We start from the raw sequence: 72089 nt of genomic DNA, 5'->3' as shown, positions 1-72089 counted from the left end.
TGATTGACCTCTTCCTGCCCTGACCCTGAGACTGCCTGCCGCTCTGGACTTTTGCACCCTCTCTGGATAACTGACCTCTGCCTGCCTTTGACCTGTCGTTTGCCTGCCCCTGTACTAGAAATAAACTTTTGTTTCTTCGACACATCTGGGTCATACCTGAAACCTGATAGAAACTAAACTGAATTTCAAAGAAAAAGAAAGAAACAAAATAGTAGAAAGAAAACATACGCCTCCCGAGTGGTGCAGCGGTCTAAGGCAATTCATCGCAGCATCACTACAGCCTGGGGTTTGATCCCAGCCGTGACCGAGAATCCCATAGGGCGGCGCACAATTGGCCCAGTGTCGTCCAGGTTAGGGGAGGGTTTGGCCGGTGGGGATTTACTTGGCTTTACACGCTCTAGCGACTCCTAGTGGCCGGGCGTGCCTGCAGGCTGACCACGGTCATCAGTCGAACAGTGTTTACTCCAACACATTGGTGTAGCTGGCTTCCGGGTTAAGCGGGCGGGTGTTAAGACGCACCGCATTGCAGGTCATGTTTCGGAGGACGCATGACTTGCCCTTCACCTCTCCCGAACCCGTTGGGGAGTTGTAGCGATGAGACAAGATCGCGATTGGAGAGAAAAAGGGGGTAAAAAAATAGATATGCATTCTAATAATTAATATAAAACCCCCAAACTATAAAAACCTTGGCGTATGCGCTTGCCTGCGCGTGTTTGTTGGCACACTTACTCAAGGGAGGATTAGATGTGACATTTCAAAAGATGCAGACTGACTTCAAGGAGCTTTGAGTGAAATTGAGCCTAGGCCCATAGTTAAGGTCGGCTGGGAAAGTCACTTCATCTCATCTGTAAGATCTAAACATTGTCCTCTGACAGTTCATCTGACAATCTGCCTGCAGACTTCTGTGCAGTAAGACTCTCTCTCCAAGTGTCTCGTTGTGTCCCAAATAGCACCCTATTCCAAAGTAGTGCACTATGCAGGGAATAGGATGCCATTTGGGACACAACCCTTATTGTCTGTATTAGTGATAACATGACACCAAAAACTGATTAAAATCATAACTGATTATTTTCTCTTTCATGAGATACAGATAGTTGTTTGCATAATTTCTTGTTTTATAGCATATTTTTATAGCTTATTTTATTTATTATTATTATTTTCTAGCATTATGGCCCAGGCCAAAGCACTATAAGATTTGTTACAACTTATCACCAGACTTTTGCTGTTGTCCATTATGAGGCCCAGCAGCCTGCTCTGTCTGCTCCATGGATTTGTTGTGCTGCAGGTAATTCAAATTGACTTACATTTTTGACTGGATTCAGATCTGTTCGTTTATTTACCTGAGGCTTAAATAAGCAGGATACACAGTTCAATGATGGGATGTTTTTTAAACCTGAGGCTTAAATAAGCAGGATACACAGTTCAATGATGGGATGTTTTTTAAACCTGAGGCTTAAATAAGCAGGATACACAGTTCAATGATGGGATGTTTTTGTGTGTGTGTGTGTGTGTGTGTGTGTGTGTGTGGCGTCTGTGTGCGTGTGCTATGTGTATGTGGGCATATGTAGTATATGTGTGTTGGGATGTCACTGTAAGTACAGTATGTGTGAGTGTGTGGGTGGAGTCCCGTGTGTGTGTGCAAAGAGTGAGTGCAAGAGAGTTAGTTTAAAAAAGGGTCAATGTGCATAGTCCCAACAAGCTCTTACAATCTCAAGTCAGAATTAGATGTTTCTCAAATGTCAAATTCCAAAGTGTTTAATGTTAAGTTTAGGCATTAAGTCCGCATTTTTAAGGTTAGGGTTAAGTTTAGGCATTAACGCCAAAATCTTAAAGGAAAAATTCACCCAAAACCACTCATTCCTTTAATTTGCAGTCTTAAATAACACTATGTGATAACAATATTTTTTGTGAACGAATGTTTCATAAGGTTAGTAGCAACATGGAAAATCCTTGTGGAAATACTTATGGAAATCTGTTGCAACTCAAGTCGACTACAAAATCCACAATGCAATGCTCTCTCTATCGGCTGGCTGGCGAGCTAGAGAGAGCATTGCATTGTTCGTACACAGATTAATCAACCCCAGAGCAAACCTGCCTCAGTCTGAGCTCAGAGGTGTGATTAGGTCATTACTGGACCAGTCATTAAAACATTAAGAACACCTGCTCTTTCCATAACATAGACTGACCAGGTGAATCCAGGTGAAAGCTATAATCCGTTATTGATGTCACTTGTTAAATCCACTTCAATCAGTGTAGATGAAGAGGAGGACACAGGTTAAAGAAGGATTTTTAAGCCTTGATACAATTGAGACCCGGATTTTGTATGTGTGCCATTCAGAGGGTGAATGGGTAAGACAACAGATTTAAGTGCCTTTGCATGGGGTATGGTAGTAGCTCCCAGGCACACTGGTTTGTGTCAAGAACTGCAACGCTGCTGGGGTTTTCAGGCTCAGCAGCTTCCCGTGTATATCAAGAATGGTCCACCACCCAAAGGACATCCAGCAAACTTGACACAACAAGCATTGCAGTCAACATGGGCCAGCATCTCTGCGGAATGCTTTCGAGACCTTGTAGAGTCCATGCTCCGACGAATTGTGTGTTCAATATTAGGAAGGAGTTCCTAATGTTTGGTATACTCTGGGTATATCCCTCCTCTTTCTAGATGATGTGACAGGGCACTGAGTCATCATCATAAAGTAGACCCAGAGATTCTACAGTTTGACCCTGACCTGAAGCAACTGTGCAGTAAAGCAGCCAGTGTCAGGAACCTTGACTCCCAGGTCAAGCAATCATTTCACCCTCATAAACAGCCTGTCTTATTCAACTTCTGTGTTTTATGTCTGTCTGTACGTCAAATCCAAGTAGTAATGGTATTGCTATTGATTTATTGATCACCCATTGATGAATTGTAAAATATTTTGCAGGTCAAAGTAATATACAACGGATGACAGGTCAGTTAAGAAACTGTTTCTCTACACGGTCTGTATTTATATATTGTTTTTGCTTGAAAGGAATTCTTTCAGTAGGTTGTATACGGCCAGATGAGTGGTGAAACTATGTATTCTCGCATTTCATTTCCTCTTTATTCAGTCATCTGATTTCACCCTAGGCAATGACCAACAGTATTCAGAGAGCTAATGATGCAATGCTCTCCCTTATGGGAGTAGATTAGAAGTAAACATTTCAAAAGCAATTCTCGTTGAGTAGAGAGCGAGAAAGATAGAGGGAGAGGGGAGAGTTAGAGGGGAGAAGGAGGGAGACAGATTTAGAGCCATGGAGAGTAGAGAATGACAGAGTTGACCTCACAAAAACAGTGACTCAGCATTGAGCTCGAAATGGCTGCCTTGATCGCATCCAGTTTGTTGTTTATGTCCATGCAGACACAATTTATAGAGGGTTATGCTGTAGTTTTTGAAACAGTACTACTCTCTATCTTCTCCTTCATGTAGTATCCCACATTATGGTTTATATAATACCACTGCATCCCCTCATGTTAGTGTTCAGTATTTTCTTTGTTAGATATGGACGACAAGTATTTCAACTGACATATCTTGAGCAAATTTTTCCGTTAACAGTGTAAACTTGATGACACTGGGATTTATTTCATGGGTCTTTGAAGGTTTCAGTACCATTTTAACCCCATCTCTGTGTGACCTCTAGTGACACTTTGATAGGTTAAATAATTTTGTACAGTTGGCTATGGCTGGTTGTATACACAGCACAGCAGTAAGCCTTATCAAACAAGTATTTTCTAAGAGAGACCTATTTCTTTTGGCATCCTTTCCAAAGTGGTTTCTTCAAATCAATGTTGCAATGAGTAATGCCTGGTCCCCTGTGGAGATGTGATGAAGAAAAGTTGTCTGATGTCTCCATAGAGACCAGTAGAACACTTTGCACAGAGGTTCTGCTAACACCCATGGAGCAGTTCTGACTCCACAGAGAGTCTATAAACTTTTGGTCTGGTCGAATAACTTTCATCACCCATTTAATAGTGATGAAAGTGAAGGTGATAGGAAGGAGGAGGGAGGAAGGGAGAGAAAGAGAGTGTGAGTGTGGAAAATTAAAGCTAGATGAGATGAGAGTCAGAGTTACTGATTGATCCGGAATTAGAGCTGGTGGAAGAGTGTGTGGTGCTGGGAGGCTAAACTAAGCTCCTGGTTGGTTATTTATACCCACTGGTGTTGCTGAGGTGGGTGGGAGCTCGTTCTTGTCGAAGTGCGTCACTGGGATTCAGGAGCTTCTAAATACGGAATCTCTTTCTATTACACAAAAGGCACCTTATTCCCTATATAGTGCATTACTTTTGACCAGAGCCATATGGTAAATAGAGTGCCATGTAGGACGTACTCACTGATATACACAAGCACAGACAAACATAGCATTGAACTCTGTCAGGAACACAGCATAGGCCCAGACACACACACACTGAGCCATGTGCATTAAGGCCTACACTCATCGTTTTTACTTTCTTATTTGACTTTTGCTTGCGCAGCTCATGGAGTTTATTGTAAATAGCTAAAGCACTTTTCCCAGAACAATATTAAAAGGTTGATATGATTGAAGAATGAGTTCGATGTATTAATATGCATGTCTATGACATGTCATGGCCTGTATAATGCAAATAAACTACACTAATGAATATGCCAAGTATGTAGTTCGACATGCCAGGTCAATATGATAACCTTTATACAGCAGACCTGGATTCAAATACTATTTTAAATAATTTTAAATACTTTATCTGTGCTTGATTAGGCTTGCCTGGATAATGTATCAATAGAATAGTGCCAAAACCAGCAAACCCTGCCCATTTGGCTCTCCAGGCATGCTAGAGCAAACCCTGCCCATTTGGCTCTCCAGGCATGCTAGAGCAAACCCTGCCCATTTGGCTCTCCAGGCATGCTAGAGCAAACCCTGCCCATTTGGCTCTCCAGGCATGCTAGAGCAAACCCTGCCCATTTGGCTCTCCAGGCATGCTAGAGCAAACCCTATTAGTATTTGAACCCAGTTCTGTTGTACAGTATGTGTCACTGTCAGACATGGCTTCCTGTAGGGAGTTGTCTCTCTCTATGCCTGTAGACAGGTACTGTATACTGTATGTCTGTGTCCCAATTGTCACCCATATTCCTATTCCCTTTGGGCCCTGGTCTAAAGCAGTGCACTATATAGGTAATAGGGTACCATCTGTGTGCAGCCAGGCCAAGCCTCAGGGTCTATGGGACCGGACAACCAGTCACCCCCAGTATCTCCCATATCTCATGCCCCTGACAGCCCAACGACCACTCATTAATCTATCTCTCTCGCTCTCTCTCTCTCTTTCATCCCTCATTTAATATGCTTCTCCATTCATCTCCACTCTGGATGGCCTGTCACCAGCCATCCCATTCCCTCCATTATTCATTTCTCTATGCTGTATATCCCGCTCTTCAGCTGACTGGACCATGTCCCTCTTTCTTTCTTACGCTTTACTTTCTCTCCTTCTCCTCTCTCTCCCACTCTACCTCTCCCATTCTACCTCTCCCTCGTGCCACTCTTTCTGTCTGCTGCTAGCTTAGAACCCATTTGAATCACAAGGGAAGAGGGAGAGAGAGACATTCGGTCAGAGGGAGTCAATGTACAGAGCGAGACACTGTAGACAGAACTGGCCTTTACCGGTGAGCGGAGCGTTGAGGCCAGGTTTAATCGGATCACCGTGCCCTTTGTCATTTCCCTGTCCTTCTTGTCCGCCCCTCTGCCTGGAGAACATATCTGGGTCAGCACAGACATGACTTCCTTTGTGCTCCTTTGGTTCTGGATCTGTCTCATAGTATGCTCCCAACAACATTATCCCCAAAAGAACATGCTGTTCTTTACATTTACATTTACATTTAAGTCATTTAGCAGACGCTCTTATCCAGAGCGACTTACAAATTGGTGCATTCACCTTATGATATCCAGTGGAACAGCCACTTTACAATAGTGCATCTAAATCTTTTAAGGGGGGGGGGAGGGGGGTTAGAAGGATTACTTTATCCTATCCTAGGTATTCCTTAAAGAGGTGGGGTTTCAGGTGTCTCCGGAAGGTGGTGATTGACTCCGCTGACCTGGCGTTGTGAGGGAGTTTGTTCCACCATTGGGGTGCCAGAGCAGCGAACAGTTTTGACTGGGCTGAGCGGGAACTGTACTTCCTCAGAGGTAGGGAGGCGAGCAGGCCAGAGGTGGATGAACGCAGTGCCCTTGTTTGGGTGTAGGGCCTGATCAGAGCCTGAAGGTATGGAGGTGCCGTTCCCCTCACAGCTCCGTAGGCAAGCACCATGGTCTTGTAGCGGATGCGAGCTTCAACTGGAAGCCAGTGGAGAGAGCGGAGGAGCGGGGTGACGTGAGAGAACTTGGGAAGGTTGAACACCAGACGGGCTGCGGCGTTCTGGATGAGTTGTAGGGGTTTAATGGCACAGGCAGGGAGCCCAGCCAACAGCGAGTTGCAGTAATCCAGACGGGAGATGACAAGTGCCTGGATTAGGACCTGCGCCGCTTCCTGTGTGAGGCAGGGTCGTACTCTGCGAATGTTGTAGAGCATGAACCTACAGGAACGGGCCACCGCCTTGATGTTAGTTGAGAACGACAGGGTGTTGTCCAGGATCACGCCAAGGTTCTTAGCGCTCTGGGAGGAGGACACAATGGAGTTGTCAACCGTGATGGCGAGATCATGGAACGGGCAGTCCTTCCCCGGGAGGAAGAGCAGCTCCGTCTTGCCGAGGTTCAGCTTGAGGTGGTGATCCGTCATCCACACTGATATGTCTGCCAGACATGCAGAGATGCGATTCGCCACCTGGTTATCAGAAGGGGGAAAGGAGAAGATTAATTGTGTGTCGTCTGCATAGCAATGATAGGAGAGACCATGTGAGGTTATGACAGAGCCAAGTGACTTGGTGTATAGCGAGAATAGGAGAGGGCCTAGAACAGAGCCCTGGGGGACACCAGTGGTGAGAGCACGTGGTGAGGAGACAGATTCTCGCCACGCCACCTGGTAGGAGCGACCTGTCAGGTAGGACGCAATCCAAGCGTGGGCCGCGCCGGAGATGCCCAACTCGGAGAGGGTGGAGAGGAGGATCTGATGGTTCACAGTATCAAAGGCAGCCGATAGGTCTAGAAGGATGAGAGCAGAGGAGAGAGAGTTAGCTTTAGCAGTGCGGAGCGCCTCCGTGACACAGAGAAGAGCAGTCTCAGTTGAATGACTAGTCTTGAAACCTGACTGATTTGGATCAGGAAGGTCATTCTGAGAGAGATAGCAGGAGAGCTGGCCAAGGACGGCACGTTCAAGAGTTTTGGAGAGAAAAGAAAGAAGGGATACTGGTCTGTAGTTGTTGACATCGGAGGGATCGAGTGTAGGTTTTTTCAGAAGGGGTGCAACTCTCGCTCTCTTGAAGACGGAAGGGACGTAGCCAGCGGTCAAGGATGAGTTGATGAGCGAGGTGAGGTAAGGGAGAAGGTCTCCGGAAATGGTCTGGAGAAGAGAGGAGGGGATAGGGTCAAGCGGGCAGGTTGTTGGGCGGCCGGCCGTCACAAGACGCGAGATTTCATCTGGGGAGAGAGGGGAGAAAGAGGTCAAAGCACAGGGTAGGGCAGTGTGAGCAGAACCAGCGGTGTCGTTTGACTTAGCAAACGAGGATCGGATGTCGTCAACCTTCTTTTCAAAATTGTTGACGAAGTCATCCGCAGAGAGGGGGGAGGGGGAGGAGGATTCAGGAGGGAGGAGAAGGTGGCAAAGAGCTTCCTAGGGTTAGAGGCAGATGCTTGGAATTTAGAGTGGTAGAAAGTGGCTTTAGCAGCAGAGACAGAAGAGGAAAATGTAGAGAGGAGGGAGTGAAAGGATGCCAGGTCTGCAGGGAGGCGAGTTCTCCTCCATTTCCGCTCGGCTGCCCGGAGCCCTGTTCTGTGAGCTCGCAATGAGTCGTCGAGCCACGGAGCAGGAGGGGAGGACCGAGCCGGCCTGGAGGATAGGGGACATAGAGAGTCAAAGGATGCAGAAAGGGAGGAGAGGAGGGTTGAGGAGGCAGAATCAGGAGATAGGTTGGAGAAGGTTTGAGCAGAGGGAAGAGATGATAGGATGGAAGAGGAGAGAGTAGCGGGGGAGAGAGAGCGAAGGTTGGGACGGCGCGATACCATCCGAGTAGGGGCAGAGTGGGAAGTGTTGGATGAGAGCGAGAGGGAAAAGGATACAAGGTAGTGGTCGGAGACTTGGAGGGGAGTTGCAATGAGATTAGTGGAAGAACAGCATCTAGTAAAGATGAGGTCAAGCGTATTGCCTGCCTTGTGAGTAGGGGGGGAAGGTGAGAGGGTGAGGTCAAAAGAGGAGAGGAGTGGAAAGAGGGAGGCAGAGAGGAATGAGTCAAAGGTAGACGTGGGGAGGTTAAAGTCACCCAGAACTGTGAGAGGTGAGCCATCCTCAGGGAAGGACTTATCAAGGCGTCAAGCTCATTGATGAACTCTCCAAGGGAACCTGGAGGGCGATAAATGATAAGGATGTTAAGCTTGAAAGGGCTGGTAACTGTGACAGCATGGAATTCAAAGGAGGCAATAGACAGATGGGTCAGGGGAGAAAGAGAGAATGTCCACTTGGGAGAGATGAGGATCCCAGTGCCACCACCCCGCTGACCAGAAGCTCTCGGGGTGTGCGAGAACACGTGGGCAGACGAGGAGAGAGCTTTATGGACCCTGTACTGAGTCCCCAGTTCTATGTGCCCAGGGCAAAAAGTGTGCGTGTGTGTGTGTGTGTCTCAACACATGGAAAATCTGAGTTTTTCAGAGTCAATGGGTAGCCGATATCTGATGATGTCATCAAGCTCCATTTCAGCCTTAGCTGCCAGCTACTCACACACAAGGAAATGTGTTTACTTCTGTTCCAGTCAGAGTGCATGTTTGTCTGGGTAAACAGAGACAAACAGACCATAATAAATCTGTCAACATGGAAGGACAGCCAGCCAGCCACAGTCACACAGCCCCAGCAAGACTCTACACTGTGGCAGGGCCCATTCACACTGGGCAGGACCATCCAATAGCAAACTAATCACTGTCGTCCTTTACCAATTAACAGACAGGACACAGCACTGGCAGTGAAGATGCTTAGAGAGGGTTTGTCCTTATTAAGGAGAGAAAGACTGGAACTAGAGAAATTATCGTTCACCTAATCTTTACCCAAACTGTTCATAGACAGCTAAATTCACTTATCACCATCACCATCATCATCTACCCCTCCTCTCTATCTCTTTACTATGCCTCTCCATCCACAGTCCTCTCTCTCCTTCCCTCCCCTGACTGTTCCTTTTCCCTCTGGTTCACCTCTTGGAGAATCAGGCCATTTCTTCCCAGCCAACCGGTGAGCAGTAGAATCTAATAAGAGAGGGAGCGGGAATCCTCACTGGAGAGCCAATGTTGGGAGAGATTTAGTGGGAATTGGGGGAGGAGGAAGGAAGGAAGGGCGCTGCAGTGGCAAGGTGAGACAAGGTGGGGATAGGCATGGACGTCACGTATTGTGAAGGCCTCCCTCTCACACACACGCTGAACCTAAATCCTCGGCGGGAATATCATTAATCCCAAGTGATGGCAGTAATGAGATTGGTGGACTGCCTTAGAGTTATGCTGCTAACAATGCTGTAAATGTAGCTTATTCAGATCAGGATGTTTTTATCTATGTTCACAGACCTTATAACTTATTCTACATCACAGAATATAGTGACTGAGGGCCATAAAGGAAATGCATGCATTAGAGCCATACGAATATTTTTGGTGTACTTAACTCATACGGGAAAAAATTACATTTAAAATATATTTTAGGATACATTTTTTGGGGAAATACATGAAATATTAGAAATTGGCCAAATAATGTATTTTTTATTCATTTCAAAATGTATTTAAATACATGTGAAAATATACTCTAAAATAAACAAAATTATGTATTTCAGAATGTATTTTTAAAAACATTTTCCACTGCATTTAACATATATTGTGATATACATTTTACATACATTTATATAGTATATATACATGTTAAATACATTGCATAATATATGTTCGAATGTATTTATAAACTTATGTAAAACATTTTTTTTTTCAGTATTACTTTAGTGCCTTGTTGCAAACAGGATGCATGTTTTGAAATATTTGTATTCTGCGGAGGCTTCCTTTTTTTCACTCTGTCAATTTGGTTAGTCACAAAATGTAGAATAAGTCAAGGGGTGTGAATATTTTCTGCATTTAAATGTATTTGTAAGAAATATTTTTTTTAAATTAAAATGTATGGCAAATATAAATATTGGCCAAATCATATTGTAAAGAAATGGTGAATGTCTTAACAATTACACTTTAGTAGGCTCTTTGGTATCACATGCTCTTATGTCAGTCTCATTAAGACTGCAGAACACGTTAACCTTTAATCACAGAACACAACATAACACATTAACTGGTGTCACAATCAAGCCAAAAAGTAAGACAAAGCCACGCCCCCCAACAAGATACGCCTCCAAGTCTTCTAATGGGCTGCCGTGGCTACAATATATTTTGTCTAAATGCATTTTTATTGTGTTTGACACATACCAAAAGCACTAACATGCATTTAAATTACTACAAAAATGACTGCAAACATGATACATTATTGGTCATGTACAGTAGGGACTTGTGATATGGCACTCACAAACAAACTTGACAAGAGCATTGCAACCAACATCCAACGCGCAGAACCTAACAGGCTGACCACACCTCTCACGTCGCGTGTGCGAGCGTTGCAAAATATATTTAGAAATCTATGTTATGAAATTATTGCACCCACACTGCTCGCGTGCGCCAACGAGCGTGGGCTAAAGTAGAAATCAGTTCTATTTCTGACGCAGATCGCGCTGCAAGTCCTGCCTCTCCCGTCTCCTCATTGGTTTATAGAAGCAGGTACCCACGTGCCATCTTCTCATTGGTTATACCCACGTGGGTGACTGAAAGACGAACGAGGTCAGGGGCAGTAATGCACCTAATTTTTGAAAGTTGCCAATCGCAATATAAAGACAAGAGAACAAAAAGCTTGGAAGGAAGAGAGATGACTCGAAACGATTCGGTTGACCGTTTTATGTGTGGATTAATTGGCGGAGTAGAGGACCTTGTGTATTTCAGGTAAAATAACAACTCGATGTTTATATCCCAGGACAAATTAGCTAGCAACAGCAAGCTAGCTACATAGGACAAATTAGCTAGCAAGTGCAAGCTAACTAGCTAAATTGCCATAAATGCTTTATGCTTTTTGACCTGTCCCCAAATTAATATAAATGGTTCAGAGTTTGTTTTGATATTTTAACCTGCGTGTCGTGATCGCGTTTGGTGTGGGGGGACAAAATAAATTTATGCACGATGGCGCACGATGGCCCACGATGGCCCACGCACGCGGCCAGTTTGGGTTCCGTGTAATGTGTACTGGGTCGTTCCACGTAATGAGTGTATTTTGTGTCCCTTTGATATACTAAGTAGAAAAGCCTGCTATATGATATGAAGTGCACTTTAATATAGACCACATGAAGAATTTAATCAATCTAATTTTCAATATGAATAAAAACTTGCTAAAGTGCCAAAATTCATCATTTTGACATGCACCCTCTGTGACTTCTAGGAATATTTTAACTCACTAAACTCACTATTTAAGGTCAACACTGTTACATGAATTTAACTCTTGTTTTAATATGGTGAAACTATTCCTTTTAACATATTTCTTTCAAAATAAACATGAGTCTAATAGTCAAATCATAGTGTAAAAGCAGGGAGTCTGGTTCTACTCTTTTGGTATTTTTCTGGTGTTTTGTGGTGGAAAACTGAGCGGGTCGAGCATAACACGTCAACCCTGTTACCCATAGATAGACAGGCTAGAAATGTTTTAACAATTCAACAATTTTTGTGAATCTTGCATTCAATTGCGCATCCCCACTGCACACAACAAGCTTCCATTCCCCCTGTCTCAAGGGATCATGGATGATTTAACTAGTAATTACCAGTTGGAGTGCCATTCAAGTGGATTTTTCCCAGATGTGGTCAATTCTCACTTCCCACTTAGTTACGAACGCACCATAATACGGCTAACTATCCACTGTAGCCATATAATACCACTCATAGATTTTTTCATTATTTAATTAGGCTGAAGAGAAAAATAGTTTTTTATGAAGTTGAACATGTGCTCTTTATCTCAATGTTAAAATTAGGTGAAATCAAAGTTGTTGTTTTTTACTCACCATCACAATTTAAAATCACTGCCAAAGTTTTGGTTTTGTGGCCCAAAAAAGTATCTCCATTGACCAATATGTAAATAATAATTTAAGTAGCTGAATTCGGAACCACTTTGGCCACCCTGTAGACTAAATTTCATAGCCATGCATTTCTGGAATATTGTCAGGCATTACATGCAATTTTAGTAAAGATGCAAATGTATTTACATGTATCTGAAATACATTTTACATGACATTAAATATATTTAAATGTATAATTTTTTTCGTATGGAAAGGGTGAGTTAAAACTTTTGCTATGTAGACAGGTGTGTATGTCTTGGTGATGTGAACCAAAGTTCCTCTATACAAGTTTTGTGTTAATGATGTCACCTCTATTCTCATGTATGCTCATGTATGCACAGTGTCATAATTGTCTAGAAAACACATACACACAGACATAAACACAGTTTTAGAACGCTATCTGTTCTGTTGAGAGATCGTATTTGATATGAGACAGAATCTAATTGTGTGTGTGTGTGATGTTATAGACAGTAGATGGGAGAAAGGCTTATTTGGTACAATGTGTGTCAATGGGAGGTGGTCATGAGTAACTATGGTAGCTAAAGATTCAATCAGCCCCTCTACCTGGCCTAGCCATACATCCAGTGTACGTCCCAAATGGCAACCTATTACCTATATAATGCTCTGCTTTTGACCAGGGCCCTATAGTCTTTGACATACCCTCAAAACATAAGGAATAGGGTGCCATTTGGAACGTAGCCCCAGTGAGTAACAGCTGATATTGTCCTGCAGGGCCTCTCCATTACTGGACCTGACACATCCACGCAATTGAACCCCTCCAAGCCCAGCCACTAATCCACACACACACACACACACACACACACACACACACACACACACACACACACACACACACACACACACACACACACACACACACACACACACACACACACACACACACACACACACAAAATGGCACCCTATTGTACCCTATTGTACCCTACTTCTGACCAGAGCCCTATGGGCTGTGCTCAAAAGTAGGCCATTATATAGGGATACAGACAAAGAGAGAGTTCCAGCTCGCGTGGTAAGTTGAATTCAGGTTCAGGAGGGGAATCCTGGGCTTTGTCAGTGCTCAGCAGGGCTGTGGGCTCTGTCAGTGCTCAGAGGGGCTGTGGGCTTTGTCAGTGCTCAGCGGGGCTGTGGGCTTTGTCAGTGCTCAGCGGAGCTGTGGGCTTTGCTCTCTCATCATGAGAAGCAATTTAGACCTTTAACCACCCTCATCATCTCCAGGACCTCCAGCCCATCCACCACTGTCACACTGGAGAATATCACAGGGAGGCGGAAGGACAGGGGTTGTCATGACTGTCCAAGAGAATCCAAATGGGTCAGATCAGGTTTGCAATGAATAACTTCAATCAGATCCCCTCTCACCCTAGAGAGGGAAGTAATCAACAAATCCCACCCTGTTGTAAATCAAGGGAGAAGATTCAAGTGTGCGCTCTCATGATTCACCAAAGGAATGTGCTTGTTTCAACAGACTTTTTCCTGCTGAAACTCTAACATGTTACTGCGAATACTGGAACAATACTTCTAACATAGAACTTGGGGAATGGTCAGATGCAATCTATAGAGCACTAATGTCATTTTGTTTGTTATTTTGTGATGACGTTAAAAATGTTATAAAGGAAATACTGTAACTTGGAACATATACCCACTACATGTATGAAGTTTACATACTCTGTGTTGTGCATATAAAATGAAAAATTATGAAAGGGTTTTTGTTAAGAGAGGGATGTGATTTGAGAAGCTATAAGAGATAATTGTGTTACCTAACTTTGCACAGTGAGTAGTTACCGCCTGGAGTGAGGTCAGGGAGGGTGTCAGCCTGCCGGAACCGCCCCTTTTGAGCAAAATGTATAAATGATGGGTTAAGAAAAAATCACATCAGACCAGAAAGACGTGAAGCTGCAGCTGCAGGTTTACAGTGGTTTGAACTTTTAACTTTTAATCTCAACACGAGGTGGAGACGATAAACTCATCTCCAGGACGATCACTGGTATGGCTGATTAGCTGTCCTAAGTAAAGTATCTTCTAAAGTGAATTTAAGTAGCACTATCCTGTTACTCTGCTCAAACTATCGATACGGCTGGCTAGCCTATCTTCAAAGAAGAGTGAATGGAAGGAAAGTCAACTCTGTAGTTCTGTTCAGGACTACACATCAAGTCACCGGATACCGGACAACCACAAAGAAGGACAACAGTAGAAGACTTGTTGGAACCATTTCGGACAATCAGAGCCTTACAAGCGTACCGCGAAACGGCCCAACCCCCTTTCCAAGGCTGCCCTGTTCACCGAGAGATCCCCAGCAAACCCAGGCATTTCACGTAAATACATTCATGATTTCTTACTCAAAGCAGGCGGCGGTTCGTGTGCAAAGTATATGGTTACTGTAGGTGAGAGTAGTTTCTGAATGTACCAATGCTAAGTGTCTCTGTCCCTCTCTTTCTCCCTCTCCATCTCTTTTGTAATAAGCAGCCATGTTGTTGTCATTCTGCTAGGGACCTGTTTTCAGCGTATTAAGTCTACAGTCAATAACTGGTGCAAAGTGTGTATGTTTATCCTGTGTTCCCATTTAATTAGCTAGTAAATAAATAATTAAACCAATTTGTGTAGTACTTGATCATAAGTAAGGCTGATGCAAGGAAGTTACGACTGTTCAGAATTATGATATGATACGAGGTTATGATTAATATATTGACTGTTTATAGATGTGATAAGTAAAGACCTTTCTGAGTGTAATTCGGGAGATGGTAACTCTTTAAAGAACCGCTCTTGTGGTGCCCCAGATCCTAATGAGTTAATTGTTAGATGATTAATTTAATCGGGTAACAATTAAACATAGTTAGTTAATTAGATAAATAACAGTCTTCAGATGAATGTTAAAGTCAAGTCACGACAGGGGCGAGAGGGGGATTCCTGTTAACCCACCCAGATTTACAATTATCTGCCCACCACCGTGGCATTCTGCGTAAGAGCATGAGGGATTAAAGGAGAGGGGGAGAGGATTGCTGGGTGGAGGGTGTAGAGGGGGCGTAGGGAGATGACTCACCCAGAAGAAGGACATGGGGCTGGTGTAGGATTGGCCTGGTCAGTGTCAGTGCTTAGCCTTCTAATGAGGTGGCTGTCCATGAGTCATAAATAAATTTACCTGTCTGTCCCAATGTGGGAATCACATTCTGGCACCACATCACGACACGGCTGAATGGGGCATGTGAACAGCGGGCACACCACACACTCCTTTATCTATAAAATACCTTTCACCCCTTTAAGCATTTCTCTATTCCCTATCTTTCTTTCTACCTGTTCATCTCTCCCTCTTTCTCCACCTGTCTCGATTTCAGTCGGTCCCATAGAGATAGTTAGAGGTTGGCAATTTACTACCACCTGCAGTTATAGAATGTTTGCTCACAAGTATAATTCATAGGCTGATCCCTCCTGATAACCTGGATGGAATTAAGCCATAGGAAGTCCCACCCAATTGACTACTTCAAAATAGTTACAGTCCTAAATGGCACTGCCCATGCTAAACGGGCTTTTGGGCAGTAGAGTCTTCTATCTATCTCCATGATTGGTCACTCTCTCTCTCCCTCTTTCACTTCCAGTTATCCTCTCTTTTGATCTCTTTCTTTTATTCTGTTATTTTTCCATGTCTTGGGTTCAACTATCTTGTCCTAATTGTGGCTCAGTAGTCCAGCAGGATTGTACTCTGCTAACCTCTCTAAGAGTCAAAGCCTGATCCGCAGTTCCACATGGTCAGGTCAGCTGAGGCTATGGCAGGCCTATCTATCGTTGATGAGTAGGTCACCCCAGCATTAGTATTCATCATAAAAAAACATCACAGTTAAATGATTTCCACCTGAGAGAAGGCATCTCCATCCCAATCCAAATCCAATGACAAAATCGAAATAAACTACTGACTGACACATTCAATTAAATCAAAAGCTTGTTTCGATGACATTAACATAATTGCCAATTATTTGCTTATGCAAATCAAACGGTTCATTGGGGTTATTGGCAGCTTGTCTGACTCAGTTGGTAGCGTAAATATCAGAAGGTTGACATCTGGTCCAGCCCAGAGAAAGACAGAGCACTGAGAGACATTGTGATACTGGCAGATTATGCTGCATAAAACCACATCAGCGCTTCTGGATGTGCTCATAGCAGTTGATTATCTACACTATGCCTGGGCACTGTAATTACATTCACAGCAGCCTTATTACAGTGAGATTGATGCCATGGCTAGGCCATGCTATCAGGGGAAGTGGATGAAAGGCTATTGGCTGACCTGGTTTAGCTGTTTGTTTTCTCTAGCAGCTTTGGCACGATGGAGAGGAGAGCAGGCATAGCCAGGGAGATGAGACCAGCCAACCAGCCCTGTCTCCTCTACATTCACCAATGCCTTCTCATATTACAGAATACAGATGGAAAGTGTGTGTGTGTGCACGTGCGTGCTTCCGTGTGTGTTTCTGCATGTCATTCCCTTGTACTTTTGACTGTTGATTGAGGAAGTAGAGCAAACATACTTGAACAGATGACAGGCCAACTGGAAGCATAGAATTATGGCTCCATACACACACACACACACATACAGTGCATTCGGAAAGTATTCAGACCCCTTCTATTTTTCTACATTTTGTTACGTTACAGCCTTATTCTAAAATTGATTAAATAAAAAAAAGCCACATCAATCTACACACAATACCCCATAATGACAAAACGAAAACAGGTTTTTAGACATTTTTGCAAATTTGTGAAAAATAAAATACAGAAATACCTTATTTACATAAGTATTCAGACCCTTTCTATGAGACTCGAAATGAAGCTCAGGTGCATCCTGTTTCCATTGATCATCCTTGAGATGTTTCTATAACTTCATTGCAGTCCACGTGTTAAATTCAATTGATTGGACATGATTTGGAAAGGCACCCACCTGTCTATATAAGGTCCCACAGTTGACAGTGCATATCAGAACAAAAACCAAGCCATGAGGTCCAAAATAATTGTCCGTAGAGTTCAGAGAGGATTGTGTCAAGGCACAGATCTGGGGAAGGGTACCAAAACATTTCTGCAGAATTGAAAGTCCCCAAGAACACAGTGGCCTCCATCATTCTAAAATGGAAGAAGTTTGGAACCTTCAAGACTCTTCCTAGAGCTGGCCGCCCAGCCAAACTGAGCAATTGGGGAAGAAAGGCCTTGGTCAGGGAGGTGACCAATAACCCGATGGTCACTCTGACAGAGCTCCAGAGTTCCTCTGTGGAGATGGGAGAACCTTCCAGAAGGACAGCCATCTCTGCAGCACTCCATCAATCAGGCCTTTATGGTAGAGTGGCCAGATGGACGCCACTCCTCAGTAAAAGGCACATGACAGCCCACTTGGAGTTTGTCAAAAGGCACATAAAGGACAATCAGACCATGAGAAACAAGATTCTCTGGTCTGATGAAACCAAGATTGAACTCTTTGGCCTGAATACCAAGTGTCACGTCTGGAGGAAACCTGGCACCATCACTACGGTGAAGCATGGTGGTGGCAGCATCATGCTGTGGGGATGTTTTTCAGCGGCAGGGACTGGGAGACTAGTCTGGATAGTCAGAGATCCTTTATGAAAACCTGCTCTAGATTACTCAGGACCTCACACTGAGGCAAAGGTTCAACTTCCAACAGGACAATGACCCTAAGCACACAGCCAAGACAACCCAGGAGTGGCTTCGGTACAAGTCTCTGTCCTTGAGTGGCTCAGTCAGAGCCCGGACTTGAACCCGATCGAACATCTCTGGAGAGACCTTAAAATAGCTGTGCAGCAACGCTCCCCATCCAACCTGACAGAGCGTGAGAGGATCTGCAGAGAATAATGGGAGAAACTCCCCAAATACAGGTGTGCCAAGCTTGTAGCATCATACCCAAGAAGACTCGAGGCTGTAATCACTGTCAAAGGTGCTTCAAAGTACTGAGTAAAGGGTCTGAATACTTATGTAAATGTGATATTTGTGTTGTGTATTTGTTTTACATTTGCAAAAATGTGTATGTTTTTTTTTTTGCTTTGTCATTATGGGGTATTGTGTGTAAATTGATGAAGTAAAAAACTATTTAATCAATTTCAGAATAAGGCTGCAACGTAACAAAATGTGGAAAAAGTCCAGGGGTCTGAATACTTTCCGAATGCACTGTGTACACACGCACAAAATCACTTTCTCACTCCCTGCCCGCCAATTGCACTATCCATCATGTCTGAGAAAATCTTCCCTCCTTGGGCACACTTCGTTTTTATCTCATCCCTCCTTTTCTGTAATTTTACCTGCTGCCATCTATCTCCTCTGGCCATCCCCTCTCTCTTTCCACTGTCAGGTGATCTCTGCCCTCTGAGAGAAATACATCCATAGTTCTCTTTTATCTTGCTGAAGAACCATTTAACTACATTCTACCTCATTTATGATGATGTAGATTTCTTCATTTGCATCCTTTATTTCTTTCTTTGTGATATTTCTTATAAGAAGAAATAGCAGAACAGAGGAATTGAACAATAAACAAAACCAGACAAGCCATCAACAAGGTAGACATATATCCTGTTTCTCTCCAACACTCCCACAGGACCTCAGAGATTTGAACTCTAACTTATGCTGGTAAGCATGTCAGTTTATAATTAATGTCACACTCTCTGGCACATGCTTCTTTACGCCACAGTCTGTCTTTTGAGTCTTTTTCTCAGTCTTTTCTAATTCCATACACCTCTTTATTACCTTCATTTAAAAAATACCCTCTTTTACAACTTCTGCTGATACTGTCCTAATATGAGCACATACTCTTCAGAGACTGTCCTAATATGTAAACCATACTCTTCAGAGACTGTCCTAATATGTAAACCATACTCTTCAGAGACTGTCCTAATATGTAAACCATACTCTTCAGAGACTGTCCTAATATGTAAACCATACTCTTCAGAGACTGTCCTAATATGGACACAATACTCTAGAGGATCGCTTTGTTAGCAACTAAAGGACAATAACCTTAATGTGCATGAGCAGTTCCTCTGAGTGAAATAGAGTGGTGGCGCTCTGGTGCTCCTAACCTATTAAAACTGCCAGGAGATCAAGGTTGTCCTTGTTCAGTCCTGTGGGACTCTCATGCCACTGTCTGTCTGAACACCGTGTGGCAGGCATGCACTGACAGTAGAGTAGCTATCAACATGCACTGACAGTAGAGTAGCTATCAACATGCACTTACAGTAGAGTAGCTATCAACATGCACTGACAGTAGAGTAGCTATCAACATGCACTGACAGTAGAGTAGCTATCAACATGCACTGACAGTAGAGTAGCTATCAACATGCACTGACAGTAGAGTAGCTATCAACATGCACTTACAGTAGAGTAGCTATCAACATGCACTGACAGTAGAGTAGCTATCAACATGCACAGACAGTAGAGTAGCTATCAACATGCACTGACAGTAGAGTAGCTATCAACATGCACTGACAGTAGAGTAGCTATCAACATGCACTGACAGTAGAGTAGCTATCAACATGCACTGACAGTAGAGTAGCTATCAACATGTACTTACAGTAGAGTAGCTATCAACATGCACTGACAGTAGAGTAGCTATCAACATGCACTGACAGTAGAGTAGCTATCAACATGCACTGACAGTAGAGTAGCTATCAACATGCACTGACAGTAGAGTAGCTATCAACATGTACTTACAGTAGAGTAGCTATCAACATGCACTGACAGTAGAGTAGCTATCAACATGCACTGACAGTAGAGTAGCTATCAACATGCACTGACAGTAGAGTAGCTATCAACATGCACTGACAGTAGAGTAGCTATCAACATGCACTGACAGTAGAGTAGCTATCAACATGCACTGACAGTAGAGTAGCTATCAACATGCACTGACAGTAGAGTAGCTATCAACATGCACTGACAGTAGAGTAGCTATCAACATGCACTGACAGTAGAGTAGCTATCAACATGCACTGACAGTAGAGTAGCTATCAACATGCACTGACAGTAGAGTAGCTATCAACATGCACTGACAGTAGAGTAGCTATCAACATGCACTGACAGTAGAGTAGCTATCAACATGCACTGACAGTAGAGTAGCTATCAACATGCACTGACAGTAGAGTAGCTATCAACATGCACTGACAGTAGAGTAGCTATCAACATGCACTGACAGTAGAGTAGCTATCAACATGCACTGACAGTAGAGTAGCTATCAACATGCACTGACAGTAGAGTAGCTATCAACATGCACTGACAGTAGAGTAGCTATCAACATGCACTGACAGTAGAGTAGCTATCAACATGCACTGACAGTAGAGTAGCTATCAACATGCACTGACAGTAGAGTAGCTATCAACATGCACTGACAGTAGAGTAGCTATCAACATGCACTGACAGTAGAGTAGCTATCAACATGCACTTACAGTAGAGTAGCTATCAACATGCACTGACAGTAGAGTAGCTATCAACATGCACTGACAGTAGAGTAGCTATCAACATGCACTTACAGTAGAGTAGCTATCAACATGCACTGACAGTAGAGTAGCTATCAACATGCACTGACAGTAGAGTAGCTATCAACATGCACTGACAGTAGAGTAGCTATCAACATGCACTGACAGTAGAGTAGCTATCAACATGCACTGACAGTAGAGTAGCTATCAACATGCACTTACAGTAGAGTAGCTATCAACATGCACTGACAGTAGAGTAGCTATCAACATGCACTGACAGTAGAGTAGCTATCAACATGCACTGACAGTAGAGTAGCTATCAACATGCACTGACAGTAGAGTAGCTATCAACATGCACTGACAGTAGAGTAGCTATCAACATGCACTTACAGTAGAGTAGCTATCAACATGCACTGACAGTAGAGTAGCTATCAGCATGCACTTACAGTAGAGCAGCTATCAACATGCACTGACAGTAGAGTAGCTATCAACATGCACTGACAGTAGAGTAGCTATCAACATGCACTGACAGTAGAGTAGCTATCAACATGCACTGACAGTAGAGTAGCTATCAACATGCACTGACAGTAGAGTAGCTATCAACATGCACTGACAGTAGAGTAGCTATCAACATGCACTGACAGTAGAGTAGCTATCAACATGCACTGACAGTAGAGTAGCTATCAACATGCACTGACAGTAGAGTAGCTATCAACATGCACTGACAGTAGAGTAGCTATCAACATGTACTTACAGTAGAGTAGCTATCAACATGCACTGACAGTAGAGTAGCTATCAACATGCACTGACAGTAGAGTAGCTATCAACATGCACTGACAGTAGAGTAGCTATCAGACCTGTGTGTATTGTTTCAGCACTACGGAGAGCGACAACTTTTCTCCTAGTATTACGTTTGAACTTTGATGTTTCAGGACAATGGAAAGAGTGCCACATGTTCTCCTAGTGGCACATCTGAACTGATGTTTCAGGACCATGGAGAGAAAAACACATTTTCTCCTGGTGGTACATCTGAACTGATGTTTCGGGACCGCAGAGAGCGACATACATTCTTTCCCCAAGTCAGTTAGACCTGTTGTTTCAGCACCATGGAGAGTGACACACCATATAGCCAAGTAGGGCTGTCTGGATTTTGTTGGGAAATTGTCTTATACTTTCTTTCTTCCAGTCTCACAGCATTTGATCAAGTGAAGAAATGCGTCTGCTCTTTCTTTTCAGGACCGCGGAGAGCAACATATAATTTCTTACTGGCAATGAGATCATCTCAGCTCTCCCAAATCTAATTAAGATGGATGGTTGAGAGCAAGATTTCCCCCATAATTTCTGATCATGTTAGATCTGAGATCGCCTTGGCTGAAGGAGGAAGGATGGATGTCATTTCAAAGTTCTCAATGGGGCAGAGTAAAGTGGGAGCGACACTCCAGCCATGCACTAGGCTGGTAGAACTACTCGACACAGACTCCAATATTGATCAGCAATTGCTTCAGTCAAACACTGAGTGGTTTTGGGGCCAAAGGATATACATATATCTCTGGCAGACACATACATGTCTGCTTTTAGTGAAAGGTGTGGTGTCGGTCAATGGTTGAGGCCAATACAGTAACTGTCTCCTCTTTTCCTTTTCTCACATCTTTCTTTTCTTTCCTCCATTTGTTCTGTCTTTTCTCCACACACGCACACACACACACACACTCCGCACACACACACACACACACACACACACACACACACACACACACACACACACACACACACACACACACACACACACACACACACACACACACACACTATCTATTTTCTGCTCGCACTAGTCAGAGCCACACCCCTGACTTTAGACTGTCTTTCCCCTTCAGTCATCTCTCCTATTTCCTCCCTCATCTGCTGCTCCTCTCTTGAGTGTGTGGAGCCACACAGTCTTTTCTTCATTCATCCCTCCGTTCCCACCTTCATCTGCAGTTGGTCCACATGCTGCCGGCCAGGCTCCTCACAGCTGCCTCACATTATTTACTGCCTAACTGCCTTCAGAGCACACTGATCTGGGGTGCCTTGATCGAGTGATTGATTTATTTCTATCCCTTTTGTCTCAGTGTGAGTGTGTGTGAATGCATGTGTGCGCGTGTGTGTGTAACAATGACTGAAATTCAATCAACTCCCAAGGACGAGGACGTCCAGTGCCTTCATGTGTTTCGCTAGCAGGTTGATTTGTGGATTGATTGATTGATTCGTTTTAGAAGGCTGATGGCCCGTTACTTGCTGCTTTGTCTGGTGGCTATGTTTGCTGTGTCTGCCAGTGGAGTGTGTGTTTAGACAACCACAATTCCCCAGTGTATCCTTCCCTGTGGGTTAACAATTTGTATGTCATGTCAATCTCTCACTTTGTGCTAGCTAGAAAGCCACTCAACTAAGCACAAAAACATATACTTACAGGACTTGTGCAGACCTTATATCTTGACTTTAGACACCTTAGAATTTCACTAAAATGTACCAATTAAAATGCAGTCCTCTAGGGACAATGCACCTGCACACACCTGTATGTGTGTACATACATGCTTATTCCTAAGGAATTCACTGTGTGTTGTGGGGGGGTGACAACTCCGTATATGGCTCTGCTCATTTTCCTGTCTACTGCCGCCACCCCTGCCCCTCCTGGACACACACACACACACACACCTGATGATGACAAGCAGGAGTCCAACCCCCTCCCACCCCATTTTCTCAGTTTTTATCAAGGAAGAGAGAGAGCACTGTTGGCCGCTTGTCTGTGTATTCTTTCAGTACTGGGTTACCTCACACATGCACTCTTTAGACACAGTAGGGAGAAGAAGCGCTGAATCTATTGTTTTCTTTCTGAGAGAGCGCTCTGCAGACCTTAAAACACAAAGATTCCTGCCGTAGTGGAATGCCTGTGTCTGTCCTGGATTTCCTTTAACGTTCTAGTGTTTTCTCGCCGAATTTCTCCATCCTTGGTTTTTCTGGAATGAGCTGTTTCCTGCCTGCGTCGTTTCCATGCCAGCATGGGAACTGTCGTGTCTAAAAGGAAGAATTTAAGAAACGATGCGATATCTTCCGTGGCAGCAAAAGTTAGGTGAGTGTCCTGCCCTCTTTCCCGATCGACCACCCACCAACAGACTAGCCTATCAGTATTGCCGTCCTACTGTAGCAGAGATCTGCTATGCTACCAAGTTACTGAACATAGTGTGACATAATAGTGACATTTAGGATAACCAACGAATTTGTGTAATTGCGCGTTTATAAACGCCTCAATCTATTCATGGTGGGTCCTCCAGAATTCTTCCACGTAACATCGTCCGTGCAGGACAGGCAGGCTACAGCTTATAACCATCGTGGAGCAACATCAACCCGTCGCTGCGTCTGCAGCTTGCTCGACATGACTTGGTTGCACAAATAGCGTGGAGGAATCACACAATTTACCGCTTTTGATGCCCAAAGTTGTCTTTGTTCTTATCATTGACGCAAGCAAGTCTCCAAGTGTGCATCATGACAGTGAATATTTCACTGATCCTGCAGAGCTGTGTGGTGCAGTGCAATTTAAATGCTCTGTCTGCATCTTGTTTACAGACAAAAGTTACATTACCACTATAGCATAACCTCTTGAAGGTAGCCTATTGGTTATTGTGCCAAATTCAAACATGATATGCAAAAGATGGCAACATCGCCTAACCCATGTAGGTTACTGTAGCCTGTGGCCCACTGCACTGGTGACTTGTTTCTACAAATATAGGCTCCAACTGGATGGATTAGATATGAAGGACACTTACCATTTACCGATATCTTTATAGAGAAACAATATTTTAACATATTGCACAAATTGGATTTGTAACATATCACACAAATTGCAAAATGCTATGATACGAATTCATAACATATCTCACGAAATGGTTGACGTAGTACACAATTGGATGACGTAGTACAGAACAAATGGGGACCTGTTTTGGCTCGTGAGCACCACTTTCAAAAGTACTGGCTGAAATTATAGAAAAGTTAGAGAGTGCTACCGTTCTTGGATGCACTGGTGTTGCATCCTGCGGGCAAATGATTGCGCTATCAATTTATCAATCAGCCGCAATTGACTCGGGCAACTTCGGTGATCAGCCATCACAGTGAGTGATTGCACCGGTCGGAGCAGGGCAACAGAATGCCTATAAACGCCACCGTTAAGTTATTCAGCAAAGGAAGCAAAACTAATCGTTACTTCTCATGTCCCGTAAACACAGGTCGTTAATCTTGGAGATTTCTGACACCCCCTCACCCAGGCTATAATGCCAAACAGCACCGCAATAACATTTGTTCTTAAATTGGCTATGCGCAGGTTTTCTGTGTTCACTGTCTGGGTCTATCAAGCGGAAGAACCCACAGTTTTCTCAATGCATGTCGTCTGCTTATGGATTCCCAAGAGATGGATCGGTCTGGACTCGATTTGGCCAATAGTGTAATCAATGTGATGGCTCCCTTGTACCGTCATGGCTGCTGCTGCACCTTGGTGAGATTAAATAAACCGTACAGCAGGTGGACATTATTTAGGAGAGTAGTTCACAGAGATCAATATGCAGTATCTGATTGGTCATACATGAGTTTTCACACAGTAGTCTTCTCTTAACGGAGGTCGCGGAATGACCTTGCAGATGCTGGGTTTACTCCACAGACAGATGTGGGATGGCATTGGCATGGTTACATAATTCTGTGAGTATGCGTGCGTGCGTATGTGTGTGTATGGATATGTGTGTTTGTTTGTGTGAGCCCTCTCTTTATTCAATGCCGCGTGTGTGTGCGCACAACTCTCTGTGCTGCAGTATTCTCGGTGTACACACACAAAGGGCTGTGACAAGAGAGAGGGGACCTAGAGCACGTAACAATATCACATGGCACACACACACACACACCAATCTCCTGTTTGACACATTGACATGATCTCTCATGTCATACACTTGACTGGAGTACGAATGTTATGTTAGAACAAACAGTCATACACACCAGAGACAACTGGTGCCTCTCCAGGCTCAGTACACTCATCAGTACACTCATCAGTACACTCATCAGTACACTCATCAGTACACTCATCAGTACACTCATCAGTAAGCTCCATCCTTTACCTTCATTACTGTGATCACACATCTAACACAGAATATTCATCCCTCATTCACCTGCATACTGTATGAACTCATCAATCCATGGTCACGCACATTACTAACCTAATCTCTCACACATACACACTCACTTGTGTGTGCGCACATACACACATACAGTACCAGTCGAAAGTTTGGACACATCTACTCATTCAAGGGTTTTTCTTTATTTTTACTGTTTTCTACATTGTAGAATAATAGTGAAGACATTAAAACTATGAAATAACACATATGGAATCATGTAGTAACCAAAAAAGAGTTAAACAAATCTAAATATATTTTATATTTGAGATTCTTCAAAGTATCCACCCTTCACCTTGATGACAGCTTTGAACAGTCTTGGCATTCTCAAATTAAATTGTATTGGTCACATACACATGGTTAGCAGATGTTAATGCGAGTGTAGCGAAATGCTTGTGCTTCTAGTTCCGACCATGCAGTAATATGTAACAAGTAATCTAACAATTTCAGAACAACTACCTTATACACACAAGTGTAAAGAAATGAATAAGAATATGTACATATAAATATATGGATGAGCGATGGCCGAACTGCATAGGCAAGATGCAGTAGATGGTATAGAGTACAGTATATACATATGAGATGAGTAATGTAGGGTATGTAAACATTATATAAAGTGGCTGTCACGTTCCTGACCTGTTTTCCTTGTTTTTGTATTTGTTTAGTATGGTCAGGGCGTGAGTTGGGGTGGGCATTCTATGTTATGTGTTTCTATGTTTAGGTTCATTGTCTATTAGCCTGATATGGTTCTCAATCAGGGACACGTGTTTTACGTTTCCTCTGATTGAGAACCATATTAAGGTAGGTTGTTCACACTGTTTGTTTGTGGGTGATTGTCTTCCGTGTCTGTGTATGTCGCACCACACGGGACTGTTTCGTTTTCGTTCGTGTATGTAGTCTGTTCCTGTTCGTGCGTTCTTCGTGTTATTATGTAAGTTCGTTTGTTCAGGTCTGTTGACTTCGTTTATTGTTTTGTAGTTTGTTCAAGTATATTTTCGTCTTCATTATTATTATTAAAATCATCATGTATTCCACCTACGCTGCATTTTGGTCCAATCCTTCTCGCCTCTCCTCATTCGAGGAGGAGGAAAAATATGATGACCGTTACAGTGGCATTGTTTAAAGTGACTAGTGATACATTTATTACATCCAATTTTTAATTATTAAGTGGCTAGAGATTTGAGTCAGTATGTTGGCAGCAGCCACTCAATTTTAGTGATGGCTGTTTAACAGTCTGATGGCCTTGAGATAGGCATTCTCTCAACCAGCTCCAAGAGGTAGTCACTTGGAATGCATTTCAATTAACAGGTGTGCCTTGTTGAAAGTTAATTTGTGGAATTTCTTTCCTTCTTAATGTGTTTGAGCCAGTCAGATGTATTTGTATTTATTATGGATCCCCCAGCAGCTACTCTTCCTGGGGTCCAGCAAAATTAAGTTTATACCATTTTAAAACATTACAATACATTCACAGATTTCACAACACACCGTGTGCCCTCAGGCCCCTACTCCACCACTACCATATATCTACAGTACTAAATCCATGTGTGTGTGTGTGTGTATGCGTGTGTCTGTGCCAATGTTTGTGTTGCTTCACAGTCCCGGCTGTTCCCTAAGGTGTTTTTTAAATCTGTTTTTAAATGTAATTTTACTGCTTGCGTCCGTTACTTGATGCGGAATAGAGTTCCATGTAGTCATAGCTCTATGTAGTACTGTGTGCCTCCCATAGTCTGTTCTGGACTTGAGGACTGTGAAGAGACAGTTGTGTTGTGACAAGGTAGGGGTGGTATACAGAAGATAGCCCTATTTGGTAAAAGACCAGGTCCATATTATGGCAAGAACAGCTCAAATAAGCAAAGAGAAACAACAGTCCATCATTACTTTAAGACATGAAGGTCAGTCAATACGGAAAATGTCAAGAACTTTGAAAGTTTCTTCAAGTGCAGTCACAAAAACCATCAAGCGCTATGATGAAACTGGCTCTCATGAGGACCGCCACTGGAAAGGAAGACCCAGAGTCACCAGTATGTCTCTCTCATGCACAAAACCATACTTTCATGTCTGTGTTATACAGTAGGAGCTGGCCTATATTCTTGGTATTCACAGCCAGGCCTTTGCTCCGCGACATTGTGACTAGAGAAAGCTATTAAAAGGGTGTCAGGGTCTGTGGGCTCAACACACATGAGCTCCAAAGGTGGTCTTGCTTTCACACACATGCATACACATACACACACACATACGCACACACACACACATTCACGCACACAAACAGACATACGCACATGCACGCACATACATACACACACACACCAAACAATCATTATTTCCTCTACACACACACACACACACACACACACACACACACACACACACACACACACACACACACACAGACCTGCTGGTACACAGAGTCCTACCCTCCTATTCGATGCACCCCGTCCTACTTTCCTCTCCACTGTCTGAAGGGCAGGCAGGGCTCTGCAGCTCTGCAAGCTGCTCCTCATATCAAAGCTTTCTTTCTGCAGTGCCTCTTCTCCTGCTCTATCCCACTGAGCTTTGCCCTTTGCCTTCTCTCTTCTCTCCCTCTGTGTTCCAGAAAGAACCCTCTGTCCCTGCTGGATCACAACACAAACTGTACCATGTTCCCTCTTCATCTTGGCTACCTACTTAAATGCACTTCATTTGACCTTCCCCTTCCCTCTCTGTATGAGCCTGAAGCAGTGAAACAGAAAGTCTCAGGTGAAAGTGTGTGTCCTGTGTTAGTGGGACATATGGCTGAGCTCCGTGGCTCCTCTGTGCTCCTGTAGGCTGGTGTCTGTGTGATGGATGCCAGCTGTGCTCATCCACAGTGGCGAGGCCTCTGTCCGACTCTTCCGTTCCCAGTGTTAGCATCAGGAAACACAGTGTCACTCTATGGAGGGAGGGGCTCATTGAATAGCTCCGCCAGGTGACATAGCCAATGACTGGAGGTCACACACACCTCAGCCTGCGGGCGTCCAGACAGCCGGTGTGTGTCCGGTCTCTGAGTCATCAGTCATTACTGTTTACCGGTACTTTTAAACACTCTTGTTAGAATATACCGTCTGGTGAAGAGTGATGCTTCACCTCTTTACAGCACACAGTGCTTATCGTATAGAGGTGGGTGGGGTCGGACAGTTAATCCCATCCCACAGCCACTCTAAATGTTGAATGGACAGTGCAGGCAGTGTGTTAGACTGACGCAGAGAAGATGCAGAGACACCTGCCTTTTGCCAAGGTGTGTATACCTGATAGCATTACAGATCACACAAACTACTGAAACGTTCAAACCGCTGAAGCTAGAGCAATAGCTAGCTCACCCTGGCCTGCAGCCTTTTGGATAATGTTTGAAAATCTGTCATCAGGAAAGTCCCCAAATCCTTGATCTGTGTATCCTTAAGGAGCGTCATACGACTGATCAGTTGAAGGGCATTGGACTACTAGAGCTCTGAAACATGTGGGACTCACACTTCTCACATTCAGACAAAATATTTGGGGTTTCTTTCAAAGAAATGGCAGGCAGGTTGAAGGAGTAACAGTAGAATGAGTCATTTCTATGGCCAGGGCATTGTCTGTGGTGATGCAGTGTAGCAGATAGACCACAGGCTCAAACTATGTGCTCCCTCACTTCTCACATAATAGTTTTCTCCCTCTCTTATTTATTCCTTTACTACCCTTTAATCTGTTGCTTTTTCTGAGCTGAACTATCCTAAACTAAGTATACTCAAGTGTAAAATGAGCCAGCGAGCTCCTGTGTTCTCTGTCCCTTTCCCTCCCTCTCATTCCCTCTCTTCCTCCCTCTTTATTAGAGGCTATTACAGTGCTTGCTGTAATTACGGTAATTGGGTGAGATGATACCAATTTCGAAGTGACTCTGACACATGGCAATAAGGCCTGTGACACTGCTGTCATGTTGGGTGCTGCTTATGTGTGGTTGTGTGTGTGTGCGTGCTTATGTGTGTGTGTGTTTGATGAGCTGCATCGTGGGCAAGTGAGAATTCGCTGCATCACTCAGCGTTTAGGAGGCTGATGTGGCACCTACTCTCTGACGAGGTGACATTTTCATCGGTGCTCTGATCAAGTGCTGGGCCCCTATGCCCTATAAAACACCCCTACAAGAGCCTGCAATTAGAGAGCCAAACCACTCACAATTCTCACGTGGATTTGAACTCAGGGAGATGTGTTATGCAGCTGGTTAGAGAAAACCAATTAAATTAGTGAAACGGTGAGAAGATTTGATTAGCCAACATTTAGAGATCTTGCTGGCCAACCTATTTTTTTATCCATGAGAGTGGAAAGGCTGGGGAATTGGTCTGCAGGTAGACTACTGGTAATCCTGCCAGTCAACTGATGGTCGTCTTCAGGCATTAGTTGTTTGTCCTCTAAATGATATTGGAGTATGTTGTTTCACTGCATTAAGACACAAAGAGAAATGAAAGGGAAGAGATTGTGAGTTGATAGAGAAAAAGGAACTTGCATTTAGTCTGCGTTTACACAAAAAAGAGCTGATCTGATTGATCAAAAGACCAATTAGTGGAAAAAAGATCAGAACTGTGCTGCCTGTGTAAACTCAGCCAATGTGGACTATTTGTTTTTGGTATCTACAGTGTGATGAAGTGGTGTGTAGAACTCTATATTGGCCCAATTAGTGCCTCATGATCAGAAGTAAAACGGTGCCCCCTATTGGCAATCTGCAACAGAGCAGGAGCCAACAGAACAGATCCTATTATTGACCTATACAGACTCAGAAAATACTCTATACCGTGGATTTGTCTCTAACGTGTTCTCTTGTACAATGAGACTCTTCTGTGTAGTTTTGACGTGAGTGTGTTGCATGTGCCTCTGCACATCTGGATGCAGTATCATGCTTTCTTTCGTCCTCTTAATCTCATGATAATACCTCTATACTTACACAGAGTTCAAACTCTATACTATAGTAGGATTCTCACCATGACCTTAGTGTAGCTAAAGCCTCAGTGTCTTGGGCTACAGGCATGGCCACTTTTCATCTCCATTTTCTCTATCTCTGCTGTCCCTCTGGTTTTCTTTCTACATCCTGCTCTCCCTCCTCTTCTTTCCCTCTTTCATCTTTAATATGCCCCTTCTCTTCCTCTCAGTTGTAATCTTCCTCCCCTCCTTCCTCCTCCCTACCCCAAATCCACTACCTTGTCGCTCTCCTCTCCACTCACATGTCTGGTAGCATGCACACACCCTCCCCCCTTCGTTCTCTCTCTCTCTCTCTCTCTCTCTCTCTCTCTCTCTCTCTCTCTCTCTCTCTCTCTCTCTCTCTCTCTCTCTCTAATATGCAGTCTCACTATCCCTAGTGTTCCCTCCCTTCATCATAACTATATACAGTTAAGTATTTCCCAGATGTGCTTTATCCAGAAAGAGAGAGAGAGCTATGAATGATCTGAGAGACAAGGCAAGAAGGGCCTTCTATGCCATCAAAAGGAACATAAAATTTGACATACCAATTAGGATCTGGCAAAAAATACTTGAATCAGTTATAGAACCCATTTCCCTTTATAGTTGTGAGGTCTGGGGACCGCTCACCAACCAAGAATTCACAAAATGCGACAAACACCAAATGTAGACTCCGTATGCAGAATTCTGCAAAAAAATATCCTCTATATACAACTTAAAACACCAAATAATGCATGCAGAGCAAAATTAGGCCGATACCCACTAATGATCAAAATCCAGAAAAGAGCCGTTAAATTCTACAACTACCTAAAAGGAAGCGATTCTCAAACCTTCCATAACAAAGCCATCACCTACAGAGAAATTAACATGGAGAAGAGCTCTTTAAGCAAGCTGGTCCTGGGGCTCTGTTCACAAACACAAACACACCCCACAGAGGCCAGGAAAGCAACACAATTAGACCCAACCAAATCATGAGAAAACAAAAAGATAATTACTTGACACATTGGAAAGAATTTACAAAAAAACTGAGCAAACTAGAATGCTATTTGGCCCTAAACAGAGTACACAGAGGTAGAATACCTGACCACTGTGACTGACCCAAAATGAAGAAATCTTTGACTATGTACAGACTCAGTGAGCATAGCCTTGCTATTGAGAAAGGCTGCAGAAGGCAGACCTGGCTCTCAAGAGAAGACATTCTGCCCACAAAATTAGGTGGAAACTGAGCTGTGCTTCCTAACCTCCTGCCAAATGTATGACCATTTTAGAGACACATATTTCCCTCAGATTACACAGACCCACAAAGAATTTGAAAAAAAATCACATTTTGATAAACTCCCATATCTATTGGGTGAAATACCACATTGTGCCATCACAGTAGCAATATTTGTGACCTGTTGCCACAAGAAAAGGGCAACCAGTGAAGAACAAACACCATTGTAAATACAACCTTTATTTATGTTTATTTATTTTCCCGTTTGTACTTTAACTATTTGCACATCATTACAACACATAGCCATAATATGACATGTTTTGGAACATTTGGTAATGTAATGTTTACTGTAAATGTGTTATTGTTTATTTCACTTGTGTTTATTATCTATTTCACTTGCTTTGACAATGTAAACATCTGTTTCCCGTGCCAATAAAGCCCCTTAAATTAAAATTTAATTGAGAGAGAGAGAGAAAGAGATTATTTTTGCTGACTCCAGAGTCATGATTTGTTTTTCTGAGTGACTCGTTCATTTGACCTGCTAGAGCTGGCTGCAATGAGTCCTACAGCAGGATTAATACACGCTCCTCCGGCTCAGCGGCTTTAGAGACGTGCTTCAGCATAGGCATGCAGGAAATAGATAATGAGCATTGATAAGAAAAATACATCTTTAGAACTGATATACTGAACGGGTATGAACGGGTATGAACGGGTATGGTGCAAGAGTGAATGCAATTAATTGATTATTGAATGTTATGATGGACACAGCTTTGTAGAACCTTAACATATAATGCCTCTGCTCAACAAACTGGAATTCGAGAACAAATCAAGATGGTGCCGAAGAACATGGCTGACGTTTTACATTCTCCCAACCAATTGTGCTATTTTGTTCATTTTTTTGCGTTTTGTATAACTTATTTTTTAACTTATTGTGTACATAATGTTGCCGCTACTGTCTATTACGACCGAAAATAACTTCTGGATATCAGAACTGGGAAACTTTTTCCTTTAATGACTTCGATGAGAAGGATATCCTGCTTTCACCGGAACAGGCCCAGATCCACGCCTTTTGCGTGAAGAAAAGAAGCAGGAAAAGGGGCCGCAGATCGAGCATCCTTCTGAGAATCCGGAGGCGAGCGAGTAAACTCCCACTGCCGTCCGTTCTTCTTGCTAACGTGCAATCATTGGAAAATAAAATTGATGACCTACGATTAAGATTATCCTACCAACGGGACATCAAAAACTGTAACATCTTATGTTTCACCGAGACGTGGCTGAACGACGATACGGATAATATAGAGCAAGCTGGACTTTCCATGCACCGGCAGAACAGAGATGCTACTTCTGGTAAGACGAGGGGTGGGGGTGTGTGTCTATTTGTCAATAACAACTGGTGCGTGATGTCTAATATTAAAGAAGTCTCGAGGTATTGCCCGCCTGAGGTAGAGTACCTTATGATAAGCTGTAGACCACACTATCTACCAAGAGAGTTCTCATCTATATTATTTGTAGCCGTCTATTTACCACCACAGAACAAAGCTGGCACAAAGACCGCTCTCAACCAACTCTATCGTGGACAACAGGAAAAGGCGGGCCGAACAGGCCCCCATTAACATCGACGGGGCTGTAGTGGAGCTGGTCGAGAGTTTCAAGTTCCTTGGTGTCCACATCACCAACGAACTATCATGGTCCAAACATACCAAGACTGTCGTGAAGAGGGCACGACAAAACCTTTTCCCCCTCAGGAGACTGAAAAGATTTGGCATGGGTCTCCAGATCCTCAAAAGGTTATACAGTTGCACCATCGAGAGCATCCTGACCGGTTGCATCACCGCCTGGTATGGCAACTGCTCGGCATCTGACCGTAAGGAGCTACAGAGGGTGGTGCGAACGGCCCAGTACATCACTGGGGCCAAGCTCCCTGCCTTCCAGGACCTATACAAAAGGTGGTGTCAGAGGAAATCCCATAAAATTGTCAGAGACTGTAGTCACCCAAGTTATAGACTGTTTTCTCCGCACGACAAGCGGTACCGGTGCACCAAGTCTAGGACCAACAGGCTCGTCAACAGCTTCTACCCCCAAGCCATAAGACTGATGAACAATTAATAAAATCGCCACAGGACAATTTACATTGACCCCCCCCCTCCCTTTTGTACACTGCTGCTACTCGCTGTTTATTATTAATGCATAGTCACTTCATCCCTACCTACATATACAGATTACCTCAACTAGCCTGTACCCCCTAACACTGACTCGGTACCGTGCCCCCTGTATATGGCCGAGTTATTGTTATTCTTATTGTGTTACTTTTTATTTTAGTCTACTTGGTAAATATCTTAACTCTTCTTGAACTGCACTGTTGGTTAAGGGCTTGTAAGTAAGCATTTCACGGTGAAGTCTACACTTGTTGTATTCGGCGCATGTGACAACTAAAGTTTGATTTGGGTTGATTTGAAATCATTAGGGGGCTGCAGTTCGCAAATGACATTGCGCTTATCACCCTCACATGCTGACTAAACCGGCTCCGTGCGTCTGCGTGCGCCATCGTGTGCATCTTGATTTTGTCTATCCCCACCAGATGCGTTCATGAAACACAGGTTAAGTGGAGAAAGAGATGGATGGAGAGAGAGAGAGACAGAGATGGCGATGGCGATGGTGAGGTGGTTTGCTCTCTCTGTCTCCTCTGTTTTTTTCTCATGTTTTATGGATGATGTGTATCTCCCAGGCCACTGTGTGTATCCTGTTGTTGGTTTTAATCAAAGCTCCGAGCTACTGAATAATAAAAAAGGGAAAAATGAAAAAGTATTCAGAAGCTTCAGAAGGGAAGGAGTAATTACCCATTACATCAGACCAGTTTTATTCACACTGCACAGAGAGAGAGCTCCCAGCAGGCCTGACTAATCACACCATGACGAAGTGCACTCGCTCACACACACGCGCATGTGAATGGGCACATACACACATGCATCCACAAACATAGACATAGACACACAAACAGCATTCCAGGGAGGATGCTACTGTTTAGCCAGAGAGGAAGGAGGAAAGTGCAGTGACAGAATCACATTGACACATGCTTGCAGGGTTATTTTTACATGTCGAGCCACTCCTTTACTGGTGACACCCCCAAACCCAGAGAACCAGACTGTTACTGTGACTGTTGTGTGGAAGAGCTTAAAGCAGTATGACATCTACAGTGCCACAGAGGGGCTCTGAAGTGGATCCTTTTGACTGATGAAATACTAAGGGGGAGAGAAAGGGAAGAGAGAAGAGGGAGCTTTTCTCTCTCTGTCTCTCATACTTAAGGCTTCAAGGCAGTCCTAGGGAATTTCTGTAGGAGATCTCCCGGTATTCCCGCTGAAACCGGAAGTGCTATTTAAAAGCATATAATACCAGCGGAAAAAATCTGACATGATTATGCCATTGTAATTGTAGAAATTTAGGCTACACATGAATCTGATGTTTTCTTTTTGTATTTGTTTAAATTTAATCAACTCAAAGTTACCACACTATTTTGTTGATGTAGCCTAGTTTTAAGGTATCCTAGGTCTATGAATCACTGTTGGCCGACTGGTCAAATATTATGAGGTCTAATGAAAATTACATTTGTTTTAGCCTACCTTTGGAAAATGTCAGGTGGCTTTTCTCTCCCCTTGCACCTGGCTATTGTTGGAAATTGGGAAGGTTATGACAGTTTTTCCTTCATGATAAACCGCTTATTGTGGTGATAGTAACAGGGAACATCAAATTCTCCACTAAACAAACAGACCTAGGCAGAGATTCAGCACCATGGATAGCGCAGTTGATCAATTGCCCCCGAATCTGACCAGTAGCCCATTGTGCGCCTGCTTTTGTTACCCTAACATCATGAAACAATGACCACGTTTACATGTACACAGTATTCCGGATAGTAGCTCATATTCCGCTTAAGATCTTATCGGGATAAGATGTTTACATGCACCTTTGATATCCCGCTCATGAGTATCCCTGTATCCATGAATAAACAGAATATTTATAATTTAAGTAGGCTACATGGGTAAAATCGAATAGTAACTGAAATATGGACACTGACTGTAGGCCTATATCCTCTCACATGTAGTGTAATATAATATTAACTCCTGCAGAATTATGCATTTCTTGCAGTGCAATTATTCAACACATTTTAATTTTGTCTTGGGAACAGTGTGGAGTGGAGAAATAGGATTTCTTTCTTTCAGCATCTCTTGAGAAAATGTGAATGAGCTTGTAATGTGTTATCTTTGACACTGTTATGCAGACACTATTTCACCTCTTATCAGAAATGTCTTATCAGAAACATGTTTTGTCCTTTTCTCAGCTTTTCATTTGCTTAAAGCCTGTCAAACTGATGCCGTGGACATTTCCCACTGTTTTGGAGTTATTGCGTTTTCCCCCAGGTCCCTAAATGAAACAGACAACTTTACCGGTGTTAGCTAGATTACTAATGCATCCATTCTATGAAGACATTATTCTGGTGAGCACTACTTTATTTAGTCTTCTAAATTCTGGCAGTGTTACATGTTAGTGGAGCTTTGAATGTGAGATGGAGATCAAGATTGGACATTGTCTATCGTGACTACGTCTAGAGGTTGTGTGTAGCTTGCACATATAGCAGGTCTGTAGCTGCATATGACTTCGGTAATTTATTTGACATGTACTATATATTTCTAGATTTTTTTTGGGGGGGGGGAACTCAGTCGTGGTCTCAACTTACTGATGAGCGTTAGAATAGTAGAATACACAAGGTGCAATTTCGAAACTTGGTTGTGCATCATCAGTTTTCCTCTTGTTATATGTCACTCACTGACAGTCACACATGGACTAATCTGTAAGGGGTGCATAACCGGTGGCATGGAAGTCAGACACAGGAGAGCAGAACTAGGTAATAGCCGGAGCAGTTTAATAGCAAAACCAACGGCATAAAGAATAACAAGACATGGGTAGAAAACCCGACGCGCACCAGTCAACAGGTGCACAAGCACTTACAATAAACAATTCCACACAAAGACATGGGGGGAAAAGAGGGTTAATTACACAACACTTAATGAGGGAAATGAGAACCAGGTGTGTAGGAAAACAAGACAAAACAAATGGAAAATGAAAAGTGCATTGACGATGGCTAGAAGACCGGTGACGCCGACCGCCGAACGCCGCCCCGAACAAGGAGAGGAACCGACTTCGGTGGAAGTCGTGACACCACGTCAGTTAACATTTTATAGATTGGTAGGCCGTCATTGTAAATAAGAATTTGTTCTTAACGGACTTGCCTACTTAAATAAAGGTTAAATAAAACTACAACAAAAAAGGTGTCTACTTAGTCTAGCCAGCTATCTACAGTGATCATCAGCTATCTACAGTGATCATCAGCTATCTACAGTGATAATCAGCTATCTACAGTGATCATCAGCTATCTACAGTGATCATCAGCTATCTACAGTGATCATCAGCTATCTACAGTAATCATCAGCTATCTACAGTAATCATCAGCTATCTACAGTGATCATCAGCTATCTACAGTGATCATCAGCTATCTACAGTAATCCTGGCCGAATTACCGACCGGCCACGCAGGACGTGCCCTGACCTCCAGGGTACCCCCATGGATTTTGTTAGTCACTCTCACAGACATCATATTAACATGCCATAAGTCATGTAAAATGTGTAGAATTGCAGGAAATTAGCTTTAAACTGCCAACACTTCTCACCACCCCCATGGCAATTACAATTGAAGGAAATTAGCTGTAAAACTGCAAAACAAAATTGTTCTGTTAACCAAAGTTATTTATTTACCTTTTGATAATAAAATACTTTTTCTGCTAATAGGTCCCTCTGTAAGTATTAAATTATAGTTTTAAATCCTGGTGCTGAGTTAATGTGAGTTAATGTGTAGCAGCTAATAAGTGATGTGTTAGTACAGGGGTTGCCAAACTTTTTGCATTTTATTAATTTAGCAAATGTTCTTATCCAGAGCATACATTTAATAATTTTTTCCCCTCTATACTGGTTCCCCGTTGGAATCGAATCTACAACCCTGGCATTGCAAGCACCATGCTCTAGCAACTGAGCCACTCGGGGACCCCCTTCCAGCATTGGGGAACATCCGGTGCCATCCCTAGGCGCATGCGCAACGTCTATTTCTATGGGCACAAGCACTGTTCATGACACAAACTGTTCACACCCCTCTTGTTGGTGGAGAGAATTTTGCACATTTAAGGCTTATTTTCTCCAATTCTACATATATTGTTATGGGGTGCAAAGAAAATGTGGCAGTTTTTAAGCAAATTGTCTTGTCATGTCTAATGTGTATTTATGTGATATTTGAGTGACAAAAAAATTACAACAATATCTATGGGCTAAAACACCTAAACAAATATATATATATATATATATATATATATATATATATATATATATATACAGTTGAAGTCGGAAGTTTACATACACTTAGGTTGGAGTTATTAAAACTAGTTTTTCAACCACTCCCCCTGGATATTAATTTCTATGTGTGGATTTGCAAATCAGTCTTTTCATGGTTGTCAATATGAATAACGTGTGGTTGTTCATGTGTGAGTGGCTTTGCGTACATGTGTGTTTTACATTCTCAGAGGAGAAAGCTGGCGCGGGCTTTATCCCCGAGTTGAGGGGGCCGACAGGAAGTGATGTTGTTTTATAGGATCATCCCTGGCTCTAATCCATCTCCATGTCGGAAGCAGGTCTAGAGATTCAGCCCTGTTACACAAACACATGTGTACAAACAAACACACACACACACACACAGTAAAATCTAGAAAGCTCTGCACATGGGTGGCAGTGCATTGCATCAGGCTGTAGGAATCATCTGTCAGCTCTTATTGGATTACTGGCAACACGTGTCTCCACTGTATCCAGCATGATTATGAAATCCATTTCTCCCTATGTCTCAGACTCCATCGATAGGGAGCTCAGTTACACTGTCAGTTTGTTATGCTGCACGTCTGTCTATCCCGCTCCTGTCTCTCAGTAGGCCTGCCAATCAAAGGATTGGGAGTATCTTAGTGAACACTTCATCTTGGTAGAGGGAGGGGCATGTACAAAATGGGGAATATAAAAACTAGAGGTCGACCGATTAATCGGAATTGCCGATTAATTAGTGCCGATTTCAAGTTTTCATAACAATCGATAATCAGCATTTTTGGACACTGATTATGGCCGATTACTACATTGCACTCCACGAGTAGACTGCGTGGAAGGCTGACTACCTGTTATGCGAGTGCAGCAAGGAGCCAAGGTAAGGTGCTAGGTAGCATTAAACTTATAAAAAACAATCAATCTTAACATAATCACTAGTTAACTACACATGGTTGATGATCTTACTAGTTTATCTAGCTTGTCCTGCGTTGCATATAATCGATGCCGTGCCTGTTAATTTATCAATGAATCACAGCCTACTTCGCCAAACGGGTGATTTAACAAGCGCATTCGCGAAAAAAGCCCTGTCGTTGCACCAATGTGTACTGTCACGTTTCTGACCTTATTTCCTTTGTTTAGTCTTTATTTAGTTGGTCAGGACGTGAGTTGGGTGGGTATTATCTATGTTGTCTGTTTCTATGTGGGGTTTTCTCGTTTGGCCTGATATGGTTCTCAATCAGAGGCAGCTGTCATTCATTGTCTCTGATTGGGAACCATATTTAGGTAGCCTGTTTTCTGTTGAGGTTGGTGGGTGATTGTCTATGTGTAGTGTTTGTGTCAGCACTATTGTTATTTAGCTTCACGGTCGTCGTTTATTGTTTTTGTATTAGTTTTGTTAAGTGTTCTCTGTCTATTAAAATCAAGATGAACACATACCACGCTGCATATTGGTCCTCCGATCCTTCAAACTTTTCCTCCTCAAACGAGGAGGAAGACGACAGCCGTGACATGTACCTAACCATAAGCATAAATGCCTTTCTTAAAATCAATACACAAGTGCAGTGGGGAGAACAAGTATTGGATACACTGCTGATTTTGCAGGTTTTCCTACTTACAAAGCATGTAGAGGTCTGTAATTTTTATCATAGGTACACTTCAACTGTGAGAGATGGAATCTAAAACAAAAATCCAGAAAATCACATTGTATGATTTTTAAGTAATTAATTAGCATTTAATTGCATGACATAAGTATTTGATACATCAGAAAAGCAGAACTTAATATTTGGTACAGAAACCTTTGTTTGCAATTACAGAGATCATACGTTTCCTGTAGTTCTTGACCAGGTTTGCACACACTGCAGCAGGGATTTTGGCCCACTCCTCCATACAGATCTTCTCTAGATCCTTCAGGTTTCGGGGCTGTCGCTGGGCAATACGGACTTTCAGCTCCCTCCAAAGATTTTCTATTGGGTTCAGGTCTGGAGACTGGCTAGGCCACTCCAGGACCTTGAGATGCTTCTTACGGAGCCACTCCTTAGTTGTGCTGGCTGTGTGTTTCAGGTCGTTGTCATGCTGGAAGACCCAGCCACGACCCATCTTCAATGCTCTTACTGAGGGAAGGAGGTTGTTGGCCAAGATCTCACGATACATGGCCCCATCCATCCTCCCCTCAATACGGTGCAGTCGTCCTGTCCCCATTTGCAGAAAAGCATCCCCAAAGAATGATGTTTCCACCTCCATGCTTCACGGTTGGGATGGTGTTCTTGGGGTTGTACTCATCTTTCTTCTTCCTCCAAACACGGCGAGTGGAGTTTAGACCAAAAAGCTCTATTTTTGTCTCATCAGACCACATGACCTTCTCCCATTCCTCCTCTGGATCATCCAGATGGTCATTGGCAAACTTCAGACGGGCCTGGACATGCGCTGGCTTGAGCAGGGGGACCTTGCGTGCGCTGCAGGATTTTAATCCATGACGGCGTAGTGTGTTACTAATGGTTTTCTTTGAGACTGTGGTCCCAGCTCTCTTCAGGTCATTGACCAGGTCCTGCCGTGTAGTTCTGGGCTGATCCCTCACCTTCCTCATGATCATTGATGCCCCACGAGGTGAGATCTTGCATTGAGCCCCAGACCGAGGGTGATTGACTGTCATCTTGAACTTCTTCCATTTTCTAATAATTGCGCCAACAGTTGTTGCCTTCTCACCAAGCTGCTTGCCTATTGCCCTGTAGCCCATCCCAGCCTTGTGCAGGTCTACAATTTTATCCCTGATGTCCTTACACAGCTCTCTGGTCTTGGCCATTGTGGAGAGGTTGGAGTCTGTTTGATTGAGTGTGTGGACAGGTGTCTTTTATACAGGTAACGAGTTCAAACAGGTGCAGTTAATACAGGTAATGAGTGGAGAACAGGAGGGCTTCTTAAAGAAAAACTAACAGGTCTGTGAGAGCCGGAATTCTTACTGGTTGGTAGGTGATCAAATACTTATGTCATGCAATAAAATGAAAATTAATTACTTAAAATCATACAATGTGATTTTCTGGATTTCTGTTTTAGATTCCGTCTCTCACAGTTGAAGTGTACCTATGATAAAAATTACAGACCTCTACATGCTTTGTAAGTAGGAAAACCTGCAAAATCGGCAGTGTATCAAATACTTGTTCTCCCCACTGTATATACACTGCTCAAAAAAATAAAGGGAACACTTAAACAACACAATGTAACTCCAAGTCAATCACACTTCTGTGAAATCAAACTGTCCACTTAGGAAGCAACACTGATTGACAATAAATTTCACATGCTGTTGTGCAAATGGAATAGACAAAAGGTGGAAATTATAGGCAATTAGCAAGACACCCCCAATAAAGGAATGGTTCTGCAGGTGGTGACCACAGACCACTTCTCAGTTCCTATGCTTCCTGGCTGATGTTTTGGTCACTTTTGAATGCTGGCAGTGCTTTCACTCTAGTGGTAGCATGAGACGGAGTCTACAACCCACACAAGTGGCTCAGGTAGTGCAGTTCATCCAGGATGGCACATCAATGCGAGCTGTGGCAAAAAGGTTTGCTGTGTCTGTCAGCGTAGTGTCCAGAGCATGGAGGCGCTACCAGGAGACAGGCCAGTACATCAGGAGACGTGGAGGAGGCCGTAGGAGCAACAACCCAGCAGCAGGACCGCTACCTCCGCCTTTGTGCAAGGAGGTGCACTGCCAGAGCCCTGCAAAATGACCTCCAGCAGGCCACAAATGTGCATGTGTCAGCATATGGTCTCACAAGGGGTCTGAGGATCTCATCTCGGTACCTAATGGCAGTCAGGCTACCTCTGGCGAGCACATGGAGGGCTGTGCTGCCCCACAAAGAAATGCCACCCCACACCATGACTGACCCACCGCCAAACCGGTCATGCTGGAGGATGTTGCAGGCAGCAGAACGTTCTCCACGGCGTCTCCAGACTCTGTCACGTCTGTCACATGTGCTCATGTGCTCAGTGTGAACCTGCTTTCATCTGTGAAGAGCACAGGGCGCCAGTGGCGAATTTGCCAATCTTGGTGTTCTCTGGCAAATGCCAAACATCCTGCACGGTGTTGGGCTGTAAGCACAACCCCCACCTGTGGACGTCGGGCCCTCATACCACCCTCATGGAGTCTGTTTCTGACCGTTTGAGCAGACACATGCACATTTGTGTCCTGCTGGAGGTCATTTTGCAGGGCTCTGGCAGTGCACCTCCTTGCACAAAGGCGGAGGTAGCGGTCCTGCTGCTGGGTTGTTGCCCTCCTACGGCCTCCTCCACGTCTCCTGATGTACTGGCCTGTCTCCTGGTAGCGCCTCCATGCTCTGGACACTACGCTGACAGACACAGCAAACCTTTTTGCCACAGCTCGCATTGATGTGCCATCCTGGATGAACTGCACTACCTGAGCCACTTGTGTGGGTTGTAGACTCCGTCTCATGCTACCACTAGAGTGAAAGCACCGCCAGCATTCAAAAGTGACCAAAACATCAGCCAGGAAGCATAGGAACTGAGAAGTGGTCTGTGGTCACCACCTGCAGAACCATTCCTTTATTGGGGGTGTCTTGCTAATTGCCTATAATTTCCACCTTTTGTCTATTCCATTTGCACAACAGCATGTGAAATTTATTGTCAATCAGTGTTGCTTCCTAAGTGGACAGTTTGATTTCACAGAAGTGTGATTGACTTGGAGTTACATTGTGTTGTTTAAGTGTTCCCTTTATTTTTTTGAGCAGTGTATTTTTAAACCTGCCTATTTAGTTAATATTGCCTGCTAACATGAATTTCTTTTAACTAGGGAAATTGTGTCACTTCTCTTGCGTTCTGTGCAAGCAGAGTCAGGGTAGTTTGGGCCGCCTGGCAGTTTGGGCCGCCTGGCTCGTTGCGAACTGTGTGAAGACCATTTCTTCCTAACAAAGACCATAATTAATTTGCCAGAATTGTACATAATTATGACATAACATTGAAGGTTGTGCAATGTAACAGCAATATTTAGACTTAGGGATGCCACCCGTTAGATAAAATACGGAATGGTTCCGTATTTCACTGAAAGAATAAACGTTTTGTTTTCGAAATTATAGTTTCCAGATTTGACCATATTAATGACCTAAGGCTCGTATTTCTTTGTGTTATTATATTATAATTAAGTATATGATTTGATAGAGCAGTCTGACTGAGCGGTGGTAGGCAGCAGCAGGCTCGTAAGCATTCATTCAAACAGCACTTTCCTGCATTTGCCAGCAGCTCTTCGCTGTGCTTCAAGCATTGCGCTGTTTATGACTTCAAGCCTATCAACTCCCGAGATTAGGCTGGCTACAACTAAAGTACCTATTAGAACATCCAATAGTCAAAGGTATATGAAATGCAAATGGTATAGAGAGAAATAGTCCTATAATAACTACAACCTAAAACTTCTTACCTGGGAATATTGAAGACTCATGTTAAAAGGAACCACCAGCTTTCATATGTTCTCAAGTTCTGGGCAAGGAACCTAAACGTTAGCCTTTCTACATGGCACATATTGCACTTTTACTTTCTTCTCCAACACTTTGTTTTTGCATTATTTAAACCAAATTGAACATGTTTCATTATTTATTTGAGACTAAATTGATTTTATTGATGTATTATATTAAGTTAAAATAAGTGTTCATTCAGTATTGTTGTAATTGTCATTATTACAAATATATATATAAAAATCGGCCGATTAATTGGTTTTGGCTTTTTTTTGTCCTCCAATAATCGGTATCGGTATCGGCGTTGAAAAATCATAATCGGTCGACCTCTAATAAAAACTAGATGCCCATGATGCCCGCTGTTGAAAAGATGAAATGATGACTTCCTGAATGGAACGCCCGGGTTCTAAACTGAATCATGCTTTTTTCTCTCACTGTTTGATTCCCGAGCAACTCCTGTTGCTGCAGTTTCCCTCCAGCTTGAGCTATGACATGGATATTTACAGGACTTACTGATATCTACGTCTTTTTGCGCTCTTTTTCTTTATTTACTCCCTCCTTTCATACCCACTGATGAATAGAGTCACGTCATCAGAGTCATTCTATCAATATGAGGATTTCTTTTCAGAATCTCCCAGTTTCTATGTATGAATGAGTGCGTTTGTCTGTAAGTGGTTTATATTTTTTGTATTTTCAGCTATGTTGTCACAGCCATTTCTCAGGTGCTAGGTATGCATTGATGCAAACTAAGACACAGGAGGTCATATGATTGGAAATTAAAAGTGCACCTAAGCCGTTATTTTACCACCTCTTTCTCTCTCTCTCGCTCTCTGGGCCTGCCTGGAGTTGAGAGATAAACAGCTACATTGTAATCTGTGGGTGGCACAAACCTATAAAGCAGGCGATTAAGTAAACAATTCCCTCTTTCTTCTTATCTTTCTCTCTCCCTGTCACTCATGTGTTGACATCAGCGTGTGTCATGTGTGTGTGTCTCTACAGAGCAGCGCGAGCATTTGGAGAGTACCTGTCCCACACACACCCTGAGAACCGAAACGGATCAGGTCAGCATCCCTCCCTAACTGCCACTGTTTGTTCTCCCTCCATTTTTCTGTTCATTTTCCTCATGTGCTTTTCTCTCTTTTCTTTTGGAACAGCATATTTACTCCATCCTCTAATTGATATGTAAATCACTGATGGAGGGTAATGTTCCACTCTCCTATTCTCTGTCCTATCTGCTCTCTATTTCTATTTGTCTCATTCTGTAACTCCTCCATCTCTCTCTCTCCTTCTGCTTCACCTTGCAGCCCATCTCCTGTCTGACACGTTTGTGGGTCCAGACTCTGACTCCCCTGGTGGTGTCCGTCACCACAACAACAACCATCCATACCCCCACAGGGGTTCTCCAGCCCCCCCTGAGTCCAGCCTGGTGAAATCTCCGCTGGGCCACCTCCAGCCCCCGCCCCCCTCCATCACCACCACCAAGGCCCGTCTGTCTCTGGAGCGCAGCTTCTCGGCCGAAGAGGACCAGCAGAAGTGTGTGGAGTGTGCCCTGCAGCCTGCCCGTGTCTACACCATCACCGGAGAGCACAGTATGCTGGGTAGCAACCGGGGCAGCAAGGAGAGCCTGGAGCTGGAAGTGCTGAAGGGGGCGTCGACCCTGGTCCAGCCCTCCACCTCCCCCTCATCCACCTCCTCCCCCACCCAGCACCACCTTCGCCACGGACACCGTGGCAACACTCATCGGGATGATGGGAGCCATCGTCACGGCAACCCTGTTGCCGGCGGCAGCAGTGGCAACCACCACACTCTGGCTGTTACCGGCGGGGGTGCTGCCCACCATGGTCACCATGGCAGCCACCACCACCTGTCCCAGCAGCCCCTGTCAAGCTCGGTCAGCGCCCACAACATCCGCAGCTGGGGTGAGGGGGGAAAGGGGGGCTCACGGGAGGACTGCAGCCTCAACATGGCCTTGGACTCTAGCGGGGCTCCATCCCGTAGCCAGGGCTCCCTGGATCTAGAGAGCTCCCGCGAGGCAGGCAAGCAACACAGACGCCTTGAGAGGATGTGGAGTGTGGACCGGATGACTGGGCTGGAGAGAGGTGAGCCGGGGGAGACAGAGAGGGAGAGGCGCTGAAATCCAAAGGGGGTTGTGTGGTGAAGGGGGGGTCGATGTTAGTTGGATGGTCTGTATTTCTGACTCTTCGTCTCTCCTCTGCTCTCTCTCCCTGTGTGTCTCCCTCTCTCCCTCTGTGGAGTGAACTGGTGCTGTGTCCTTTGAGGTTTCTTATCGTTGCTATAAAGAGTTTAAAAACATACACACTATGTGGCTGGCTGCTACTGTAACTTCCATTCATTATCTCTCTCGCCACAGAGGACAACAACTGGTACCCAAAAGAAAATATGTTCAGCTTCCAGACTGCTTCTACCACCATGCAGGCGTGAGTACCCAGGCCTCACACACATACACAGAAGCACACACACACACACACACATGCACATATACAAACATATAATATTATCAAACAAACATACCATGTAGAGGACCAAACAGTTAGACACACACATATATGTACATAGACTAGTGCACACCCACACACATTCACATACATAATATCTCCCACAACAAGCCACAGTTGTCTACAGTAAGCTAGTTACAGTGAATCAGTGTGACCTTAGGGACAGATGCTTGTGCAGGTGCTAGTCCTGCTAACAACTGAACACCTGTCTCTCTGGGAACACACTGACATCCCAGCTAGCACATTTGGTTCCTTGGAAGATGTGGGAACGTACATTTTTCATTTCCCATTGGCTCTGGGAACTACGTTTCCTGTCTGGTAAAACTGAACGTTTTTTAAACCTTCTGAGAACGGAAGTGGAAATTTTGCCTGATCTGGGAATGGAAATGTTAATGGTAGGTTCTGAGAATGTTTCACTATGGTTCCCTGACAGTTTTCCTGGGAGGTTTTATTAATGTTCTGAGAACATGTTAGCTCAGTTTGGGTTAATTGTTTTAAACTCCAAGCACAGATAGGACCCATGGAAATGTATTTGCTTAGGCGTTAATTATGAAAACACATTTCTTTTTTTTATTGTGACACAGCATCAGTGAGTTTCAAACCTATGCTCTTCTGTTCTCTATCCTTGGAATTAGTCCACTGCGCCACCAGGATGGAGCTAGCATGCCATCATAAAAATCTGTTTATTTTAGTCTATTCAAATAGACCCCATTTCAAAGGAAACAAGCCCTCATTAAGATCAGGTGTGGCCAATTAGTGGGCGCGGCCAACACACCTGAACACACTTAACAAGATAGAGGATAGAGAGAGTTTTGTTATTTTAACGTTACGAATACTTTCTTGTGTTTTTGTTCTTTAAATAAAACCATGAGAAAACCTGCAGACAAACATTATGCTGATTTTAATCAAAAAACACTCTCTGTTTGTCATAGAGGGACAATATTAATATGAGATGAAAGGCAAGTTCCTAACACGCTAGAGCTCTGTGAGACGTCCACAGTAATAGGGGCATACGTTTTGATCAAGAGAGACATTTAGAAAATATGTACATTTTCAATAACACTAAACATACAAATATGTATTTTACAGTTATAAGGTGAAATCTTATAGTTAGTTGTTTTATAATTTGATTATAAAAAGCATATAAGTATTTAGAAAGCATATAAGTAATTTGAAGCCTTATAAAGTTTTGTTGAATAGGAAATACATCATCAAATATTTCATATTTTAATCATATTTGTACTGGGTACTTGAGCTTGTATCCTCAAAAGGGACTACATCTCAGCAATGTATTCCAAAAAAATACCAGAAAGGTGAGATTTGAACTTTTCTTGGCGTATGCAGCATTACTACTTATTGTTTATGGCCCTCTCATGATAACTAATTACTTTTGGGGATGATGTAGATTACATTTTAGATTACATTCAGTTACATTTAACTGGTTTTAAATAGAACACTGAAGAAAGCTGTAGGAAACGTTATGCTGAAGTACTGAAATTCCAACAGAAGAATGTTGTTTCTTAACATTCTCTGAACTGTCTTGTTTTGCACACTTTGTACAAAATAATAAAATGCAGTACTACAGGATATTTCTTAACGTAGCTCTTTATTAGCTAGCTATAACTGGCATGTTCACGTATCGCCAACCAGGATCAAACTGACCATGACCTAACCATTTGGGTGGTCTTAACCAATCATAGCACATTATGGACCATGACCTAACCATTTGGGTGGTCTTAACCAATCATAGCACAGTATGATATGGAGGTAAAATGCATCCAATTATTATTCAGTATGTTTACACATATGAATATTACATGAACTATTTGAGAACATTCCCAATTTCAAACCAAAACATTACCAAAACTGAAATGTAACCATGTTTGAACTTTTAAGAAATGTCCTGTTAAAGTAATGAAATACCTAAAAAATATCAAACAATTGTCAAGATCCTTAAATGTGCTGAGAATTTTCCAAGGTCAAGCAACTATCCTGCATGTTTCCCAGAATGTTGTGGGAAGGTTGTATGCAAAATAACCATAGTAACCACGCTCTCACCAAGATCTAAGAAACATATGGTTCTCAGAACATTATGTGCTAGATGGGATGTCACTGGGACTCAACATCCAGCAAAAAGCAAAAAATAATCTCTCTCTCTCTCTCTCTCTCTCTCTCTCTCTCTCTCTCTCTCTCTCTCTCTTTCTATCTCTGTGTCTCTCTCTCTGATAATGCTTCCTCTCTCCTTTAATACACACACGTTGTAATAGTCATGACCTATAGGATGTTAATGTCTTTCTCTCTCTTTCTCTTTCATGCACTTCTTTCTCTGCCCCACTGCAGGATATCGTGAGTATCTTTGACATGTTGAATCTAGCTTCTCTCCTGCTCCTAAACCCCCTTGACCCTTAACCCCTATGACCTTTAACTCCATGACCTGTAACCCTTCCCTGGGCTGAGTGTTTCCCTGGGCTGAGTGTTTCCCTGGGCTGAGTGTTTCCCTGGGCTGAGTGTTTCCCTGGGCTGAGTGTTTCCCTGGGCTGAGTGTTTCCCTGGGCTGAGTGTTTCCCTAGGCTGAGTGTTTCCCTGGGCTGAGTGTTTCCCTGGGCTGAGTGTTTCCCTGGGCTGAGTGTTTCCCTAGGCTGAGTGTTTCCCTGGGCTGAGTGTTTCCCTAGGCTGAGTGTTTCCCTAGGCTGAGTGTTTCCCTGGGCTGAGTGTTTCCCTGGGCTGAGTGTTTCCCTGGGCTGAGTGTTTCCCTGGGCTGAGTGTTTCCCTGGGCTGAGTGTTTCCCTGGGCTGAGTGTTTCCCTGGGCTGAGTGTTTCCCTGGGCTGAGTGTTTCCCTGGGCTGAGTGTTTCCCTGGGCTGAGTGTTTCCCTGGGCTGAGTGTTTCCCTGGGCTGAGTGTTTCCCTAGGCTGAGTGTTTCCCTGGGCTGAGTGTTTCCCTGGGCTGAGTGTTTCCCTGGGCTGAGTGTTTCCCTGGGCTGAGTGTTTCCCTGGGCTGAGTGTTTCCCTGGGCTGAGTGCTCTACCAACAGTGAAACCATGTCCTAACCCACTACAACCCAGACATAGCCGTTGTAGTTAGCTGAACCCCTATGCAAAACAAACCCATACCACTGACTGAACCCTTCACTAATCCACTGCAACTGACTGCAACTGAGCCTTTAGCCAACCCCAAAACCAAGCCATGGAAAAGGGCCTCTGTGCGCTGAGCCGTCCTGAGCCCTGTCACTGCAGCTAAACTTAGCTCTAATCCACACTGCAAGAAGACCCTGGGGCGACTGGCACAGACAGACAGCTAATAACCCATACCCAGTCGCAAGATGCAGACTGATCTGGCTGCAGCACTGTTCTCCCTCACCTATGGCTGCTTGATACCTCCAACTAACCCACATGATCAACTCTTCAGCTAAACCCCAGCTGGCCCTAACTTCTGATGCTAACCTCCTTAACTAACTCAAACAAAGAGACAGCATCCCAAATCCCGATGATGCAAACCTAGCCGTTACAGCAACATCCCCCAGAGTACTGTAGCTAAACCCTGCCAATACCCCCGCCTCCCCTCCTCTTCCTCCTGCGCTATATCTCTCACCTCGTGCTAAGCCAGCATTCTCCCTCTCATCCTTTCATTCTGTGCCACGTCCCGGCAGGGCTTTCCGGGGATTTGTGCAGAGAAAGAGGAGAGAGAGGGAGCTGGATTCGGCTGAAGTCATCCAGAGGTACCTACTGTGTTCCTGGCTGGTCAGGGTGTGCTGCTGTGCTCCAGTACTCTCTGACTCTCCCCATCCATTATCCATAGAATAGATTTAGACTCCCAGGAGGGGTAGAAAATAGCATGAGGCACCATGACGTTATTACTATAAGTGAGAGAAAAAAGTATCTAAATTGTAATATTGGGATGCAGACTCTATGTAATACATTTAAACTCTATATCTGCCATGGTATTGTTTATTTTTCTTAAGCTCATAACCATGTGTGTATGGTGTATATTTTTGTTTCAAAGTAGATTTGTTTAGCACTACCTAGAAACACTCTGTGTGACCCTGATTTAGCCCACTGCAGTAAAAGGTTAACCCTAATTTGCTCCAAAGGCATTGAATACCTTTCACTGCACCTATCCAGTGTATGTGACAATGAAACATATCTCTCATTTATTCCATTCCAGCCATTACAATGAGCCCATCCTCCTACAGCTCCTCACACCAACCTCCTCTGGTGAGGTCGTACAATAGTATGGAACCTAGCTAGCTCAGCGCAAACGTAGCTAAAAACTTACGATGAGCTTGGCTACTGTATATGAGGCATAGTTAGCGATGCAAACCAGGCTAACTGGACAGGTGACTTTGGGAGTGAACCCATTACCCTGGCAGAGTCAGTCAGATGGGCAGACGGATGAACGGACAGATGTTTTCCCACAATGCCAGGTTGCTGCAGTAAAAGGTCACTGTGGCACAAAGCTGATTAATGGAGGAGCAACACACCCCCATCCCCTCTGTCTGGACATGGAGAGGTGGAGAGAGAGAGAGAGAGAGAGAGAGAGATGGAGAGGAGGAGAGGTAGAGAGAGGGAGGAGGAGCAGAGAGGAGATGGGGGATACGAGATAGGGAGACAGAGGGAACGTGAGGTGGGGAGAGGAGAGTGGAGAGATGGGAAAAGAGAGGGAGGGCCAGGGTGCATTGGAGCAACCTACAGCACACAAGACTCCCAATCAGAGTATACACAGAGGGAGAGAGAATGAGGGAGAAAAAGGATAGATAGCGCCGGAGGAGCATCGGATCGGCCCTCAGCGCCTGAGCAGCATAGAGAGATAGACGAAGGGAGATAAAAAGGGAACAGAGGTAGAGAGAGGACAATGGAGAGAGAGGGAGTAAATGAGAGGTAGGAAGAGAGAGAGAGGACAATGGAGAGAGAGGGAGTAAATGAGAGGTAGGAAGAGAGAGAGAGGAGAGCCGGTGACTCATCCCCAGCTGGCTGAGTGGGCGGAGGGGTGTTTTCTCCTTCTCTTTCATCCTCTCATTAGCCGACGACCTGCTGCATGTCTCCTCTGTGGGCATGCAGGGAAAAAGAGGAGAGGAGAGCTGGTCCCTGTTCTCCATTCTATCAGCTCACACTCACGCCATCCGTCACGCAACGATAGTGATGAGGCTTGCTCTTTTTTAGGGTTGAGGGGTTAGGGAGGGGTTAGGGAATGTTTGAAAAAGCACTGTTTTAATCACGATATAAAACGAGTCTGATCCCTCTCTCTCTCTCTCACACTCTCTCTCTCTCTCTCTCTCTGTCACCCTCATGTCTCACACTTCTCCACCCATACGCGGTAGCTATGTTTGACCCTGTCTTCATTAGACGTATTGTTGCCCTGGTGAACAATCACAAGGCATGCTGAAGAGATGAAGGGAGGAGAGGAAATGTTTATTTATTAGAAAATAGCTATTATACAGAATGAATGGCATGAATAAGGAACGACAGGCAGGCAGTTAAGAGGGGGAAACAGACAGAGCACACAATGATATTGGTTGTTAATGAAATGTCACTCAAAGCTATGAAGAGGCGTAACACTTTAAGCTGGTCCATGAAGAAGGCTTCTGTATTTTTCTCTTTGATCTGGGCCAGGTATTCCCCAAACTGGGGTACGCATCGGGGGTACGCCAAATAAGAATGTGATTCATGTCCTTTTTTTTATACAACATTATTTCTTCACATTTTCAAACAGTCCATTTAGTAAGGCCCGCGTCCATAGAGACACATACCAGCTCTACTGGTAGTACTGTTACTACCAGCAGTACTACACCTGCACCTGTCGACGACACAAGTTGTTCTGCTTCCACGAGCACATCCAACGCTAACATCAGTAATTCTACATTTGTTGTTAGCCCAGCTAGCATGGACACTGATAGTTGTGAATCTGATGCAGCCAAAGAGCTACTGCCCCCTTACCTGGGAAAGCACCGAACAACAGACAGGGACGTTGGACCATCGAAGAGACGCAAATACGATGAGACCTACATTGATTTGGGGTTCACTTATATTGGGAGTAGTGCCTTTCCTCAGCCACAGTGTGTTATATGTGCAAAAGTACTATCTCACAACTCAATGAAACCTTCACTCTTACGCATACATTTTAGAAACAAAACATGCCAATTGGAAAAATAAGCCACAGGAGTTTTTTGAGCGAGAATTAAGACGACTTTCAAGTAGTAAGACATGTATAAAACCAACAGATACCATTAATAAGAAGGGCTAGAAGCGTCTTATATGGTGAGCTACCAAGTGGCTAGGACAGGCAAGCCCCATACTATTGTGGAGGACTTAATTCTTCCTGCTGCCGTGGATATGGCTGGGACAATGCTGAGAGAAAAGGCCAACAAAAACTATACAGACAATGCCTTCAACAAACAACACTGTTTCACGATGCATCAGTGACATGGCAGGAGATGTTTTGAAACAATTACTGCTTTACATACAAGCCAGTGAATTCTATGCGTTACAGCTGGATGAGTCAACAGACGAATGGACTTCGGTGGTCAAGATGTGTTGGTATCTGTTCTGATGGCGCCAAAGCCATGACAGAAAGACATAGTGGAGTGGTAATGCGCATGTAAGCAGTTGCTCCCGAAGCCATTTGGGTACACTGCAGCATCCACTGAGAGGCTCTTGCTGCCAAGGGAATGCCTGACAGCTTGAAAGACGTTATGGACACTACAGTGAAAATGGTTAACTTTGTTAAAGCAAGGCCCCTGAACTCTCGTGTATTTTCTGCATTATGCAATGATATGGGCAGCGACCATGTAACGCTTTTACAACATACAGATGTGTGCTGGTTATCAAGGGGCAAAGTATTGACATGTTTTTTTGAATTGAGAGACGAGCTTAAAGTTTTCTTTACTGACCATAATTTTCACTTGTCTGACCGCTTGCATGATGATGAGTTTCTCACAGGACTGGCCTATCTGGGTGATGTTTTTTCTCACCTGAATGATCTGAATCTAGGATTACAGGGACTCTCCGCAACTATATTCAATATGCGGGACAAAATTGAGGCTATGATTAAGAAGTTGGAGCTCTTCTCTGTCTGCATTAACAAGGACAACACACAGGTCTTTCCATCATTGTATGATTTTTTGTGTGTAAATGAACTCAAGTTTACAGACAATGTCAAATGTGATATAGCGAAGCACCTGAGTGAGTTGGGTGTGCAATTACGCAGGTACTTTCCTGAAGCACATGACACAAACAACTGGATTCGTTATCCCTTTCATGCCCTGCCTCCAATCCACTTACCGATATCTGAACAAGAGAGCCTCATCGAAATTGCAACAAGCGGTTCTGTGAAATTGAATTTAATCAGAAGCTACTGCCAGATTTCTGGATTAGGCTGCGCTCAGAGTATCCTGTCTTGGCAAATCGCGCTGTTAAGACACTGATGCCCTTTGCAACCACGTACCTATGTAAGAGTGGATTCTCGGCCCTCACTAGCATGAAAACTAAATACAGGCACAGACTGTGTGTGGAAAATGATTTAAGACTGAGACTCTCTGCAATACAACCCAACATTGCAGAGTTATGAGCATCCTTTCAAGCACACCCTTCTCATTAACCTGTGGTGAGTTATTCACAATTTTCGATGAAAGAATAAGGTTTTATATGTAAGATGGCTAAAAAGAGCAAAATGATTGATTATTATTATATTATTATTTGTGCTCCGGTCCTATAAGAGCTCTTTGTCCCTTCCCACGAGCCGGGTTGTGACAAAAACACACTCATTCTTATGTTTAATAAATGTATTGTATAATGTGTGGTTGGCAGGCTTACAATGATGGCAAAAAACAACATTTGAAAGTGCGCTGACCCTGGTGCTAGAGGGGGTACGCACCTGGAGATTGAATGTTTGAAGGGGTACGGGACTATAACAAGTTTGGAAACCACTGATCTAGGCTACTGGTTCAAACATCTCTAGTCAGAAACATCTGACAAAGGGCAGTGGTGTTACATGTAGCAACAGGTACATATATACGGTTATGTAGTAGCAGGTACATATATACGGTTATGTAGTAGCAGGTACATACATACGGTTATGTAGTAGCAGGTACATATATACGGTTATGTAGTAGCAGGTACATATATACGGTTATGTAGTAGCAGGTACATATATACGGTTATGTAGCAGCAGGTACATATATACGGTTATGTAGCAACAGGTACATATATACGGTTATGTAGTAGCAGGTACATATATACGGTTATGTAGTAGCAGGTACATATATACGGTTATGTAGTAGCAGGTACATATATACGGTTATGTAGCAGCAGGTACATATATACGGTTATGTAGCAGCAGGTACATATATACGGTTATGTAGTAGCAGGTACATATATACGGTTATGTAGTAGCAGGTACATATATACGGTTATGTAGTAGCAGGTACATATATACGGTTATGTAGCAGCAGGTAGATATATACAGTTATGTAGCAGCAGTTGAATGGTCCAATGTTACTTAAAACACTTATTTGACAGACCTAAATTATGAAATAATTTCTTAAATCTTTAATTAAAATAATGTTGTGCACGTCTCTGTCACACTTTTTATCTTATTGGTTACGTCACAAATGGCACCCTATTCCCTACGTATATACTGCACTACTTTCCACAGTGCTCTGGTCAAAAGAAGTACACTATGTAGGGTGCCATTTGGGTCACATACACTCTCTTTCCCTTATTAACTCACTTCCTCCTCTAAATGATTCTTCCCTTCTTTTCTTCCTCCTCCTCCTCCTCCTCCCTCTCTCCCCATCTCCATCTCCTCATGCCCAATCTGCCCACAGGAACTTCCGGAAGCATCTTAGAATGGTGGGCAGCAGGAGAATGAAGGCACAGAGTGAGTCACAGTGTTACTGTGTGCTGTGTGTTCTCCCAACATGTCCTCCCCCCATCAGTGGTTTTGTGTTTTGTTGTCTTTGTGTTTATGCATGGCCCTGTGTGTGATGTGCCCTATCTCTATGTATATTGGTGTGTGGCATGCCGTTGTGCACCGATGAATGTGTGTGTGTTGGCACACGTTTGATGAACCTACAGTGTGTGTGTTATTGCTGGTGTTGAGGCGTAGTCGATGCTGGATATGCTAATCGTTAAGCTAACGAATGAAATATCTCCCCAGTCTCTCATTGGTGAGGCTGGGTTTGTTGCACCTAGCCAAAACTCATCCACCCAGTGTGTCCTCTGGAGAGGAGTTGAAGTTTTCGGGGATGGTACCTGTGTGTGTGTGTGTGTGTGTGTGTGTGTGTGTGTGTGTGTGTGTGTGTGTGTGTGTGTGTGTGTGTGTGTGTGTGTGTGTGTGTGTGTGTGTGTGTGTGTGTGTGTGTGTGTGTGTGTGTGTGTGTGTGTGTGTGCGCGTACATGATTGTGTGTGTGTACAATGAACCGTGTGTTGGGTGTTCAGGGTGTATGTGTTCAGGGTGTGTGTGTTCAGGGTGTGTGTGTTCAGGGTGTATGTGTTCAGGGTGTATGTGTTCAGGGTGTATGTGTTCAGGGTGTGTGTGTTCAGGGTGTGTCTGTTCAGGGTGTATGTGTTCAGGGTGTGTGTGTTCAGGGTGTATGTGTTCAGGGTGTGTGTGTTCAGGGTGTGTGTGTTCAGGGTGTATGTGTTCAGGGTGTATGTGTTCAGGGTGTATGTGTTCAGGGTGTGTGTGTTCAGGGTGTATGTGTTCAGGGTGTATGTGTTCAGGGTGTGTGTGTTCAGGGTGTATGTGTTCAGGGTGTATGTGTTCAGGGTGTGTGTGTTCAGGGTGTGTGTGTTCAGGGTGTATGTGTTCAGGGTGTATGTGTTCAGGGTGTATGTGTTCAGGGTGTATGTGTTCAGGGTGTGTGTGTTCAGGGTGTGTCTGTTCAGGGTGTATGTGTTCAGGGTGTGTGTGTTCAGGGTGTATGTGTTCAGGGTGTGTGTGTTCAGGGTGTGTGTGTTCAGGGTGTGTGTTTTCAGGGTGTGTGTGTTCATGGTGTGTGTATGGTGCGTGGGTGTGTGACTCTCTCTCCCCACCTTCACTAGCATTTGCCGAGCGTAGAGCGAAGAGTTTCAACCGCTCCTGGAGTGACCCCACCCCTGTCAAGAATGACTCTTCACATGACCCCAGAGACAGTGAGTCAATACAGTCACACACATTAATAGACACACTCACTAAGACACACACAAACAGGCACAAACATTACTATACATTCCAGCCATTCAGGGGATGCAAACTAGTCACCTTTCGGCAAAATTCGCCGTTTTGAATCCAAAATAGGTGACTTATGTCATTCGTGTAGATCTGATGAGAAGGTTTTGAAAAGTCTTTCTCACTTTTTCAATACAGTGGATAAAAGGGGTATTCCAGGTGTACACTCTGCCTGAAAGAGATCAATTATGTCTACAAAGGGTATAATGCTCTGCTGGCACATTGTAGAACAGATGTCCACAGGCAGAAAGTGTACAATGTAATAATGTGCAGTGTAACCCAAATATATTGTTTTTGTTGTGTTGAACTTGACAGTAATAGATATGTGAGGGTGATTGTCATTATTTTTACTCATTGAATGTTATTTTTGTACACATGTAGCCTTGTGCACTTGATCGATGTCTACTATAGTGGCCACTATAATAGAGCAAAAATAGAATGCCTGTTTGTTTCATTCTATTTCTACTTAAAGATGTTTTTCCCCCCAAGTGCAATATTTATATTTGTGTGTTCACAAGCTTTCTTTTATAAAGGCTGTCATGGTAACAAGCGTTCTATTATAAAGGCTGTCATGGTAACAAGCGTTCTATTATAAAGGCTGTCATGGTAACAAGCGTTCTATTATAAAGGCTGTCATGGTAACAGAAGTTCTATTATAAAGGCTGTCATGGTAACAAGCGTTCTATTATAAAGGCTGTCATGGTAACAAGCGTTCTATTATAAAGGCTGTCATGGTAACAAGCATTCTATTATAAAGTCTGTCATGGTAACAAGCGTTCTATTATAATGGCTGTCATGGTAACAAGCGTTCTATTATAAAGGCGGTCATGGTAACAAGCGTTCTATTATAAAGGCTGTCATGGTAACAAGCGTTCTTTTATAAAGGCTGTCATGGTGATAAAATAATTTATAAGGTTACAGATAATGATTAAATAATTCTACCCGGAAACATAACCATTAGGGAGTATAGGTTATGGAGCATATATAAGGAATAATAAAAAATATCAAAAATAAGTCCAACTAGGTTGGACTGGGGAAGAGAGGAATGTATGTGTGTGCCTAAAGAAAACACAGAGGACAATTAAACTGTGTTTGAACCAACCCGGCTAGAACTCTGAGAAATTGTGATAGGACAGGGAGTACCCCTCCAGGTTTCCCTAATCTGGGGGAATGGAACTCTCAGCTGGGTAGTGATAAACTGTGGTGAGAACTCTGGAGAAGAAGATAGCTCTCCTAATGTTTGTGTGCATGTGTGTGCGTAAGTGAGAAGAATGGTATAAAAGGAATGTCTTTGTATATGAACTGCAGAGCTCTCGTGAATAAACATTGATTTGACTGTTGTGAGCTGGGAATTCTGTCTGTTTCATTTAAACCAGAACTTTACAAACTCTGGTTTGCAGACCGATTAGAATAATTGAAATGTATGAACATTGATAATAAAATTCCATATCACATGGTAACAAGCGTTCTATTATAAATGCTGTCATGGCTAACTGCAATATTAGTGGGGGGTTTTCTCAAGATTTGAGTGTAGTAAAGTCTAGTCAACAATTAACATTGGATTGCTTTCTTTACATTTTTTTGCTTTGAGTTAGGTTCACATGAACCACTTTTTATTTTACACACAGAGACTGATCATGTAGATCATATTCTTTGTTGTTTAATTAGTTAAAACCTGCATTTCCTCCTAGCAGGGATTTATTGCATTTTTCAGTGCAACAAAAAAAAAAGTGTCACCTTTTTGGACCCTCAGCAGTTTGCATCCCTGGCCATTACAATGAGCCCTTCCTCCTTTAGCTCCTCCCAGCAGACTCCACTGATACACACACACACACACACACACACTCACATACAGACAAACACACTTATACACTCACACACTAATCGGCTGTCCCTGCTGTTGACTCTGACCCTGTCTGTCTGTCTCCTTCTGACCGTGGGTCTGTCTCCAAATTTGTGATGCTCTCTCTCTTTCTCTGTGAGTATTTGTCTCAAATGGTGTGGGAGTGTGTCAAGCGCCGGTCTGGGAGTGTGTGTGTATACACACTGTATGTTTATATGTCTGCATGTCTTTTTCTCTGTAGTCTCTTGAATGTTTTTCAATGTTTGTGTGTTTGTTTCTGTTTTTCCATCTACTTTGTGCCTCTGCGTCTCTCACGGTCTGATGATAGAGGTTACTGTTTATGACACTGAAATGGCACCAGGTATATTTGTGTCTTGAAACGTTCTTCTTCTCTGACAGCCCAGTGTGTTTTTTTCCTAATGATTGGCACAAGCTGATGATCTACCCTGTCACCTTTCCCATTCTCTTTCTTACCTCTGCTTTCCTCTTTGACTAGACTATTTTCCTTTCTTTTTTTCTTCATTTTCTTCCAACTATTCTTCTGGATGGTTGTTATCCTCTGTCACTTCACCTCTGTCTTTCTTTGTCCCTCACTGTCACTTTCTACTACCACCTTTCTCACTCCCTGCCACTCTCTCTCCCTCCATCTGCCTTTCTCGTTCTTTCTCTATTATTCCATTGCTTGCTTTCTCTCTGTCCATCTCTTCCCCTCCTCTCCCTCCCCCCTCTCTTACGCCATGTCTCCCGTCTTCTCATCCAATCTTTCTCCCGTCTCCTCCCCAGCTCTCTCTCTAACGGTGTGCCTGCTCTCTTTGTTGGGGGATAGGTGGGGACCTGCCAGCCTCGTGTGGGACTCTGGATGAGGGGGAGCGCGAGGACCTAGACTGGGAGGAAGAGAGGGAGATGGAGAGACTGGCCTGTGAGGGAGATGACTTCATCCCACCCAAAATTATGGTGAGGGACTAGGGTTGAACAATTCTTCTAACTTTCTCAAAGTTCCCAGGTTTACCCAATGAGGACTGGCTGCATGTGAGCATGTTTACTGTGTTGGAATGTCACGGCAGTCGTGATTCTTTAAGATATGAATGAAAATAGGAGATTGACAAGAAGCTAACAGCCTACAGGAGAGGCAGCAGAATCTGGAGGATGCTCATCTTCTGTCAGGTGATACAGGGAGAAAGTTGAGAGAGAAAGAAAGGGGAAGAGAGAGAGATGACAATGATTATGAAAGAACAAAAGAAAATGTGTTTTATGCTGAATTCTGTAATTCCCAGTGGAAAGATTAGTGACATAACAACATATCATATCAATTAGTGACATAACTCTGGAGGTCGAGGAGATAATTGTGTTTTTCTCTCAATGGAATCCTGCCATGTTATGTGAGTGCCAAGTAGTACTCAAATGTACTCAAAAGACCTTATATAAATCAATGGGCTACTTTTTGATCCTTAACTGATTGAAATAAAATGGAATTTAATTCAAGTGGAATCCTGTTTGATACCAGTACATACGCTGAGTGTACAAAATATTGGGAACATCTGCTCTTTTCATGACATAGACTGACCAGGTGAATCAAGGTGAAATCTATGATCATTGATGTCACTTGTTAAATCCATTTCAATCAGTAGAGATGAAGTGGAGGAGACAGGTTCAAGGAGTTTTAGGCCTTGAGACAATTGAGACATGGATTGTGTATGTGTGGCATTCAGAGGGTGAATAGGCAAGACAACATATTTAAGTGCACACTGGTCTGAGTGTGTCAAGAACTGCAATGCTGCTGGGGTTTTCACGCTCAACAGTTTCCTGTGTGTATCAAGAATGGTCCACCCCCCAAAGGACATCCAGCCAACTTGACACAACTGTGGGAAGCATTGGAGGCAACATGGGCCAGCATCCCTGTGGAACGCTTTTGACACCTTGTAGAGTCCATGCCCTAATGAATTGAGGCTGTTCTGAGGGCAAAAAGGGGTGCAACTTAATATTAGGAAGGTGTTCCTAATGTTTTATACACTCAGTGTACAATGCATCTTGGCTACGCAGACAGACTAGTGTGAATAATGAATGTTCAGGTCCCTACAGGCACTGGTTGACAGACAGAACACAGCAGAGTGAATGGGACACTCCTTTCTCTTCGTCTCTCTTCTTTCTCCATCTCTCACTCTCAGCTGATCTCCTCCAAAGTCCCCAAGGCAGAGTACGTTCCCACCATCATCCGCAGGGATGACCCCTCAATCATCCCCATCCTCTATGTGAGTGGCTTTCTCTCGCACGCACACACCGTCACCCTGTTCTCTATGTGTCTGTATGCACAGGTGATAATACATCAGTTATCATGTATAATATTCAGTGAAGGATATTGACTTTATAATCTCTGTCTCTCCAGGACCATGAACATGCTACGTTTGATGATATCCTCGGTAGGTAAACTGCCCTTTATGTGACTTTGTCTGTTAGTTCTGTTAAAATCTTCATCCCAAATGGCAGTATATTCCCTATATAGCGCACTACTTTTGACCAGTCCTATAGGCCCTGATCAAAAGTAGCGCACTATTTAGTTTTTTTATTTAATTGAACCTTTATTTAACTTGGCAAGTCAGTTAAGAACATATTCTTATTTACAATGACGACCTACCCCGGCCAAAACCTAACCCAGGACGACGCTGGGCCAATTGTGCGCCGCCCTATGGGACTCCCAATCACGGCCGGTTGTGATTTAGCCTGGAATCGAACCAGGGTCTGTAGTGACGCCTCTAGCACTGAGATGCATTACCTTAGACCGTTGGGCCACTCAGGAGTAGTGTGCCATTTGGGACGCAGACATGTTTGTGGAGTGGGACATTATGCAGTGAGAATAATGCAGTGTTCCATATTGCTGTCTTTTAGTGTGGGGAAATCTATTTTTACTGTACTGCTTGTTGCTCTCATTCTAACCCCTCTCTTTTTCTTTCGCTTTCTCTCTCTCTAACCCCTCTCTTTTTCTCTCTCTTTCTCTCTCTCTAACCCCTTTCTCTCTCTTTCTCTCATTCTAACCCCTCTCTTTTTCTCTCTCTTTCTCTCTCTCAACCCCTCTCTCTCTCTTTCTCTCATTCTAACCCCTCTCTTTTTCTCTCTCTTTCTCTCTCTCTAACCCCTCTCTCTCTGTTTCTCTCTCTCTAACCCCTCTCTGTTTCTCTCTCTCTAACCCCTCTCTCTCTGTTTCTCTCTCTCTAACCCCTCTCTCTCTGTTTCTCTCTCTCTAACCCCTCTCTGTTTCTCTCTCTCTAACCCCTCTCTGTTTCTCTCTCTCTAACCCTCTCTCTGTTTCTCTCTCTCTAACCCCTCTCTCTCTGTTTCTCTCTCTCTCTAACCCCTCTCTCTCTGTTTCTCTCTCTCTGTTACTCTCTCTCTCTAACCCCTCTCTGTTTCTCTCTCTCTCTAACCCCTCTCTGTTTCTCTCTCTCTCTAACCCCTCTCTGTCTCTCTCTCTAACCCCTCTCTGTCTCTCTCTCTAACCCCTCTCTGTTTCTCTCTCTTCACAGAGGAGATTGACAAGAAGCTAACAGCCTACAGGAGAGGCAGCAGAATCTGGAGGATGCTCATCTTCTGTCAGGTGATACAGGGAGAAAGTTGAGAGAGAAAGGGGAAGAGAGAGAGATGACAATGATTATGAAAGAACAAAAGAAAATGTGTTTTATGCTGAATTCTGTAATTCCCAGTGGAAAGATAGATTACACCTCAATTAGTGATATAACTCTGGAGGTCGAGGAGATAATTGTGTTTTTCTCTCAATGGAATCCTGCTATGTTATGTGAGTAGTGGTGTAGTGGTGTTGGTTTTAATCTTGGCTGGGAACTTGAAAAGCTACATCTCTGTGAGCTTCTTAGGGAGGTCCAGGGCATCTGTACCTGTTGAAGAATAAAGTGGCCACATTCGCCAAGGTGGAGAAAGAGGAGGACATGAGTCAGTGAGTGTCATCAGTCTTACTCTTCATACAGCAGCCATACTTCTTATACCTGGCTGTGTCCCAAATGGCACACGGCACTACTTTTGACCAAAGCCTTATGGGCCCTATGGGCCCTGGCGAATAGTAGTGCACTGCATAGGGAATAGGGTACCATATGGGATGCAGACACAGTTCCTGTCTCTGTGTTAGTACTGTTCGAGTAGCAGGATTGTTGTAACTGAACCATGTTGTCCTCCTACAACAGGTTCTGGAGGAGGCTGAGTCGGTTTATGAGCAAAGTCAACCCTGAACCCAACCTCATCCACATTATGGGCTGCTACGTCCTGGGAAACCCCAATGGAGAGAAGGTACACTACATCTCTCACATGTTAAAACACACACATACCAGGTTACTTTAGAAAAATTGGTGTTGACTGATCAGATCAAATGATGACATAACGAGCATTGTGTTGAACGCTGTGCGATGTTTAACAGTGAGAATCGCAGAATGGTGAACTTACCAAATGACTAGAGTTGACTGTGTGATATTAGGTTGCTTCTTGTGTAAATATTTTCACTCTGGATTTTAATGACACACACACACATATACACACACGCCTTACTTTATGTGACTCAGTATGGTGCCTTGCTAATATAAGGAGAGAGTTGAGAATCGCTGTCTTTCTTTCTCTCCCTCCTCACTCTCTACTTCTCTCCCTCCTCTCTCAACTTCTCTCCTCTCTCCCTCCTCTCTCTCTACTTCTCTCCCTCCTCTCTCAACTTCTCTCCTCTCTCCCTCCTCTCTCTCTACTTCTCTCCCTCCTCTCTCAACTTCTCTCCTCTCTCCCTCCTCTCTCTCTACTTCTCTCCCTCCTCTCTCAACTTCAGCCCTCTCTCCCTCCTCTCTCTCTACTTCTCTCCCTCCTCTCTCAACTTCTCTCCTCTCTCCCTCCTCTCTCTCTACTTCTCTCCCTCCTCTCTCTCTACTTCTCTCCCTCCTCTTCTCTCTACTTCTCTCCCTCCTCTCTCTCTACTTCTCTCCCTCCTCTCTCTCTACTTCTCTCCCTCCTCTCTCTACTTCTCTCCCTCCTCTCTCTACTTCTCTCCCTCCTCTCTCTCTACTTATCTCCCTCCTCTCTCAACTTCTCTCCTCTCTCTACTTCTCTCCCTCCTCTCTCTCTACTTCTCTCTCTCTACTTCTCTCCTCTCTCTACTTCTCTCCCTCCTCTCTCTACTTCTCTCCCTCCTCTCTCTCTACTTCTCTCCCTCCTCTCTCTCTACTTATCTCCCTCCTCTCTCAACTTCTCTCCTCTCTCAACTTCTCTCCTCTCAACTTCTCTCCTCTCTCTACTTCTCTCCCTCCTCTCTCTACTTCTCTCCCTCCTTTCTCTCTACTTATCTCCCTCCTCTCTCTACTTATCTCCCTCCTCTCTCAACTTCTCTCCTCTCTACTTCTCTCCCTCCTCTCTCTCTACTTCTCTCCCTCATCTCTCTCTACTTCTCTCCCTCCTCTCTCTCTACTTCTCTCCCTCCTCTCTCTCTACTTCTCTCCCTCCTCTCTCTACTTCTCTCCCTCCTCTTCTCTCTACTTCTCTCCCTCCTCTCTCTACTTCTCTCCCTCTTCTCTCTCTACTTCTCTCCCTCTTCTCTCTCTACTTCTCTCCCTCCTCTCTCTCTACTTCTCTCTACTTCTCTCCCTCCTCTCTCTCTACTTCTCTCCCCCTTCTCTCTCTACTTCTCTCCCCCTTCTCTCTCTACTTCTCTCCCTACTCTCTCCCTCTTCTCTCTACTTCTCTCCTCTCTCTCTACTTCTCTCCCTCCTCTCTCTCTACTTCTCGCCCTCCTCTCTCTCTACTTCTCTCCCTCCTCTCTCTCTACTTATCTCCCTCATCTCTCTCTACTTATCTCCTCTCTCTCTACTTCTCTCTCTCTACTTCTCTCCTCTCTCTACTTCTCGCCCTCCTCTCTCTCTACTTCTCTCCCTCCTCTCTCTCTACTTCTCTCCTCTCTCTATGTCTCTCCCTCCTCTCTCTCTACTTCTCTCCTCTCTCTCTACTTCTCGCCCTCCTCTCTCTCTACTTCTCTCCTCTCTCTATGTCTCTCCCTCCTCTCTCTCTACTTCTCTCCTCTCTCTCTACTTCTCTCCCTCCTCTCTCTCTACTTCTCTCCCTCCTCTCTCTCCACTTCTCCTCTCTCTCTACTTCTCTCCCTCTTCTCTCTCTACTTCTCTCTTCTCTCTCTACTTCTCTCCCTCTTCTCTCTCTACTTCTCTCCCTCTTCTCTCTCTACTTCTCTCCCTCCTCTCTCTCTACTTCTATCCCTCCTCTCTCTCTACTTCTCTCCCTCCTCTCTCTCTCTACTTCTCTCCCTCTTAAGAGCCCATCCCTCCCATAAGAGCCCATTATCTCATCCTGAGTCATGTTTCTGGATTTAGCAGAGAGGCACAGGGACCAAGTGACTGTGACAGGGGAGAGGCTGCTACACCATTCTCCACTTAAAGCCACACACGCACGCACGCACGCACGCACGCACGCACGCACGCACGCATGCACACACACACACACACACACACATAAACAGAGTGTGTACACACACATTGACACACTCTCTGCTAAAGTGCTTGGCGTTGTTAGTTACATAATGTGAAGTGCTCTCTGGCATCTCTGTTGTGAAGCTGTTAAGGGGAGTATACAGTACAGTAAAATGCTGGGGCCAAGATAGCTGTCTGCTTAAGCACTATAAACAACCCTCTAGTCCCCAGGCTCTGCTCTGCCGTCCTTTCTGCTGTCTCCTCTCTCATTATTTGTCTGACTGTGGATCTAGAGACCACGGAAACAGACATGTGATGTCAAAGGTTATGAAAGTGATCGTGTACATCTTATCTATGATGGGGGTAAAGACCGTATGTATATATGTGACCTTGGTTTCTGCATCAGTGTCTGTCTGAAGGTTTGAGCATGAATATGTGTGCATAGGAGGTGTACGTAGCGTGAGTGAGTGAGTGAGTGAGTGAGTGAGTGAGTGAGTGAGTGAGTGAGTGAGTGAGTGAGTGAGTGAGTGAGTGAGTGAGTGAGTGAGTGAGTGAGTGAGTGAGTGAGTGAGTGTGTCTCTGCCTGGTTGCCTGCCTGCATAGATGAGCGTTTGCTTGTGCATGTGTGTGTGTGAGACAGATGCAGGGCAAATGTCCACTCCTCCTCTCCACTCCTCCTCTCCTCCTCTCCTCTCCTTCTCTCTACCTTTCAGAGTTATAGTCAGGTCATGGTTCCTGCTCCACTGAACACCCTCTAAAAGAATCTAAAAGCCTTCTCAGAATGCAGCTAACCAACCGTTTCCTGCTCAGCAGTAGACTTTTATCACATATTGACTGTGTGATATGTCATCATTTACAGTTCCAACAAGTACTCCTCCTATACTCAGAATTCTGGATCTGGGGATCTGACTCTTAGAATTCTCCTTCTTGACCTTGACTCAATACCCCCAGTGCATTATCATTCCATTTATATAGGCCTTGACTCAATACCACCAGCGCATTATCATTCTATTTGTATTGGCCTTGACTCAATACCCCAGCGCATTATCATTCTATTTGTATTGGCCTTGACTCAATACCCCAGCGCATTATCATTCTATTTGTATTGGCCTTGACTCAATACCCCAGCGCATTATCATTCTATTTGTATTGGCATTGACTCAATACCCCGGGTGCATTATCATTCTATTTGTATTGGCCTTGACTCAATACCCCAGCGCATTATCATTCTATTTGTATTGGCCTTGACTCAATACCCCAGCGCATTATCATTCTATTTGTATTGGCCTTGACTCAATACCCCAGCGCATTATCATTCTATTTGTATTGGCATTGACTCAATACCCCAGCGCATTATCATTCTATTTGTATTGGCCTTGACTCAATACCCCAGCGCATTATCATTCTATTTGTATTGGCCTTGACTCAATACCCCAGCGCATTATCATTCTATTTGTATTGGCCTTGACTCAATACCCCAGCGCATTATCATTCTATTTGTATTGGCATTGACTCAATACCACCAGCACATTATCATTCTATTTGTATTGGCCTTGACTCAATACCCCGGCGCATTATCATTCTATTTGTATTGGCCTTGACTCAATACCCCAGCGCATTATCATTCTATTTGTATTGGCCTTGACTCAATACCCCAGCGCATTATCATTCTATTTGTATTGGCGCGGTGTTTTGACTTGAGGACACAGGTTGGCAGATCAGAAGAACAGCTCGGATGGGCTTCCTGCTAAGTGAAGACAGTTGTGCTCCCTGAAGAGAAATCAAGCTTCAATAAAACACTAAAGCAAAGGCTCCTGGAATGAGAGTTGTCAGCCAGTATGTCTAGATCCATTAAATTACAGATGAGCTAATTATTTGATTCTCCTTGAGGGCAAGTCTCCAGAGGTGAGTATGGAGAGGTGTTCCTCAGAGCAGGCGGTGTCATCACAGAGTAGAGAAAAAGGAACACACATAGACTGGCAATCACTGAGTGCCTTTGAAACATTTCCTTCTACACGTGCGCTTTCTCTCTTTCTCTCTCTCTCTCTTTCTCTCTCTCTCTCTCTTTCTCTCTCTCTCTCTCTCTTTCTCTCTCTCTCTCTCTTTCGCCCTCCCTGTCACCCATCTTAGATGAATGCGCAGTTTTCCGCAGCCATAAAGCTTGGAGCTGGAGGCTCACTGTGGCGGGTGCTAGGTCCAGGCTGGAGGACCCCATCAGGACCTAGCAGGAGGAAGAGCCAGGCTCTAAGGCCAGGCTGGAGGATTAATTGGTGTCTGTTCTTATTGTTGGCCAACAGCTGTTCCAGAAGCTAAAGAACCTGATGAGGCCTTACTCCATCGAATTTGAGTCACCACTGGAGCTGTCCGCACAGGGTGAGGACTGTCAGCCACACACACACACACACACACACACACACACATACATACATACATACATACATACATACATACATACATACATACATACATACATACATACATACATGCATACATGCATACATGCATACATACATGCATGCATGTATATGTACTTCAAAGTAAGTATTTATTGATGGACTTGTTCCCTCAATTAAAAGTGTTATTATTTCTCCTTCTTACACTCTCTCTCTGTCCCTCACATTTTTCATTTATCCCTGTTGCCCATTCGTCCTGTTTCTGCTCTCTGTCTCTGCAACTGTTTTTTTATATTTTTATAATTAAAACAATATATATATATTTTTTTTGTATTTTACCCCCTTTTTTCCCCAATTTCATGGTATCCAATTGTTTTAGTAGTTACTATCTTGTCTCATCGCTGCAACTCCTGTACGGACTCGGGAGAGACGAAGGTTGAGAGCCATGCGTCCTCCGAAACACAACCCAACCAAGCCGCACTGCTTCTTAACACAGCGCGCATCCAACCCGGAAGCCAGCCGCACCAATGTGTAGGCGGAAACACCGTACACCTAGTGACCTGGTCAGCGTGCACTGCGCCCGGCCTGCCACAGGAGTCGCTAGTGCGCGATGAGACAAGGATATCCCTACCGGCCAAACCCTCCCTAACCCGGACGACGCTAGGCCAATTGTGCGTCGCCCCACGGACCTCTCGGGCGCGGCCGGCTGTGACAGAGCCTGGGCGCGAACCCAGAGTCTCTGGTGGCACAGCTAGCACTGCGATGCAGTGCCCTAGACCAGGAAGGCCCGGAAGGAGTCTCTGCTACTGTCATCTCTCTCTCTCTCTGCTACTGCTCTCTCTCTCTCTCTCTGCTACTGCTCTCTCTCTCTCTCTGCTCCTGCTCTCTCTCTCTGCTACTGCTCTCTCTCTCTCTGCTACTGCTCTCTCTCTCTGCTACTGCTCTCTCTCTCTGCTATTGCTCTCTCTCTCTGCTACTGCTCTCTCGCTCTGCTACTGCTCTCTCGCTCTGCTACTGCTCTCTCGCTCTGCTACTGCTCTCTCGCTCTGCTACTGCTCTCTCTCTGCTACTGCTCTCTGTCTCTGCTCCTGCTCCTGCTCTCTCTCTCTGCTCCTGCTCTCTGTCTCTGCTCCTGCTCTCTGTCTCTGCTCCTGCTCTCTCTCTCTGCTACTGCTCTCTGTCTATGCTCCTGCTCTCTCTCTCTCTGCTACTGCTCTCTCTCTCTGCTCCTGCTCTCTGTCTCTGCTACTGCTCTCTCTCTCTACTACTGCTCTCTCTCTCTGCTACTGCTCTCTGTCTCTGCTATTGCTCTCTGTCTCTGCTATTGCTCTCTGTCTCTGCTACTGCTCTCTCTGCTACTGCTCTCTGTCTCTGCTCCTCCTCTCTCTCTGCTCCTGCTCTCTCTCTCTGCTACTGCTCTCTGTCTCTGCTACTGCTCTCTGTCTCTGCTATTGCTCTCTCTCTCTCTCTCTGCTCCTGCTCTCTCTCTTTGCTACTGCTCTCTCTCTTTGCTACTGCTCTCTGTCTCTGCTACTGCTCTCTCTCTGCTCCTGCTCTCTGTCTCTGCTACTGCTCTCTGTCTCTGCTATTGCTCTCTGTCTCTGCTATTGCTCTCTGTCTCTGCTATTGCTCTCTGTCTCTGCTACTGCTCTCACTCTGCTACTGCTCTCTGTCTCTGCTACTGCTCTCTGTCTCTGCTATTGCTCTCTGTCTCTGCTACTGCTCTCTCTCTCTCTCTCTGCTACTGCTCTCTGTCTCTGCTACTGCTCTCTGTCTCTGCTACTGCTCTCTCTCTCTGCTCCTGCTCTCTGTCTCTGCTACTGCTCTCTCTCTCTCTGCTACTGCTCTCTGTCTCTGCTACTGCTCTCTCTCTCTGCTCCTGCTCTCTGTCTCTGCTACTGCTCTCTCTCTCTCTCTCTGCTACCTCTCTTTCTCAATTTGCTCTCATTTTGATTTCTTCCTCTGTCACTCCTATGGGTCCATTCACTGTAACTGGAACATCTTGTCTCCCTCCCTCCCACCCTCCCTCTTTTACACACGCTGGATGATTATGTGATATTTTGTTGTGAGTTAGATAAGGTTAGGAAGGTTAATGGCAGACAGTGACTCACTGTGAGAGAGGGTCAAACCAGCCTGCTCCCTGAATAGTGAATGACGTCTCCCATAGCGGCAACACACAATGATAGAAAGTTGAACCATCCATTGTAAATGATATTGTTCTTGGGAATAACCAGTCAAATGTTAAAGAGATTATTATCATATTCAATATCTGTGTGTAACACACACAGTATAATAAGGGTGGGTTGCACCAACATGGTAAAATTCATCTTAGGTTAGACCTAATCTAGACTTTATAAATCTAGGATTATATTTGATCAGAGATGTGTTGCACCACTTAGATGAATTAATCTGGTTTAATAAAGGTTAGATCTTTAAACTATGATTAGTGACATGTCATAATGGATTCACCAAAACAATGATGTTCTAATTCCATTTCTATGGAAACAGACCATCACTGGTCATCGCTAGCAAGCAAAGGGAGTTTTCACTTCAGACTAAATTATTGAATTAATTGTGCTTTTTGTCAAATTAGTTAGCTGGCTAGTTTACTTTTACAAACATGATAAACCAAAGTCACATAACTGTTAATCGCACCAAAAATACAGCAGATACACTGGCTTGTTAAACCTCCTCCAGTGGTAGTTATAGAATGAACACCTGGTCAATGGAGCGACAGGATTCAATTTGATCTGGGTTTAAAGAATAATTACATTTAACTAGGATACATTTTAAACTAAGCTTTGTGCAACATGATTAACAGATAAACCTGGATTTCAACCAGTTTAAGAGTTAATCCATGTTGGTGCAACACAACCTAGTATATTAAGGTGGACTCGCTTGAGGGGAACATCTAAACTAGCTCAGTCCTTGTATTTGTAACTAGATACGGTGCCCTGTAGGGGAACATATCATTGAATGTTTACTTCTTTTATCTAGGAAAAGAGATTATTGAGATGTACTTTGACTTCCGTCTCTTCCGTCTGTGGAAAACCCGCCAGCACTCCAAACTCCTGGACTACGAAGATCTTTTGTGACGGGGCTCCAAGTGAAGTCCACCCTGTAGCATACATACAGTCTATACTGGGGCAGGAGGACCCACTGAACACCACTGCTCAACTCAACCCTACTGCTCAACACAACTGTAACACCCATCATACCTGCTTTCATCCAGGAGAGGACTGGGAGAGGTGGAAGAGGAGAAGAGGGAGAGGAGGAGGATGAAGGGTGACATAGCAGCTTAGCAGTGTGCCTAACCCATTATTTATTTCAACCCTCCTCTTCACCTCCTACACAACCACAAAGGTCAGGGGTTAAAAAGAGAGAAACCAAGCCAAATGAATGTTAGAAGGACAAGGAGACCTGAAGATTGGAGAGAAGGAGTGATGGAGCATAAACGGAGAGACAGAGGGATGAAGGTATCTTCTGTCCTCTCTCTTTCTCTCCCTCTGGAAAGGTGTCTTCTGTGCTCTCTCTTTCTCTCCCTCTGGAAAGGTATCTTCTGTGCTCTCTCTTTCTCTCCCTCTGGAAAGGTGTCTTCTGTGCTCTCTCTTTCTCTCCCTCTGGAAAGGTATCTTCTGTGCTCTCTCTTTCTCTCCCTCTGGAAAGGTGTCTTCTGTGCTCTCTCTTTCTCTCCCTCTGGAAAGGTGTCTTCTGTGCTCTCTCTTTCTCTCCCTCTGGAAAGGAGTCTTCTGTGCTCTCTCTTTCTCTCCCTCTGGAAAGGTGTCTGAGGTGCTTATAGCAATTTTCTGGTTCTGTAGTTGTTGGTTCTTTCAGATAATCTGGATTGGAGAAGCATAAATAAATGTATATAAATCCCATGAATATAGTCTAGCTCTAGTCATGCAAATACTCTATATATGAGAATATGATATTTTTGATGTGCATCGTTGTGGTGTTTCTTATGGACTGTTTTCAATAACTCAGGTTTTAGCCATGAAATAATCTCTGTTTGTTTGATCCCCTACTCTATCAGATGTTGTTATCATCATTGCCATTGCTTGGGATGAATGTATATCTCAGAGACATTTATATTCTATCTATTTCAACTGATTCAGCTCCAGATCCAAAAGTGTAGGGATGATGTGACCACAAATACAGCGTGTGTGGGCGTGTGTGTGCGTGTCCGTGTCCGTGTTCCCTCTGTGATATAGCCAACCTGAACCATTCAATTTCTCACCACAGAGTGAAGTCACTGACACACACTTCCAGCAGATGACTTGTGATGTCAGGTCTGGTGTCATCGCCAACAGCTCAAGCAAAGCTCCTATTAGTGTTACCCAGTAACAGTAAATGATCAGGGGACGTCTACAAGGAACAGCTGCTCTGCTTACTGTTGGAAAAGAGAAAGACATAACTCCACACTAGTCAAAGCCAGCCTGCTTACGCACACAGCATTATTCCCTGCCAAGGTATTCTCTGTCAGCGCCAAATCAACACAACATAACACAAACACATTTGTCTTCCTTTGTGTGGCTGTTCTGTCGGCCTGTGTCATGCTCTTGAAAAATGTACTGTTTCTGAGGGGAACTAACGGGTGAAGAGTTGAGGGGTAGATATCGATGTCATCCCTCAGATGTAGCAATAGATGTGGTGGTGTGTTGGCACTTGAACAATACTTGTACATGGGGACCTTGACCCACCTCCGAAAGCTCTAACTGTTAGAGACCCAGACTCTGA

The 72089-nt window shown here is 44.0% G+C and overlaps 1 protein-coding gene across 1 annotated transcript; it reads left to right on the top strand.

Moving 5' to 3' along the window:
* Window positions 1-23784: 23784 nt before the first annotated feature.
* Window positions 23785-70447, top strand: LOC120025507 (NMDA receptor synaptonuclear signaling and neuronal migration factor-like). Its single transcript, XM_038970075.1, has 15 exons — window positions 23785-23855; window positions 44943-45004; window positions 45248-46042; window positions 46315-46381; window positions 48800-48805; window positions 55279-55331; window positions 56499-56588; window positions 59334-59461; window positions 60673-60756; window positions 60891-60924; window positions 62026-62096; window positions 62371-62450; window positions 62695-62797; window positions 67257-67332; window positions 70350-70447. Exons 1-15 carry the CDS (start codon window positions 23785-23787, stop codon window positions 70445-70447), a joined length of 1818 nt encoding a protein of 605 aa, XP_038826003.1.
* The last annotated feature ends 1642 nt before the right edge of the window (window positions 70448-72089 follow it).

This window comes from Salvelinus namaycush, chromosome 31, assembly GCF_016432855.1.
Source record: "Salvelinus namaycush isolate Seneca chromosome 31, SaNama_1.0, whole genome shotgun sequence".
Classification (NCBI taxonomy): domain Eukaryota; kingdom Metazoa; phylum Chordata; class Actinopteri; order Salmoniformes; family Salmonidae; genus Salvelinus; species Salvelinus namaycush.
The sequence above is the reverse complement of the archived record's forward strand: the minus strand, read 5'-3'. Positions and strand labels throughout refer to the sequence as shown.

What these genes read in the sequence shown, in the direction of transcription:
- LOC120025507 (XM_038970075.1), top strand. Translation starts at nt 23,785, where the DNA reads ATGGGAACTGTCGTGTCTAAAAGGAAGAATTTAAGAAACGATGCGATA. An exon ending in GGATGCTCATCTTCTGTCAG is followed by an intron (nt 62,097 to 62,370) that starts GTGATACAGGGA and finishes TGAGCTTCTTAG; the next exon opens with GGAGGTCCAGGGCATCTGTA. An exon ending in AAAGAGGAGGACATGAGTCA is followed by an intron (nt 62,451 to 62,694) that starts GTGAGTGTCATC and finishes CTCCTACAACAG; the next exon opens with GTTCTGGAGGAGGCTGAGTC.